The sequence below is a fragment of the Lactuca sativa genome, chromosome 6 (assembly GCF_002870075.4).
Source record: "Lactuca sativa cultivar Salinas chromosome 6, Lsat_Salinas_v11, whole genome shotgun sequence".
Lineage (NCBI taxonomy): Eukaryota > Viridiplantae > Streptophyta > Magnoliopsida > Asterales > Asteraceae > Lactuca > Lactuca sativa.
Window position 1 is genome coordinate 58,317,891 of NC_056628.2, and position 72,089 is coordinate 58,389,979.

The window sequence follows — 72,089 nt, forward strand, 5'->3', positions numbered from 1 at the left end:
GGAGGAACCCCTTCAAACTTCCTTATCACTTTATATCATGTGGTAGCTTTTTCAGTTGAGGATAGTGATAATCACACAAGGTTTGGGATCTGGATCAAGTTAGGTGCTGGTGCAAAGCACATTGATGAGAGGCTGGGCGATCTCATCGCGGCCGAGGTTACTCATGGAATCCTTGACGCTACCCCGGTGATATTTGGTACCGTTAAGGAAGGGATTATGCAGATCATGGAGGAGCGGCTCAGGTCTTTTCGAGCCGAGATTGTTGCGGGTCAGATTGGGACTCGAGCTCCCTCATTCAGGGAGTTCAAGGCATGCAGTACGCCTGAGTTCTTTGGGGTTAGGGACCCCATCACTAGTTGACGCTGGGTGGCAGGCATGGAGAATGTTCATTGCACGAGCTTTTGCCCCGAGAAGGAAAGGGTGGGGTTCGCGTCTTATATGCTGCGGGATCAAGCGCGAGATTGGTGGAGGGAGGTTATGCGTGAGGTGGGATTAGCGGGTGTGGCTGAGATGACTTGGGAGGAGTTTGTACGGAGCTTTGATCTGGAGTTTGCACAAGCCATTGAGGTGCAACGATTAGTGAGGGAGTTACAAGATCTTCAACAGACGACTGAGACTATGAAAGAGATCACCGCCAAGTTCAGAGAGAGAGAGAGAACTTTTGGTTCCGCAGTATGTTGCGGATAAGGAGATGAAGAAAACGAGGTATGATTCCATGCTGAGGGATGATATTCCTGAGTTTGTGAGCTTTTCGGGGTGCAAGACCCTGAATAACATGGTGGAGAAGGCCCGTGAATGGGAAATTGAGTTGGAGCTCCGGACGAAGTAGAAACCGGAGTAGGTTCAGGCAGCAGTAGGTCAGGCTAAGAAGCCTAAGATCTCTGATCCTCCTAGTAGGGGTCGGCAGGGTCGAGGCCAATGTGCCAAGTGTGGTAAGCCGCACAGTGGATCCTGTCGGGCGGCAGGCTTGACAAGTTATGCTTGTGGCCATCCAGACCACATGAGCAGGGATTGCCCCAAGAAGGGCTTGGTTTTTTTCCACTACAATCAGACCGGTCATAAAAAGGCCGATTGTCCGAGATTGACTGGAGGAGCAGTTGTGACACTTGCGCCCGCCACAATAAGGATTACTAATGGCCGCCTGGTCAAGGTGAAAGCTCCTACGATGAAGAGCCGTGCATTTTAGCTGACTATAGAATAGGCCCGATCAATGCTAGATGTCGTGACTGGTATGTGATCTATTTCTATATTATTTATTTTATTGTTTATGCTTATATTGTTATGATCTTGTATGGGGACCTTTTTGGTCAATGGATTGTCGGCTTATGTTCTTTTTAATTCGGAGGCTACCTGATCATTTGTATATTTTGCGATCAATAAGAAGTTTCGAGATGGTACGGGGACATTGGATTCCCAACTCGAGGTGGAGATTGTGGATGATTGTACCGTGAGCTCTACAATGGTATTTTAGAGGAAAGTTATGAATATGTTCAGCGAGAGGTTTCTTATTGATTTGGTTCCAACTCCTTTGAGAGGATTGAAAGTAATCATTAGGATGGACTAGTTGGGGCCCAATGGGGCCATGATAGATTGCGAGCGCCAGCTAGTTAGAGTTCGAACCTTAAGTGGGGGAGAACTTATTATCCATGGAGAGAGAGCCTCACATGGGCCGACCCTCTGTTTAGTTGTGAGGGCTAGGAGACTCCTTCAACAGGGTTGTCCTGGGTTTTTGGCTTATGTCTCGGATACGAGGGTGGAGGCCATGTTAGAGATGAGCATGGTACCTATTATGCGAGATTTTCCTGATGTATTTCCAGAGGTGTTACCTGGAGTGCCTCCTGAGAGGCAAGTGGAGTTTTGTATTGATTTGGTGCCTGGTACAGCTCCGATAGCCAAAGAACCGTATCGTCTAGCTCCGCCTAATATGTAGGAGTTGTTTACACGGCTTCAGGAGCTGCTAGACTGGGGATTTATTCGTACGAGTAGTTCCCCATGGGGAGCACCGATCTTGTTCGTGAAAAAGAAGGATGGGTCACACGGGATGTGCATTGATTATTGAGAGCTAACCAAGCTAACGGTGATGAACCGCTATCCGCTTCCGAGGATTGATGACTTATTTGATCAGCTTCTGGGTGCATCTTGGTTCTCCAAGATTGATCTTTGGTCAGGGTATCATCAGATGAGGATATACCGAAGACGACTTTCAGAACTCGTTATCGTCATTACGAGTTTATGGTGATTACATTTGGGCTCACCAATGCTCCAATGACACTCATGGATCTCATGAACCAGGTTTGCAGGCTGATGTTTGATCGGTCTGTGATCACATTCATTGATGATATCTTGGTCTATTCTAAGACCAAGGAGCAACACGAGCAACATTTGAGGGAGGCGTTGGAGACCCTAAGGAAGGAGACGGTATATGCCAAGTTCTCCAAATGCAAGTTTTGGTTGCATGAGGTGCAGTTTTTGGGGCACATTATCAACCAATATGGTATCTTGGTTGATCCGGCCAAGATTAAGGCGGTAATGCGTTGGGAGGTTCCGAAGAATGCATCCGAGATCTGGAGTTTATTGAGTTTAGCAGGGTACTATAAGATATTTATTCAGGATTTCTCCAAGATCGACGTGTCTTTGATCCGCTTGACCAAGAAGAGTATCACCTTTCGAGGGGTCCATATCAATAGTTGGCATTCGAGACTTTGAGACAGAAATTATCCGAGGCCCCGATTCTGGCACTACCTGAGGGATTGGATGGTTTTGTGGTGTATTGTAACACTTCTATTTTGGGTTTGGGAGCTGTTGTAATGCAGTGGGGGCATGTGATTGCTTACGCCTCGAGTCAGCTGAAGCCTCATGAGGCGAATTACCCCATCATGACTTGGAATTAGGGATGGTGGTGTTTGCCCTTAAGATTTGGAGACATTATTTATACGGGGTTCGATGCACCATTTACACCGATCATAAAAGTTTGAAATATTTCATGGATCAACAGAATCTGAATATGAGACAGAGGAGATAGTTTGATGTTATTAAAGATTATGACTGCGAGATTTTGTATCATCCTGGGAAGGCCAATGTGGTGGCCGATGCTTTGAGTCGCAAGGCGACAAGTGCTCCGATCCGAGATGTTTGTTTGAGGATGACAATCACCTCACCATTGATGGATATGATCAAAGGAGTAGAAGTGGAGGGTTTAAAAAAGGAGAATTGGTGTGAGAACAAAGATACGATGCGCAGGGACAAGGTTTGAAAGCTCAAGCCTTGAGTCAATGCTTAAGATCAATGTCTGCTTATAATTAAATGTTCTAGTCAAGTCTGGTTAGACCAGTCGAGACAGAATAGAGAAATCAACAAAGTACTTCAAGTATTAAATATGGAACTATAAGTATAATCAATGTAAAGACAATAAATGAACAAGTAGAATGTTTGAAAGAGTTTCATTTGAGAGAAAGGTGGCAGTAAAGTAAATTTGAATATAACTATCTTTGGAGCAACAATACGTCATTTATTCTTGTCATTAAACACTCCTTATATAGGAAAAGGAGGTACAACTTACAGACTGAAATGCATACAAAGGACCGGATAAACAAGTTACTTCTGACACTCTGATTATGCCATTTGACAAAAAGACTAAGTCCTTTGTAAGGTTACATCAAACAAAAGACAAGAATAATTAATGCACAAACAGATATACTATCTCGGAACATCCCTTCACTTCGAACCATAAACTCCACTCCGGACTCCAATCACCATCTCGTACCATAACCATCTCGGACATAAGCCTAACTTTTAAAATACAAAGGTTAGGGATTGCTAGAGGTTCACTTTCAGGTTCCAACAATCTCCCCTAAGTGAACTTAGCAATCCTATCACCTTAGTTTGATTCTTCATTGATGAACACATACGCTCAGTACAACCAATCTCTAAATTTAATGTACCACTACAACTAACTTATAAACTTGGCCTTCACATGTTCTGGTTCCTCGGACTTGGATGCACGATTGATGAACTTCCGAAGCGCCTTAGTGGGAACTAGATGTTTATCAAGGACTCGGAAGAAGTCCTTCTTGTTGGTTTTCTGTTGAACAGATGAGCCAGTTCAAAGTCGTACCGGCAGAATTTAGCAACATAGTCTTTGAGAAAACTCAAAGTAGCATGGTAAGATCCAATGCTAAGATCATCAACTTGGTGGCTTCAGAAATGTGCAACAATAGTCAAGATTTCATTTGGTTTGAATGCAGGGAAGTCGGCGTCAGAGATAGTGCATTGAGTTGGTTTGTTCCGGAAGATGTGGTATCGGAACAGCACACAGTTCAGTTCGAACTTGGTCAGAATTTTCCTTCCAAACCCAGAGATCTTGGTGATCCTTTTCTGAGACCACACTTCTTTTTGGGGAAGTGAATTCTTGGATAAAAGGTCTTCAATATTTCACGTTCAGTCCGGATGATTAATTATGAATCAACTTCTGGGTGGAGAGGAGCGAACTTTATGTAGAACTTGCTGTAAGGAGAGAGAGGCAGATCAATTTGGTCTGAATCATGGTTGGGAAGATCATAGTACATCAATGGTACTATATCTAGATCGTGTATGACCCCGTCTCGGCAAAGAGGAGAAATCCCTAGCATCGGATAAGGATTGTCTTTAAGGGCTTGGATCCTGATGCTTTCCTCTAGAGCTTGATTAATCTCTTCTTGTGACTAGCCACTTCTTTTTTTCATGGGATTATTTGAGTGGTGAGGTTCCGAGATGGGCTTCTTTCCCTTATCTTGCTTTTTATTAAGGATGGAGAGGATGTGTTGCATTTTTTCGTCAACGACGAATTTTGGAGGAGAGGTAGATGGAGGATCTTCCGAAATATCATCTCGCTTCCGAAGTGAAGAACCTTCATTGATAGGAACAATCCTTGGAGAGGGAATCAGAGGGAGCATTGATTGAGTGGCTCAGAAGGCATCAATTGTAAACTTTGTTTTTGCCTTAGCCATTTCCTTGCTTCTTTTAAGAACATCGTCCATAGTTGATGGCCATGAAACTTCAGATCATATACATTGTTCTTCTTTAGAAAGCACCTTGGCTGGGAGCTTTCTCTGAGCTGGGATGCATATGACGGCATTAGAGATGTACTTTTCTTCCTCCTCCTCCTCCTCCTCCTCATCATCATCATCATCTGGAGAACATGAAAGAACTTGCAAGGAATCATCAGAGTTTTCATCGCGGAGTCGGAACTCTGAGACATGTTTCCAGGGTTGAGTTCGCCAGCTAGGTCCTTCCCCTCCTCTTGCAACGGAAGACCCGACAACCGGTTCAAGAAATAAAGACTCCTTGAGCTCCGAGAATTTGTCAAATACCTTCTGAAAGCTGGTATTGAGTTGGAGAGTCAATGCATCATAGGCGTCAGTAATGGGGGTCTGAGCCTTAAGGTGATCAAACAGTTGGCCAAGAATTAAGAGCATCTCATCAAATTTGTGGTTCAGAACATCCACAATGTTTCAACACGCCCTAAGAAGCTTGATAAGAACCTGTTGCATGATCAGGTTCATTTCATCTTTCTTTCGTATCTTCTTCTCTAGCCTTTGAAAATGTTTCTCGTGGCGGACATGCGTTTGTTTGATGAGTTCATTTATGGCACCGACTATGTCATCATGTACATTCATTATTTTGGTGATGGTATCGAGGTAGTGATCGAGTGAGGCATCATACTTTTGTTCAACCTCCTCAATGGTGTGCTTGAGTCAGAGAGAGATAAGTTCATCAAGCTAGGCTTCCCTTTCTACATTGGTGGGTTCAGACTTGTTGGTTTCAGACAAGTTGTTGAGGATTGCATCGAGCTTAGAATCCAGGCCAGACACCTTTTCATCAATCTTGGCATTGAGCCCGACCACAGAGGTGTCAAGTGACTCGACCTTCTTCACAACATCAGAGACATTGTCTCGGAGTTCCAATAGGGCAAAAGGATCGACATAATTTCCAGCGGATGATCCTGTGTACGAGGTGGAAGTTCGAGACTTGTTTTTGTCATCATCTTGATTTACTGGTGGATCGAAAGGGCCAGACTGAGTTGTATCCGCGTCAAATTGTTTGGGAGTAGATTCTGTTTCAGCTCCAAGATGCGTTGGGACTTGATCATCAATTTTCATTTCTTCATCAAATAGCTCAGAGGAGGAGGATGAAAGTCCGAAGTCAAAAACCAGCCTTGATGAGGATGGCTTTGACGGAAAGAGAAATGAGGAGAACAACAGAGGAGCAGCAACAGAAGCACCTTTATCATCGAACATAACTTCATCTAATCGTTCTTCATCAGGATTAGGGTGCAGAGAATCACGATGGTGAGTCTTAGGAGAATTTTCCGAGACGATGTTTTGGGGCATTTCTCCGAAGGTGAACTCTAAATCTATGATGTCATCAGTTGGAGAAACAAAGGGCAAGTTGCTTTGTATGGCTCATTTCCTCATCGAGATGAGAGTTGCTTCGACTTGAGGCCTGGTGAGTTCAGGATGCCTTGAATTTTCCCTGTCAACAAAATCTTCCCACAAAGGATCATTAGCACCTGGTCCCCCTGTACCCTTACCGGGTATCAGACCAGTTGTAGCTTCCGAGGTAGGAGGGACTACTCCTGCTTCAGAAAGCTTAGGGTTTGAGACAGGAGTCTCAAAGCATGCTTGTGAAGTAATAAGAGGGATTTCCAAGTTGAGACGTGGGTTTGTTCCATGGTCCAAGGAACTTTGTTCAACACCAGCAACACCTTGTTGGGAAGGTGAGTGTGGATTATGTGCAGACTCCATGTGAGTGTGTGATTGTGTTTTTGAAACTCCGAAGGGTACTTCGGAAGAGTGGGTAGGAGGGGTGAGCGGATGGTCAGAGTCATCCGGAATGTCTTTGATTCCTTCCTGTTGAGAGGAGGAACCGACTTTGGTTCTCTTTTTGGATTTGGGCTTAGAGGGAGAAGATTTCCTTTTGGTAGCTTTCTTCTTCTTTCCTTCATTTGGAACACGCTTAGCCACCTCCGAAGTAGGCTCAACAGAGACCGGGGTAGACTGTGTAGGGTTGTACACAATTGAGGACTCTAAATGTTGTTTCAAGTGAATGGAATCAGATGGTATTTTGGCAAGCATATGTTCAGGAAGACGTCTAGTAGGTCCAAATGAAGTTTGGTCCGGAAAACGATAAGATTTAATAGCTTTGAAGGATAGAAATACCTCTTTTGAAATCGTGGCAATGGGGATTGGTTCTTTCATGTCTTGACACAGCTGTTGGATGGTCAGAGCCCAAAATCTCGGACTCGGTATCTCCAGTGATTTGCGATTGATGGAGAACTTCCAAAACTCTTTCCATAAGACTTTTGTGAGATCCACATCGTTGTTCTTCCCCGAGAAGATATTGTAAACAACATACAACCAATCCTTGCTAAGCATGTATGTTCCTCCATGTTTTCCAAACAATCCTCTGAGAACGAAATGCATGAGAACTGTCCAAAGGCCTGATACAGAAGACTTCTTGAACTTCTTTGCCTTAAACTCTTTAGCATACCCAATGTGATTCAGAAATGACTGAAATTCTTCAACCATTGGTTCTTGAACTTTGAAGTTTTCTGGGTTTTCAGGAATACCAATCGCCTTCAAGAAGGTTGATTTGTGAACCGGAACAATACGTTCGCTGTTGATTTTTGTTTCCAGAACATCATTCTCAATCTTGATTTGCTCAAAGGCAGTGTGGAGAAGATGAAAGGGAATCGGCGGGTCAAGAATCTTGGTAAGGGGAACAGGTATGGGATGATTGACGATGAACTCGATCATGAGCCTAATGGACTCGTCGTAGTCCATGGGGTCCAAGGAAAAGAGTTGAGTTGTGTCACTGAGAAATGGTTCAGTTGACATTGATGATGATGACCCTTTGAAGGAATTCTTTTTAGCAACCGATTTGGTAACTTTGGGAGCAGGTTGAGAAACTTTGGGAGGAGATTGAGAGGAAGCCATTGTTGTAGGTTTCAAAACGCACCAAAATTTTTATTTTAAGGAATGTTTGGCTAGGCTACAACATGCTCTACCAGATGATTGTTGTACACAGATATACAAAACGTGTGACCATAAATAGGCAAGGGTGTGTTTTCTTGTTGTTCGTTATAATATAATGACATCAAAAAGCGTTGGGTTCATGAATGCATTATCAAGGGATGCACGGAAACTAACAATAACAATACTGATTGATTTTTGTTTCTAGCAACAATGTAGCAATGACGATGTTAACAACGTATTTATAAAAAATAGTAAATTCAATTTCTTTTACCTTCAATAAAGGCATGACAGTATGTTCTGATTCTTATGTTGGACAAGTGAAAAACAATGAAAAAATGCATGGTCTCAAGTCAAGGATGTAAGTTTATCCGAGTAAAATTTTAGAAACCACTATTTTCATTCGATATGATTCATCATTAATTTCACAAAAGAGTAAGTGTTGGTTTTACTTGAAACCGTTCTCATGTGCAAGAATTTCAACTTTCAAGAAACTACAGGCATCGGATGAAAATCCTCCATGAGATATTATATGTGTGTATCATTTCTTCAAAGTAGTGATGTCAAAACAACATATGTGAGTTAAACACATATACTCAAATATTATTTACGTATTTGAGTTAAACACATATACTTAAATATTATTTCAATCATCGGATCATACGTGTATCGATTAATGATTGTTCTAACTTGCATGGGAACAGTGAGAATAAAACCAACTACATGTATACGCGCACATATTTGTATAACATCAAAAAATTTATACGAAATCTTAAATCAAGATTTTTTGCTTATACACAAATCTTAATCTTTTTACAGAATTAAATTCTATCAAAAAATTTCAAAGATCTGTATATGAATATGAACAAACATCGATCAATAACTGAAAACAAGAACCGACTATATCTAACCGTGTCTCTTCGTTTAAGTTTGTATCAGTTCGACTTAATACCTCCAGAGAGTCAAGTCCATATCCGAATCAAAATCACAAGGCCAATCAAAGTCACCACCCCAATTAAACCCGCGTTTCATTGCTGGTGGTGTAATAACCAATCCCTCTGCAAGGTTATTGTAATAACTTGGCATATTAAACAAAAGCTCTTCATCGACGAAAGCCATCTCTGGCACCTCCACCGCCACCTTTTCGATCTGAAAAGACACAGGCGACCTAGATGACCTATGTTCATAACCTTCCGGCCTAAAGGCAAGAGCTGCTTCAAGAGCAGCCTCTCGAATATCATGGGCAGAAGATGATTTGGCTCGTTTAATCAGATGGGCGGAGTCAGGAAAGTTGAGTGGTGAGGCATCACCACGTAAGGCTAGGGTTGCAGAATCGTAAGCTCTAGCAGCCATTTCAGCGGTTGGAAATGTACCCAACCATATTCTTGATTTCTTGTTGGGTTCACGAACTTCGCACACCCATTTGGACCCGTTTCTTACCCGGACACCTCTATAGATCGGGTGTCTTGTCTCTTTGAACTTCTTTCTCCCGGCTTTCCGTTTCTTGATCGATGGAGGTGAGATTGTTTCGCCAATCTCAGTTTGAGATGAAGATGAGGAAGAAGAAGCGTCGTCTTCGACCATTTCCATTTGGCAATTAGCTGGAACAACACAGATGGGAGAATTTGTTCTGAATTTATAGTATGTTTTGTTATGGAAAGTAATACAGACGTGGGTGCTCCCGAAAATTGAACAAGAAAAAGCGTCTCTGTATACACACCTGATATGCTATGGAAGGTGAGGCTATTTTTGTCATTAAAAACACGTGACATATTGACGTCAACTAGATATATATATAAACTAAAATAAACCTTTTACAAGGATGGTTTTGGTCCACAACAGTCCCTTTATTATTGTATGACTTGGAGAATGGAGAGGTCGAATTTGTTCGTTTTTAATATGTCACGCCTCACATGCGGGTTCCATATGCTGAGTTATATTTTATTTGCATTTTAATATAGAACTTAGTATAATATAAAAATAAAAATATCAATAAATCGGTCCGATTGATTTTAAAAGCTTTGTGTGAAAACTGAAAAGTTAAAAATAGACCCTTAGATAGTACTTTATTTGTGACAGTAAAAAATCATCTATAAGTCTGATGTTATAAAATTAATCAATTCAAAAATTATTGCTCATCGTTTATTAATTTGTCAGTAATCTATCGGTAATATTTATGTACATAGAAAAATTAAGCCTTAAATAACACAGGACTTATACGGTTACACATCCAACACATGTCTAAAACCAGCTTTGTTTATAAGTATAATGATTTGAGAAAATATTTTGTAGTTCCATAAAAAAGTAAACTATGGATGGTGTGATAACTTATGGTCAATGTTTGGTTTATGAGTTAATGATTATCATAGTAACTATTAGACAAAACTACATAAATGGTCCATGTGATTAACTGAAAATTGTTAATTTGTTCAAAAATGTTTGAATTAACAGCAGAGGTATAAATTTTTCATTTTGTTGCAAGTTTGATCCAATTTGTTTTAAACTTTTTTATAATGACGATTTTACCCTTATTTTTTCATTTTTCAATTTTATTTATTTATAAATATTTTACTGATTAAAAAAATATAAAAAATTAAAAGAAAAGACAAAACACACAAACACACACACACACACACTCTCTCTCTCTCTCTCACTCATAAACGACCACTTTTTTTGTGAAACCCAAAAGGAGGAAGCAGCCTCCATCACCCACTCATCGGAGAAACACTATCCAAACACCCCTCGTTGCTGCTTCGATGACACCAAGAAACACCCCAACACCACCGAGGACCACCTTGCTCCACCACGTCACCACCGCAGCTGCCCACCACCCTCTACTCTCCTACTGCCTTTACCGATGAAACCCAACCCAACTCCCTTCCCTTCACCTCGTTCTCGCCGGAAGGAAAGCAAAACAGGAGGCAGCAAGGGAAGCAACGAGGACGAATCGAGAATGGGGTGGCGCTGAATAGATCTGAAAAATCGATAGCGGGTTCGACTATGCGTAATTTTACCAAACGAGAACGAGGACGAGGATGAACAGATCTGAACTGATCGAGACGACGAATCGAGAATGGGGATGGCGCTGTAAACCGATCTTGACTGTACGCAATTTTCCCAAACCTTTGTTTCTCTTTCTTCATCGATCCTGCTAGGGTTTGCACTTCTTCTCCGCCATCGCTACTATGATAGCGGGTTCGACTTGTTGAAGTTGTCACTCGAAGATTTAGGGTTTGCCCACCACCCTCTACTCCCCTGTTTCCTTTCTCCTGACAAGGTAGTGCTTTCAGGTGGTGGTTTCTTGTCGCTAGTATCGTGATGAATGTGAGTGAGTTTGGTCTCCTGAATAGTGGTTAAGAAGGATGTGAGACACACTCATCTCCTCAGATGTAATATGACTAGAGAAGATGAAGTTGTGGGTTGTGCCTGATGATACTGAAATTGGTGAGGATGGCCTGCTAGAGGCGGCAGTCGGTGGTTTATGGTGGATGGTGGAGGTTTCTTTGGTGGGGAAAAAGAAATAAGGTACAAAGTAGAGGGGGATTGATTTCAAAGAGAGAGAGAGAGAGAGAGAGAGAGAGAGATAGATTTATTTTTATTTTCTTGTATTAAAGAGAGTGAGAGAGAGATTTATTTTTATTTTTTTCTGGTTTTTTTTAAATCAGAAAATCAGAAAAACAAATAAGAAAAAAATATAAAATCATATTAACAAGGGCAGATCCGTCATTTTGAAAATAATCAGAACAGATTAGACCAAAGACGCAACAAAATGAAAGTTTTGGACCATTGATGCTAGCCAAACCTTTTTGGAGGAAAATGACAATTTTCCACATACCACAGGGACCATTTGTGCAGTTTAGTCTAACTATTAATATTTAGTTTATTATTATGTAGAAATTACAACGTAACAAAAAATTTATTTTAATTATATATATTTATTATCGGCAGTAAGTGAAAAACCAACCCACAAGCCTCAACGACTAGATCGTTCTCCGGATTAACTCACGACCCCTTAAACTATATATCTATGATTTCTTGATGATTTAATTAAGAACAAATTGTTGGATTAGGTGTCTATGCTCATAACTATAATTGGTATGTGCTTGACCCGAGAGTAGCATGGTCCATTTAGGTTGCATATCACTAGGACAATTTGATAGGATGGACTTTTGGGAAGAGGTTATTTATGATTTGTTAATATTTTATAAGTTCTAATATATTAATATGAAATCATATTATTTAATTAGTACCGATAAATAATTAATTTGGAATTAATTTTGTGATCAAAAGAAACTAATTAAATATATGGGCATTGATTTGGTAAATCATTCATTCTTATGGTGTGGGCCAATGATCCATGATTCTTTAGGTTGGGCTAAACCAATGTTACAACCCATGGATGATCAATGGGGGTTTACACCCATGGAGCCTAAGGAATATGGAAGGTCATGCACATTAGGGTTTGCATGGTGTAACCCTAATTAAGCCACACTATATAAGAAGCCCTTTAGCCTCCAAAATGGTACACTAGTTCTTGAAAGATCATTAAGCCGATTTTGGTGTGAGGATATTCTCTCAAAAGTCATCCTTTGTCCAAAGGTGTATTTTGATTCCATTTGAGGCATTCATACTATTGGTGCTAAGTTCTTAAAGGCCAAAACTACAAGCTACAACAAAAAGGTAATTCTATAACTCATTAATATGATGTTTATGTCATTTGTATGCTAGTTGTAGGCTTAATGCCTTGCTAACAATATTGTGTGCATAATTAGAGAAAACATAGATCCAAAGCATCTAGGGTTTCATGTACACCATAGGAGTGTTAGAATGCTCAAAACCCTTCATATATGGTCCCTATGGTTTGATTTTTTTTGCGTTTAGTCCCTATGTTATATTTTGCACGTTGGACATCCCTAACATTTGCTTTTAATACACGTTTGGTCCTTACGCAGTTAGCCCTTTCTTTTAATACGCACCATGTGCCTGGCACGCCAGGGGTATTATTGTGCTTTTAAAAATAAAAGCCTTAAAAGAATGCTTTTCAAAGACATGTCAACTATTCTTCTTCTCTACACCTTGGACATCTATTATTCTTCTTTGTAACTTCTTCAGTTCAGAAAACACTAATGGCGATAAGGTGTGATTGTGATTATCTAACTGTTATACGAACCTCGACGACTATGAAAAATTATGGAATGCGATTCTACTATTGTATCGAATAGTAATTTTAGGTTTAATCGATGTTTTGCTTGCTCTAAACACCCAATCGAAGTTAAACCTTTTGTTTTTGCTTTTTGTCTCGAATAAAATGTAATTTTAGTGGAATTGATTTTAGTTGACTGGAACGGAATCGAATGTAATTGTAGTGGAATGGAATGGATTTTAATTGATCGAATTGTAATGTAATTTGGTTTTATTGTAATTGGAATGTACTTTGGTTTGATTTGTAATTGTGTAATGATCGTAATTGGAATGGTATTGTGTAATGTTGTTGGAATGTAATTTAGAAAAATACAAAAGATGGTAGGATGTTATCAAAAGATAGTAGGATATCATCAAAATGTTAATAAAAGATAAAGATGTTATCAAAAGATCATCATAATGTTAACGAAAACATCAACAAATTACATAGTGTAAAAAGCCATTACATTAGGCTACAAAATAAAACAACTAGGATGCTTTTAAACTGTTGTCTTGCCCTTCTTCCCAGTCCCAATTGGCTCCTCTTAACAACACCACTTGAACTACTCTTCCCAGCCCCACTTGGTCTCTTCTTACCAGCAATACTTGCACTGCTTTGACCTGCACCACCCGCACCACATGCACTGCTTTTACCTGCACCACTTGCACTACTCTAAACTTTGCAACTCTTTTGTTATGACCAAGTTTTTGTTTTCATTTTGATCATATGACATATTTCTATTTCTTTGAAGCCTTACCACAATTCACCATCTTTTCTAATTTAAATACAAACTTCCTTCTCTTCTTCTTAAGTGTACCAATGAGGACATTATGCTTGTGAAGAGGTAATGTTGTAGGACAAGCATTATTTTCCCACGTTCTTTGTCTATTGATAGGCTTAATCTTGAAGGAATACATCTCCTTCCATGTTCTCAACTAGTAAGTGGGATGCACCCAAGTCTCAGGTAAACCAACATCTTCCTTTTTTTTCTCATGTGCCAAGTTGCCACCACTGCATGATTACAAGGAATAGTAGTGAGTTCCTATTTCCTGCATGAGTATGTGTGTTTATTCATGTCCACCACACATTGGTCCATCCTTGGACCTGTTACTTGATACTTGTCATTCCCATAGTAGATACATGTGCACTCTGCTATAACTTTTTGGATTTTTCTAGTATAGTTGTAGTAGTTGGAGTCAAAGGCACAACTACCTTATCAATTTCTTTTTGAACAGTCACAAGCATTACCATGAGGTACTCTCTAATAAATTCAAGTTGATGATTGGTTGATCACAACCTTCCTTAAATTGGTTGTTAATAGTCTAACACAGGTTATTTAGAAGACCATCACAATGAGCCTTACCTGCATAAGAATTACAAAGTCAAAATACAGATGTAAAATAAGCTAATGAAAAATAAAAACCAAACCTATGAAGCGAGACTTAGTCCAATGTTGAGGTGGGATACTTTTGAGCCACCGGCGGCAACCATTATTCTGTTTGCTTAACTCTTGAATTTCATGGTTAAATTCTACAACCGTGGTTACAGTAGCACATTTCCATAATGCATCCTCAAAGACATCACCCTTTCACTTAACTCTCACATTATCCTGTTTATGACGTAGACACAACCTATGTTCTGCATATGGAAGTAATGTAGCAATCACTTCCAACAACCCCTACTAGAACCAATGGATATCAGTACTATAAAGTTAAATGAAATAAGAATGTTAAAAACAAACATGTCCAAAATGTACCTTTTTCCTATCTGATATAAAGGTAAAATTTGAATTCCTATTAAGATTAAGGTTATAATTTAAGCAACTTAAAAGCCAAGTCTAATACCAAGTTTTGGGTATGTTTCTTTTAAGAAATCTGATAATTTGGAAATTGAACCTCCAGTGGCCACGTCGTGGTGATGGAGTCCCACAGTGTGGCTAAGGCCAGAGTTTTCATGGGCTCAAAGGTCGTGCCACGACGTGACACATATTTGCCACGATGTGGCCGCAATTTAATGGCAAACCCTAATCAGGGGTTGAGCCTATATTTAAGGGAATATGATGGATAGGGTTTCCTAACCTCATACTTAATCACTCTCCCTTAGCCTCCAAGAGAAATTCCTATCCTCCATTGCTAATCTTTGAGCTTTTGTGTGTTTTGGTGGTGTTTTGAAGAAGAAGAAGACATCGTTGATCCTTGCTTCAACAAACAATTCTTCCCATCTACCTTGAACATGTTTCTGGACTCTTGTAAGTCCCCAAGATCCAACCTTTGTGATATTTATCTCTAGATCTAACCCTTTTGTCCCTAAATCATCATAATGTGTGAAAATGGATGATTATATCTCATAAAGTTGGTAACTTTATGGATCCATGAGATCATTTTATTAATATATGTTCCAGATCTAAAGATGTGTGGAGTTTTTGGTCCCATGCACAAGTTTAAGCCCTTTTGCCATGTTTTTGACATAAATGGAAGGGACATGCATTGGATATACATGTCCATAAAGCTACTTTTTTAGGGCTTATTAGGAGTAGGAAACCCTTCAGGAAACTTTGGATGAGCAACTCTAGATATTGGGTGCTTAATGAGTGTCTTGAAGCATTTAGTCATCCATAAGGAACTAGGGTTTGGGATCTTGACTTATTGAGGTGTGTTAATGAATAAAGTTGGAATTTCATCCATCAAGATCTTGGGAAGGGCCAGATACGAGCTTTGGAGTTCTTGAAGTCATATGAAAATGGATTAATGAATTAAGTTGTCCAGAACAATCCTCACGACTTGGCCTTAGGTTGCCACGATGTGGCGACTGGATTGAAACCCTTCTGCTTTGTTATTTAGCAGCCACGATGTGGTTAATAATGACCACAACATGGCACCCAGCTGGAAGTTGTGTTTTGATTTTTAACCGTTGATCGTTGACTTTGACCAAGTTTGAATTTAGGTCATTTAGAGTATTGAGTGGTTGATTGAGGCTTGGTCCTTATTTTTTGTATAGGTGACCTGTAGAGTCGGTATTTAGAGCCGTATTCTTTTCAGCTATCTCTCTGGCTTTGAGGTGAGTTTCCTCAATATGCCTATGGGTCGAAGGCACCAAGGCTGACCCATTCCTTCTGATATAAACTTGATGTAGGAGCATTATGTGATTTGTTTCTATTTGCATATATCGACATATTTGGATGGTTGGGTTGAGTCAGGAAGCCAACATACTCGGATGGTTGGGTTGAGGCATTGATTCATGCGATGGACCAACAAAACCAGATGGTTGTGCTGAGATTGTATGTCAACAAACCCGGATGGTTAGGTTAAGGCAGGAAGCTAACAAACATAGAATGGTTGGGTTGAGGCGGGAAGCTAACAAACATATGATGGTTGGGTTGAGGCCCCGGGACAACAAACCCTATATGCATGCACTATCTTTTTTTATGTTGTGTTGGGTAGTTTGGGTAACTCACTAATATTGGGCTTATAGTGATGGATTTCTTTGTTTCAGGTAGTTTAGATGATCGGGGAAAGGTGAAGGCTTGATCGTACACATTCCCTACTATTGTGATTTCCGCATGTTTGGATACTCTGATTTTGGGATGTTAGTATTCGACATTTATATTTCGTGACTTGGATTTTATGAAAACAATGGTTTTATCTAAATGAAAAATGAAAATTTTTATCATCATTTTTGGGATGTTACAAGTTGGTATTAGTGCCTAGGTTTAAGAGAATTGGACGAATATTCGTGTGAATCCAAACTCAAACTAGGGATCTACAAAAGTTTTCAAATTATATTCAAATTATTTTCAAAAGTAATCAAGGAAGGATGTGATATGTACGATCAACCGAAGCAAGAAAGTATTCTCCAAGATACCCACACTGTTTTTTGCGTACGATGATTATGATAGAATTACATGCTATCTTGTAGGTTATGGATCATTAGGAATTGCATGACAGGATTTCTTGATCTATAATGCCTGATAGCATAGAGAAAATATTATTATGCTATATGGAACTGACATTAGTATTGCGGTTTCTTATTGTATGTATCATAGTAATATGTAACATCATGTTTCATATCATTTTGCGATTCAAGTCTCGTGGGCCGTATTCTGAGCATGAGAAGCTTATGAGGCTTTGAAGGAGGGAGGTTTATGCCCTTTTTGGATATGGATAAGGTAGGATGTGTGATGAAAGGGTTCATCTTACGTTTTAGAGCCCAAGAGTATCGGTGAAGGTGTTGACTTGATCTTTTATGAATTTTGGGTTTTTGCTCGTGGAGTTTTAGGGTGATGATGAGTTGCTAGAAGCATAGGGCTTCTCGCCACCTTTCCGTGGATATAAGGTTCATTGGAAACAGACTAATGACGAAGAAGTTGTGATAGTTTGAAGTTTTGGCAAGTTTAGTCCTTATTGAGAAATGGGTGGAAATTGGGAACGCAGGGCGTGCACTCGTGTACATGCAGCATACTCATGTGCGTAGCATGAGCGCGGATACCACCTAGTACGTTGGGCTTACTAGGCTCAGAGTGTAAAGCCTAACATTTTTAAGGTGACCCTATTTAAGGAACATGATGGCCTCATTTTCAGCCACCATTTCCAGTCTCTAAGCGCTCTCAAACCCTAATCTTGTTTCCCCTAGCTTGTGTGAGTGTTGTGGCTCAGTTGAGTGTTTTTGGTGAAGCTTTTAGTGAAGAAGGAGTCTCGAAAGAGGATAGCTTGTGCATTTAGCTTTTGGATCTGAGTTTTACTCTTATTGGTGCATCTTCCAGAGGTATCAAGTTCGAAACTTGTTGATTGTTGTGCTAGTTCTTCTTTTGGGTCCATTTTAGGGTTTTATGTCCCAAGATTGGAACTTTGTGAGTTTGGTGAACTCTAGAGCAAATCTCTTGTCCTTTTAAGTGTATTGAGATGCCTTGATTCATAGAAATGTGAACTTGGCCGTCCAAACTTCTTCATGCATGTCTTAAGATGATTTAAGAGCGTCTTAATGGTTAATTTTGGAGTTGGGTCCCATTAAGACATGAAAACCGATAAAGTCGCCAACTTTATCAGTAAGGAGCTTGTAATGAAGCTTCCCTGAGGTTTGGATGCTTTGGAATGAAGTGGTTAAGTTGAAAATAGAGTTTCTGGACCTAAGCAGTATGCCCCGCGTACTGGTCTAGTTTTCCCGATCAGGAGTTGTGTGCACGTTGAGCGTACCCGGGGAGATACGCCCCACGTAGCCTCGTTGTGAACTTGATTGCGTTTTGGGCTTCGTATCCTTGGGCCATTTTTTTGGACCTTCTGTTTGGGCCTCTGGGCCATATGAGATTATTGTGCGCTAAGAGAAGCCTTGGGCTTAGGATAAGGCCCATATAGGGTTGGGCCCAATTTGGAAAATGGGCCATTAGTATGCCTTTTATGGATCTCTTGATTGGGCCTTAGTGGGCCCATTGGGTTTGGGTCATTGTGAGCCTGTTTGGGTGGGGACATATTTGGGGCATAGTATTGTAGTGTAGCCTTGCATAGTTTTTGATTATGGTGTTGTGTTGTTTTGGCCCAATTTAGGAGCCTGTGTGGTAATGCATGAGTGACCGGAGGGTCTTATTTATGTTATTGACCGTAGGGTCCTTTTTACGTTGTTGACTAGAGGGTCTTATTTATATTATTGAATGGACGGTCTTATTTGTATTAATGACCGGAGGGTCGTATCTGCTTTATGTGTTATCCTGCATTCTTTCTTTGTGACTTATGATGTTATATTATTCTGTATATATGTTGAGCTATGACCGGAGGGTCCATACCGAGTCGTGAGACCAGATGGTCTTCAATGAGACACATGACCGGAGGGTCCATACCGAGATATTGCCATGAGAGGCTTATTGTTTGTGTATGTGGTATTTTGGGGAACTCATTAAGCTTTGTGCTTAACGTGTTGAGTTAAATGTGTTTCAAGTACTTCTGTAGATTCCGGGAAGGCAGAGGCATGATTGTACACATTCGTCGACTTATGAAGATTTGAGGATTTTAGGATACTCTGATATTGTGTTGATAATAACTTATAATTTTCGTGATGACTTGAATTTATGAGTAATATTTTGAGAATTATAAATGAAAAAAATTTGTCTTGTAATTTGAGGCGTTACACTATACATAACTAAGATTTTATAGCCTGAGAATGTTTGATTTAGCCTTATTTCATGTTCCTTATTTGGTTGTGGGCTTCGGGTATAATCAGGTATTGGACTGTTTATTAAATCCAATGTTATGTATGATTAGCATACACAAGCGACTGCAGGGTTAATGGAAAGTTTCATGAGTGAGTATGATTTGTAGTAGACCAGCATGAGGAAGGATTAGCCTCTCTTAAGGGAGTGAGCATATGATGTATGCATATGCTAGTTGATGAATTTAGTGGGTTGGAGGTTGTGATGATCCTCTGAGACAAATACGGGTAAGTGTGGAAGCTAGTGTAGAACCATTCTACTAAAAGCATAGGACTCGTACACGTATCAAGGAAGTCGGAAACTCCCAGAGTCGCATAATCTAGTGGTAGTATGTTATATCTTGTATGAAGTATGATGCATTTTGGTTCATTTTCAATATGGTGTACACAAGAGGTTCTGGATTAGGAGTTGGCGGCCCGGAAAGGCCAGGATTGACAAATGAGGAGATCCGTGAGATGATCACCACTCCGGTGACCATGGATATGAGGGAGGATATCTTGGAGGTTTTTGGGTCTATTAAGACCACGATGATTGAGCTTTTTGACGATCTATACATTGTTGTGACCAAGGCCGTTGCTGCTGCAGCCACCGCAGATGTTGCTATTGCGGGAGTTTAGGGAAGAGGATCATTTTAGTACCAGGACTTCAGCAACATGAAGCCCTCGGATTTTGATGGGGTTAAGGAACCGATTGTTGATATAAGGTGGCTATATGATGTGGATGGTTGTTTCTTCACTTTCTCATGCCTGGAGGACCAGAAGGTCAAGTTTGCGTGGAACCTTCTTTTGTTGGGGGCGAAGGACCGATGGAAGCTAGTGACTGATGCGTATTCTCCAATGGAGAAAGCCGCATTGACGTGGGAGTAGTTTACAAAGATGTTCTGTACTAAGTATGTACCACTGGTGGAGAGGGAGATGTTAGCCTGGGAGTATCTATCGTCGAGGCTGATGATAGAGTCCATGGCAGAGATCACCAAGGTGTTTACTGAGAGAGATCTTTTCTGCCCTGAGTATGTTGCTTCGGAGTAGGTTCAGGTGTCCGTTACTTGAGCATGCTCAAGATGTAGATCTGCGAGTTTGTTTTGACCCATCGGCACAACTCTTTTTCCGAGTTGCATTCTTTCGCTCATAAAAGAGAGATTGAGATTGAGACCCATGCGAAAGAGAAGAGGCAGACCCCAGCTCAGTTACAACTGCCAAAGAAGTGGTTCAAACCCTCTGATTCATGATCAAGAGGGTAGAGGGGAATCACTTGTGGAAAGTGCGGGAAGGTACTCGAGGGTGTTTGTCGATCAACGATGGGGTGTTACAATTATGGAAGGTAGATCCATTTTGCAAGGGAGTGTCCTCAACTGCAGCAGCAAGCCCCTTCGTCGGGAGTTCGCATTTGTTACCAATGTGATCAGGTGGGCCATGTAAAGGCCCAGTATCATTCACTTGCTGCTAGGCTCATACATGCATCAACCCTATCGACTCTTCATATCACGGATGAACGTCAGGGGAGAGCTGAGGCCTCGATGGCCATAGGCCGCACTTTTTAGCTCAGAGTAGAGGAGGCCAAGGCGGCACCTGATGTCGTTACTAGTATGTGCTCATTTATTTTATGTTCAGTTATTTTATGTATATTTATGCTTGTGTTTATAATAGGTACCTTCTTAGTGAACTCTTTGCCTGCTCTTGTGCTTTTTTTACTCGGGTGCGAATCAGTCTTTTGTATACCAGTATCAGTAGCGGCTTCGATATGACCCTTGGGGAGTTGGAGTATCTGTTGTGAGTTTCCCTTGCCAACGAACATGGGGTTTCAACATTTAGCATTTTCTGGGATTATATCCTAGAGATATTTAGGGTATCTTATCCAATCGATTTGATTCTCATCCCTATGGGGGATGTGTGCATTATAGTAAGGATGAACAACTTGAGCCGATTTGGTGCCATGATTGATTGTGAGAGGCGGTTAGTGATAGTTCGAACCGCAAGTGAGGAAGAACTAATAATTTATGGCGAGGGTACCAGGGTCGGTTCAGCCTTTTGTTTTGCTGCTAGGGACAGATAATATCTACAACATCGGTGTTTTGGTTACCTCGTGTATGTAGTTGACACTCACATGGAGGAGAGAGTTTCGATTTCATATGTGCCAGTGGTCAGGGAGGTTCTAGATGTGTTCCCGGAAGATTTACCTAATGTGCCTAATGTGAGGAAGGTGGAGTTCAAGATCGATCTGATCCCTGGTGCGGCACTAATTGTCAATGCATAATATCGCCTCGCACCACCAAAGATGCAGGAGTTGTCCTCTCAGCTTCAGGAGATGTTTCGCAAGCAGTTTATCAGAACGAGCATTTCACCATGGGAGCACGGATTCAGTTTGTAAAGAAGAAGGATGGGTCTCATCGTATATGCAGAGAATATCGAGAGTTGACCAAGTTGACAGTGAAGAATCACTACTCACTCCCTAGGATTGAGGATATTTTCGGTCACCTGCAGGGTGCATCTTGGTTCTCCAAGATTGATATAAGATTGGCTTACCACCATATGATAGTCCTGCAGAAGGACATGGAGAAGACAACGTTTCAGACTCGTTATGGTCTTTAAGAGTTCGTGGTGATGTCGTTTGGGCTTACCAACGCACCAGCAGCGTTCATGGATTTGATGAATCGGGTTTGTAGACCGATGCTCGATCGGTTAATTATTGTACTTATTGATGATATTCTAGTCTACTCCAAGGCTAGGGAGCAGCATGAGGAGCATCTTAGAGTGCTACTTGGTGTACTAAGATATGATAGGCTTTATGCCAAGTTCTCTAGGTCTGAGTTCTAGTTACGAGAGGTTTAGTTTTTGGGCCACCTCGTTAATCAAAAAAGGGATTCCGGTCGATTCGACCAAGATTGAGACAGTGATGTAGTGGGATGTTCCGAAGTCCCCATCTCAGATTTAGAGTTTTCATTATTGGTAGTGGGATGTTCCGAAGTCCCCGTCTGAGATTCCGGTCGATTCGAACAAGATTGAGACAGTGATGTAGTGGGATGGGAAATTCATTCAATATTTCTTCAAGATTGATGTTCCTCTAACCCACCTGATGAACAAGGGTGTGGATTTCTATTGGGGTCCTGAACAGCAAGCTGCATTTGAGACTCTGAGGAGGAAGTTATGTGAGGCCCCGATATTAACCTTCCCTAAGGGTTTGTGGATTTTGTGGTATTTTGTGATGCATCGATCACAGGTTTGCGGGCGGTTCTCATTCAGAGAGGTAGATTCATCGCTTATGCCTCCAGGCAGTTGAAGCCTCATGAGGTCAGGTATTCGACTCATGATTTGGATTTGGGGACAATGGTTTTTGCTCTCAATATTTGATAAAATTATGTATATTGGGTCTGTTGTACCATCTACATGGATAATAAGAGTATGCGATATCTCATGGATCAGCTGAATCTAAATATGACACAGCATAGATGGCTTGATGCTTAGAGCTGCAAGAAAGCTAGTACTTATGTTGGGGGGGTTTATGTATGAGGATTTATATTGATTCGCGACTTTTGGAGTTGATCAGGGAGACTCTGGTTGAGGGCATCAAGAGTGAGCACTGGAAGAAGGAGAGAATTACAAGTCAGATCAGTAGGTTTAGCACTGATAGTTGTTGATTGTTGACCCAATGCGGTCGAGTTTGGGTTCCAGATTTTGGTGGGGTCAGGCAGGCCATGATAGAGGGGGCACATAAGTCCAGTTTTTCGATGCACTCTAGAGCCACAAAAATGTATTAGGACTTGAGTCTTCATTATTGGTGGTTGTGTATAAAGAGGGAGATAGCCTGGTATGTGGAGAGGTGCTTGACGTATGAATGGTCAAGGCCAAGCACCAGAGGCCACATGACAAGTTACAACCTTTGGAGGTTCCCATATAGAAATGGGAATAGATCACCATGGATTTTATCACCAAGTTGTCGAGGAAAGCCAATGGATTTGATACAATTTGGGTCATCGTGGATCGTGTGACCAAGAGTGCCCACTTTCTACCTATTCGGGAGAGTTCCACGGCCGAGAAATTGGCCGACGTGTATGTGCGTGAGATCGTCGCTTGCCATGGTGTTCTGCTCTCCATTGTATCGTATCGGCATGTTCGATTCACCTCATGATTTTGGCATAGGTTTCATGAGGAAATGGGTATGATCTTACATTTTAGCTACACCTATCATCCACAGACTGATGGCCAGAGCGAGCGGACCATCCAGATGATTGAGGATATGTTGAGATCTTGTGTCATAGATTTCGATAGGAGTGGGGACACCTCCCTTCCCCGGGTTGAATTTTCATATAAAAACAACTATCATGGGAGTATTGGTGCGTCGTCGTTTGATCTTCTCTATAAGAGGAGGTGTCGTACACTAATTTGTTGGGGAGAAGTCAGTCATAGAGCCATGGGGAAGACCAAGGTGGTCCTTCAGACAAAAAATCTTATCCATCAGATCAGGAAAAGGTTATAGACTGCTCAAAGTTGGTAGAAGAGTTATGCTGACAGACGTCGATCCGAGTTGGAGTTCCAGGTCGGCGATATGATAGTATCGAAGGTATCACCCTGGAAGGGCGTTACATGCTTCATAGAGAGGGGAAAGTTAGGTCCCGGTTTATTGGACCATTTCGAGTAGTGGCTTACCTATTAGACTTACCTAATGAGATTAGCCCGATTCACAACACTTTCCACGTATTGTAGTTGTGGAAGTGTTTGGCAAAAAATACAACTATGGTTCTTATGGAGGATATTCAGGTGGATGAGTGTCTCAACTATGATGAGAGATGAAGACCTTGTGCAACAATTTGGTACTTTTTTCAAGGCTTAGTGGCAACTTTGGAAGAGATCCGAGTGGACTTGGAACCCGAGGTGGAGATATCGGAGCACAACCCAAAGTTATTTGAAGTAGATGACTTCAAGTAAGAAGTCTGATTCAAGTGGCGGAGAATTGTAATACCAAGTTTCGGGTATGTTTATTTTGATAAATTTGATAATTTGGATATTTGACCTCTGGTGGCCATGGCATGGGGATGGAGTCCCACAATATGGTCAAGGCCAGAGTTTTCGTGGGCTCAAAGTTAGCACCACAGTGTGGCACATATTAGCCACAACGTGGCCACTGTTTAATGGCAAACCCTAATATGGGGTTTGAGCTTACATTTAAGTGAATGTGATGGCTAGGGTTCCCCACCCTCAACCTTAATCACTCTCCCTTAGCCTCCAAGAGAAAACCCTAGCCTCTATTGCTAATATTTTAGCTTTTGTGTGTTTTCGTGGTGTATTGAAGAAGAACAATACATCCTTGAGCCTTGCTTCAACAAGCAATTCTCCCCATCTACCTTCACCGTGTTTTTGGTCTCTTGTAAGTGCCCAAGATCCAGCCTTTATGTTATGTATCTTTAGATCTAAACATTTTGTCCCTAAATTTTCACGGTGTGTGAAAATGGAAGGTTGGATCTCATAAAGTTGGCAAGTTTATGGATCGATGTGGTCATCCTGGTGAAATATGTTCCATATCTAAAGATCTATGGATTTTTTGGTTACATGCTCAAGTTAAAGCCCTTTTTTCCATGTTTTAGACCTAAATGGATGGGACATGCATTGGACATGAATGTCCATAAAGTTATGATTTTTAGGAATTATTAGGAGTAGGAAACCCTTCTGGAAACTTTGGATGAGCAACTCTAGAGATTGGGTGCTTAATGAGTGTCTTGATGCAGTTAGTCATCCTTAAGGAACTAGGGCCTGGGATCTTGACTTGTTGAGGTCTCTTAATGAATAAATTTTTAAACTTTATCCATCAAGATCATGTGAAGGGCCAGATCTAAGCTTTGGAGACCTTGAAGTCATAGGAATATGGCTTAATGAATTAAGCTGTCCAGACTAGTCCCTATGTCATGGCCTTAGGTTGCCACAACATGGAGACTGGGTTGAAACTAGTTTGCTTTGTTATTTAGCAGCCACGTCGTAGCCAAGAAATGCCACGACATGACGACCAGCAAGAAGTTGAATATTGACTTTTGACCGTTAATCTTTGAATTTGACCAAGTTTGACTTTAGGTCATTTAGAGTATTAATTTGTATATTGAGGCTTGATCCTTCTTTTGTTGTATAGGTGACATGTAGAGTCGGTATTTGGATTCGTATTGTTTTCAGCTATCTTCTTGGCTTGGAGGTGAGTTTCCTCACTTTGCCTATGGGCCGAAGGCACCAAGTACATCCAATTTGTTGTGATAAGAACTTGATGTAGGATCATTATGTGACTTATTGCTATTTACATATGTTGACATATTTGTATGGTTAAGCTGACGTGGGAAGCCAACAAACCCAGATGGTTGGGTTAAGGCACTGCTCAATGCAGTGGACCAACAAACCTGGATGGTTGGGCTGAGACTGTATGTCAACAAACCTAGATGGTTGGGTTGAGGTGGGAAGTCAACATACTCAGGATCGTTGGGTTGAGGCCCTTGGCCAAAAAAAACCCTATATGCATGCACTATATATGTATTTCTGTTGTGTTGGTTATTTTGAGTATCTCACTAAGCTTGGGATTACAGATGTGGATTTCTTTGTTTCAGGTACTTTAGATGACCAAGGAAAGTCGAAGGCTTGATCATACACATTCCATGTTTTTGTGATTTTTGCATGTTTGGATAATCTAATTTTGGGATGTTTGTATTTGACATTTATGTTTTGTGACTTGGGTTTTATGAAAACAATGGTTTTATCTAAATGAAAAATGAAAATTTTTATCATGATTTTTGGGATTTTCCACCAAGTCTAAGAAATTATATTCTTAAATTCTACCACAACGTATGCTAAGGGGTATGAACAACTATTTCCATCAAGCCCCTAAATAGGTTTACATAGTAAGAAATTAGAAACATGTAAATGTTAATAACAAAATGAAATAAATAATTTTAAATAAAAGCTAAAAGTATCGTTGTAGTGAGGATCGTTCTTCGATAAGGCCCCTTCATAAAAGATCTATCCAGTCCAAGATAATCTCTTTTACCGGCTGCAAAAGCTTTCTTTAATGGTCCAAGGCAAACATAAACCCTTTTGAAAGTTCTAGTTTTAGAAGAAGGATTTGGTTGAGTTTCCACTTTGGTCTTCACAGTTGTTTCAGGGTTACAAGATTGATGTTTGAAAGCATAGTCTTTAAGTAGTGCATATTGTCCTTCATAATCTCCCTTGACCTGCTTTATGGCCTCAGTTTGAGCCCTGAAAACTTCCATCTTTGAAAGGTCTACTTGGTATTAACGTTGGAGTTATGCATGTAAAGCTCTTATAGGTATAGCAGCGTTACTTTCGAATTGTTGCACTATTTTCTTTCCCACGAACTTGTACATACAAGCCTTTACAATCCTAAGTAGTAAGAATTTATACTCATTCACATAGGTTCTTACCTCCCAAGCCACTTCTTGTTTCCACTTGCTTGCATAAAGATTCTAAGGACACTTGTCTTCAACATCATTAGACACACCTAGATCTAGAATGGTGCATTTGCAAATAGCCATTATCCTGTTTTTGTCATTTAAAAAAAATCCATTTCCTTTATGTAACACTCATTTTCCTAGACGAATCAAATTAGGGTTTCAAGGGTCAAAAGGTTGGATTTTTTGAGAAAAGGAGCCTCACGGTGTGAAGAATAAGAGCGTCGCGACGTGAGATAGGTTAAGTTGAATTGTTAAGAGGGATTGGTCTCACGACGTGTGACATAGAGTGCTCAGGACATGAGAGCTGCTTCAGCCCAAGCCCATGAACTTTTAGAGTTTCCCAAGTATTTAAGCCCCCTTAACTTGGTTTTAGGGTTCATTTTTCAGCCTCCACCTCCCTCCAACTAGGAAAACCCTAACCCTAATCCCTCTTGGTGTTTTAGTGGCTAGAATAAGAAGAAGAAGTAGAAGAAGAAGAAGAAGAAGAAGAAGAAGAAAAAGAAGATGTTCTAGAGTGCTGGTCCAACAAGGAGGCTTAATCATCACCACCTCGTGCACAATTGGGACCTTTGTAAGTGTCCAAGATTCAACCTTTATGAATTTAAGTTTACTAGATCTAGACTTTAAGCTTCTTTTTGCTTGGTTGTGTCGGATTGCATGCATGGGATCCATAAAGTGGGCATATTTATGGATCATTGACACATCTTTTGTATTATAAGCTTTGGATATGAGTTTTTGGAGAAGTTTTGGACTCCAAGCATGAGTCTTGATCTTATTTTCCCTCTTTTTGACCTAGTGAGTGTTTCAGTCATGCATTAGACATGTATGACTAAAAAGATACGATTTTTATTGTCCCTTGGGTGAAGAAAGATCCTCTAAAAAGTCCCAAGTGATGGTTGTTAGGAATAAGGGCTTAATGCTCAAAGTTGGCCAAGACAACACTCACGACCTGAGGAATGAGCCTGTCACGTCATGAGAATGCTTGCCATCCTGACTGTTTTGTCTGGATTGGGTCACGACATGAACGGGAGTGGTCACAATGTGACGATACTGAAATCGAGATTGGCCGAACTGATTGGCTGAGTTGACGCGTTGAGTTGGGACTGGGTCGTGTTAAAACTCACGACGTGACAATGAGCTGGTCACGACGTGAGGGTCAGCAGTTGGAGTTTAGACCGATGATTTTAGGCCATTTTGAAACTTTTGGGCATGCCTAGGCCATTAGTGGGCCTAGTTTGGTTTTGGGCTATTATTGGACCTTATGCTATTGGGCTTAACCTTAGAAAGTAACTAGGGTTGATATTGATTGTGTTCAACATGAGGAGCCGTTGTGCAACAGACTTGGGTGTAAGAATTGTTATCTTCTGATTAAGGTGAGTTTCCTCACTATACCTATGGGTCATAGGTACCAATGCTGGCCCACTAGCATATGATATGCTAGTTTTCATTATGACTATTGTATGTATGGTATGTATTGTATGTATACCAGGCAGGGCTCCATGCCAGGCGGGGCTTGATGAATCGGTTAGTATGCTAGTTTTCATTGTACTTGCGGGTCGATGGCACCAATACTGGCCTAGTGGATTATGTTATAATATGCTAATTGTCTTTGTGACTCTCACATGTTTTGTATGTGTTTGTATGTATACCAAGCGGGGCCCGATGCTAGGCGGTGCCTGATGGGTGTGTTGGGTGAGGCTCATCACATGTTACTAACAAATCTGTTCCGGGCACGGCCCGATGCCAGGTGAGGCTCGATGATTGTCAGGCAAGGCCATTGTATGTTATGTAGGGTGCTAGTAGTCTCTGTGACTCTTGCATGTGATGTCTAGGTTTGTATGTGAGTTGGGCAGGGACCGATTCCAGGCGAGGCCTGATGAATGTACCGGGCAGGACCAGATGTCGGGCGAGGCCCGAGGTATATTTGTATGCATGATATGTGTTGTATGGGGTATTATGAGGAACTCACTAAAGGTCGTGCTTACGATTTAATGCTTATGATTTTAGGTACCCCTAGTTCGAAAGGGAAGAACTTGACTTGATCACATTGCATCCACCAATGTTTCCATACTTTATGATTTTGGGAATTCTACTCTGACAAGTATTCTACTATGATATACTTTTGAATGATTGAAATGATTAAATGGTGTTTATGGTTGAACTAAAAATGAATTTTTTACCTTATAATTTTTGGGAAGTTACACCTTCTTGTTTCAACTGCATGCTTTTTTATCATATCTTTTAGTTCTTCACCTATAACAATTTTTTGATACACATAAAAAGGATCATCAACACGATCCTCATTTCTTTCCTATACCACTCTTATTGCCTTTTTTTCTTTTTTATTCTTTTACTCCCACCATCATCAAATGAAGAATCAGATGGCATTGTACCTTGGTTTACTATCTTAATGTTGCCAATATCCCTACTACATTGCTCCATACCAAGTGACCCTGACTGATTACCCATCCACTCTACATCTTTGTCAATGTGAAGAAAAAAAATTCTTTCATGTCAAAATCAATTTCATCTATAATGTTATCCTCATCAATTTTCAAATCACTATCATCACTATCAGATAAGTCTTGAGAATTGCCTCCACTATCTTCAGTTTGATTTCCCTCATCCACATCACCATCAGGTCCATTCAGATCAAACTCATCCACATCAGGTCCATTAAGATAAAACTAAAAAGTTGGTGCTTGAAATTGATCTTCAAGGTGTGTTTAACCTCCATCAATGAAATCTTCCAAATGCAAATAATCACTAGCTGTAAAAGGGGGTGTTTGAACTCTGTCACTTGTATTAGGTGGTGTTTGAACTTCATCATCATCCACCGTCTAATTAAAATCCCATATTTGGACTTGATCCCCTGTGTGTGAGTTATTCCGTTCCGACATTATCCTTCTACAAGGGGGTTCAACAAATTCTTTTATCATAACTTTACTTGGGTTGGGGACACAAAGTGATGTGAATTATGAGCATTTCATTTGTCATGCGGAATTAAAGAACACACAAAGAACACGGTGATTTGGGTGTCTAAGAGATGAATTCGATTATGAAAGGTGTTATAAAAAGGGATCTAGATCTAAATCTACATAATTAACACACACTAACACTCTCAATGCTACATCTCTCAAGCACACCTCTACAAGTGGTAAGACCCCACCTTATATAAAGGTGTTTACATGTTCTCTATCTATCTATCTATCTATCTATCTATCTATCTATCTATCTATCTCTATCTCTCATGTCACAAGGCTATTTTACCACATGCAAATGGGTCTACAAAAGTCAAACCATTTACAAAGTAATACATGGATAACTTTGTACCCAACAATTTCCTCCTCAAAGTTAGGAATGGATGACCCGCTTTAAAACTTCCAAACTCGAGCAACTTCACGAACCGAGCCTCAAACGTGACACACGTAGAGATGAACTTCAAATCTTCAATGATTTTTCAATTCGGGTTCTAGAATGTGAGACCATACAAACCGAGCATCAACGGATAATTAGGAGTTTCTCAATCTCCAAATAATCACCCTAAAGTTGAGCATAAAAGCACACCCCAAAAATATTCAATAAGTCCAAATCCATCATGAATCGAAATCACTTCCAAATCTCCAATCGAATCCTTTCATAAACTTTAAATACTCGAGGTCACTTCGGTCATCAAATTCGTGTAATATGAAAAATTCAACTTTCGAATTTCCATATCTAAATCTCCCCCCCCCCCCCCTATAATCAAAAAATGATTATAAATCCAAAAAGGGAATGAGAAAGTGCTCAATTCAGAATTTTTCTATCCAAAACTCCCCCTTAACACATGGCATAAACATTTTGCTTCAATCCGGAAAATCCAAAAAATCTTCAATTTTTAGCTTCGTTCACGGACCGCCTTTGAGAAAATTTAACAAATTTTGGTAGAAATTGTCAATTTTAGAATTCTGCAGTGACCCGGTGCGCCCAAAACAGCCAAAAATGCGAAACTTTCCCCTATTTGCGGAACTGCGCAGAAAGCGTCAATTCGCATTAACTGTAGGGGCCTGTTTCAAAAATTATCCCATTTCTCAAAATTTTCAACCCAATGTCGAAGTAGGGTGAATTCTGCCAAATCTTCAAAACTGCAGGGACCAACTTCGAAACTTCTACACAATTCTCCAAAATGTCGAAAATCAGTCCTCATTTCGAAAGTGGTTACAAACTGTCAAACCATCGAAACTTTAAGGACCAATTTTGAAACTTTCCATTATCTTCTTCTTCTATTGCTTCATTATACCAGTCACAAACATATAACCCTTTGAAACATTGACACTTGGTAATAATCTTCGACTATCGACTTCCCGTCCATTTGCAACTCGTTATCAAACTTTCGAAAGTAAGCTATCAAAATCTTCGTTAGTCCTTACCCGATTCTCATAACCAAAGCTTTCGAAACTTTTTAACCCAATTCATCAAAACCTTCGAAATTTTCCTCTTAGTCTCAACTCCAAAATCTTCGAAAGTATGTAGCAATAGCTAAACCCATTTGTTAACAAAACCTTCGAAATCATGTCCCACACCTATCGACATCAACAACCATTCAATTCATGATTTTGATCTTGTTTTAGTGATGTCGAGTGTCGAGAAGGCATCCCGAAACCTTTGACATTAAATCAAACCCAATGGACTATCGACTTCAAAATCTTCGATATCAGTTAACATCCTAAATCAACAATCGATATCAAAAACTTCCAAGCCGTCGTCCTTTGCTTTTACATCTTGTCATCAACCATCTGTTCGCCCTCCACGGTCCATACATTCAAAATCGTTGTTCGCACTTCACTTTTACAAGTCATTGACCCGTCGACTGCAAATCAACAATCAACATCGACCCTTGACCCATCGAATCTCAAAAACGAAATCCCATTGTGCACTCAACGAACAAGTATGTTATGTTCGACATCAGTAACACATCCATTGACATCAAGAACTCCAAATCAAGCAATTTCGAAATTAACCACCAAATTAAACAACATTTCGACATCCATATCCTCAATATAACTTGTACAAGCCAATTTCACCTTCCAATTCAACGAATCAACACATAGAAATCGAGTTTGACTTTTTCTAGAATTGACTTTTCGAAGTCAAACATCAATAAACACGAAATTGACGAATCTAATGTCCAATTTCAGATCAAAAAGTGTTCAAACAACTGTTCTAACAATGTTCTTCACAAAAATTTGAAAGTTCTTGATGAATTTCATCAAACTTAAAAACTCAATTGTCGACTTCCAGACAAGGTTTGAACAAAATTGATTTTAGGATGAAACACACAATACAAAATCAATTCAGAAGGCTATTTTATCAATCAAAAAACACAAATTGATTATTCAGAATGATAAAATCGATGAAATCGGAACACAGGAAACATGAACACGATGAGAATCAAGAACATACAACTCCTTAAAGCGTATGATAAAGTCGACTCAATCAGCGATTATTAGAAATTGAAAGGAATTAATCATCTCTTGGGCTTAACAATGGATTCAGATACAATTTGATTTTGGGGCAATCAAACCAATGAACAATAAAAAGATCACAAAATTGGGTTGACAATTGAACAAATTGTTGGATTAGTGTCTAAGTCCATAACTATTTTGGTATGTACTTGACCCGATGGTGCATGGTCCTTTTGGGTTGCCTTCACCAAAGCAACTTGATAGGATGAATTATGGAGAGAGAGGATTAATTATGATTTATTAATATATTATGAGAATAATATATTAAAGGAGAAATCATATTGTTTAATTAATATTAGTCAATAATTAATTAAGAATTAATTATGTGGCTAAAAGATATTAATTAAATAAAGGGGACTGGAACTGTCAATTGTGTGATAGTTGAATATTGGGCTAATGGACTCTATAGAGGATGGAGTGGACGAATTCTATGGGGAAACCCATTAGAAATTGTCCAAGGCCTCTAAGGAGGGAGTCCATGGGCTACTTAGGGCCTAAGCAGTCAAATTAGGGTTTCCATGTTAGATAACCCTAATAGCCTCACTATTTAAGGACCCATAGGGCACCAAGAAACATGGCTAAGAGTTTCCTTAGGTTTTCTAGACGTTTTTGGGTGTCTCTCCTCTTTTCATTCTTCATCCTCTTGCTATTGGTGTTTGTGAGCTACTAGAGGAGTGACGCTTATGACTCTAAGCTTTCAGAAGCCAATTACAAGGAGGATTTGAGATTGTTATTTCTACATAACAATCAAGGTAAGATCTAAACCCTAATTCATATGTTAATATCATTATTATATGCTAGATGTAAGGTTTAAAGTCTTGGATGAATGCATGTATAATAGATAAACCTAGATCCAAACATTAGGGTTTGCATGAGCATATAGGATGTTCTTATGGCTAAAACCCATCACAAATATGAATAGTAATCAACTCACGATATTATGAGCTTAAAACCAATGATGAACAGTAATTAATTTAAAATGGTTTTAGGCTAAATCTGAATTAAAATGAACCATTGCAAATTTAATCGAATCAAACAAACATATATGAGATTGGATCGGGCTTTGATCAATGAAAAAATTATTGGATCACAACAAATAGGTTTTTCAAATAAAAAATGATCCAATGAATCAAAATGATCAAAATTCAAGAACACGATGCACGAATCAACAAGATTTAGAGAGATCATAAAGAGCCTCACCATAAATGCTCAAATTGTGATGAATTTAGCCAAACCGAGAACCGTTTCTTCAAAAAATCATGTTGATCTTCGAAGACCCGCTCTGATACAAATTGATGTGGTGTTGATTATGATGACATGTGCAGAATAAAAAAAAAGATCTAGTGAATCATCATACAAACTCAAGAACATATGAAGTAAATAAATATTTTTAAGCTCTCATTAGTATGGGTTAGAAAGAGTACAAATGAGTTTGCTAGATTTTCTTTCTAAAACTAATGCTCTCCAAATGGTTCCTTACATTAATGAGTGTCACTCACTTCGTATTTACAGGAAATACAACTCATTTACACATAAAAAAAGATAAGCATTATCCAAACCTGACTTTGCATCCTAACAACACCTTGGTGTAATGGCAATGTTGTGTGCCTTGTATGCGCCATGATAGTTTTGATTCTTAGGGTGGCGGTTTTTTTAAGGATTTTTTTATTTTGGTGTGCTACTTGCCTCATCAGCTGGAAAATAAAATCAGCTGTCACATGTCATGTCAGCTTGAGGTTGTGAAAAAACCAAAAAATTAAAATTTTGGACATATTTTAAAATTTTTGTGTTAATTCATTGTATAATCATTAAAAAAGAAAATCAATGAATCGATGTTAGGATGGATGTGGACAAACGTTATAGGGATAATTTCTAAAGGAACTATCAATTTTTGCTACGTTGGAATCATATAAATCATATTAAAACATTGATAGGAATCATATAAATCATATTAAAAGATATGGTAATTGTTATCTTTTTTTGGTAGGAAGCATGTGGACAAAAGTCATTAAACAAATCTAAAAATAAATTTGATTTGACGTGAGATTTGTTTGTCTCCAAATAAAAGTGAAATCCGATTACTATAATGAACAAAACACATTAATTTCACATGGCTCATATGTCAACGTGTATCAACCTCAAGTCAAGATGGGCTTAAATAACCTACCCGGTAAACTCTATTATTTTGTGGGCCTAGTTGTTTAACCACGAGCTTTTATATTTAGGGCCGTTGAATGAAAAGAATAGAATAGTTCATGTATATTTTATAATAATAATAATAATATAATAATAATAGTAATAATAATAAAAACTATACAGTTATAGCAATATGTGTTATAGTATCTTTTGCCACATGTCATTTTTTTTTTCTAACTTTTTAGATTTCTTTGAATTATTTAATATCCACTTGTCATTTTTATAATTTTTTTTATTCAAATCTCACATATTAAATGTCACCTCATATTAATTAATTTTATAAATATATTAATTAATGTATATAATAACTTTCTATTTTTGAATCTCTCTTTCTATTAATATATTAATTAATGTATATGTATATTAATGTATATGTATATTAATGTAGATAGTACATTCCATTTGTAAATTCATATTAACTAGTTGTGCTACCCGTATATTATACGGGTTGATCAAAACAAAATATTAAATACAAATGATTAAACGACAAGTTTATTTGTTTGAAATTTGAAATAAATAAAAAGTATGAAAAAAAACATTAAAAAAACATGAAAAACTTAAATTAAAATTATGTGTTTAGTTGTCAAACCCGTGTATTAAATGTGTTAATTATAACAAAATGTTAAATACAAAGGTTTTAGCTGTAAATTTATTTAAAATTGAAATTGAAGTTTGAAATTCGAAATTTAAAATTTGAAATCAATATAGTTATTATGGTATGTTTAATTTATAGAAACTAAATTAATGATATATTAAAAAATAAAAATGAAGTAAATGACAAGTGGAAAATAAATATTTAAAAATTATGATAAAATGACATGTGGCGTAATGCATGAGAGAATGACATATGGCAAAATCATTTTCATTTATTAGGTAGTATTAATTATATTAGTATAGATTAATTAGGACCAAATTACATAAATAGTTCATACGGTTTACCAAAAGGTCACAAACTCAATCGTTATTTATTTATTTATTTATTTTATGAATATGGTCTTTGTGGTTACCAAAACTTTCTTTTAATAAACCTGTATAATACACAGGTTTCACACCTAGTTATATATAATACATCACCTAAACAACAGGTTGCCAATCATAAACATAATATGTAATTTGTTGATTAACATGTGTGCTGACATAGATGTTTTATATACTTCTAATCAATTTTAATAATTTTGTATTACAAAATAATTTACATAACTTTGATTCGTATAGAATTAACAAAGAATTGAGATATATCTGATCTTTGTCAACTGAGTTAATTATATGACCTTAAACGTATATCTACAAACATCTAACTTACAAATAACTAACCGACATGTCTAACACATTATGATGTGAGGCTAAAAACTGGACAAGTAAGTCAATGTTTTAAAAATTGGTTTGAACCGGTCGGTCGAACCGGTTGGACCGGAAACCGGAAGAGAGAGCGGTTCAATTATTACCGATTTTATGTCAATTTCTGAACCGAATTGAACCGGTTTTTAAAAAAGAACTCGGTTGAACCGGTTAAAATAAACCAGTTGAACTGGTTAAACCGAATAAAAACATATTAGAAAGAACCATTTGCATAATAAATTTTGATGATTTTTTTCAAATTTATTTAGTATTCTCTAAATAAAAACATATGGTAAATGTTATAATATTTTTTTTTTGATGTGTTTGTATTCATCTAAAATTATATTAGTTTTGGTATTATATTTTATTTTATTTTTAACGTATATAGATTAATGTAAAACACTAAACTTATGGTTATGTATTATTTTAATGTATTTGGATTGATCTACAACTTATTTTTATGTATATTTTAAATTTTCGAACTATTAAACGTCAAATTCATAATTTATATATGTATGTATGTATAGGAAAATAAGGGAAAAATAAAAATTATAGATACCGGTTGACCCGACAGTCGAACCGGTTAAACCGGAAACCAGTCACCATACCAGTTCAACTAAAAAATCGTTTTTTTTAAACATTGAAGTAAGCATATCCTCCCTAATAAATAAAGCACTTTTTGCCACATGTCATATTCTCCTTTATTTGGACACATGACATTTTCTACAATTTTTTAATTTTCTATTTTCCACTTGTTATTTTATTGTATTTTTTATTTTATTAAATTAAAATTCTACATTTAATATATAAGGTAATATATATGTAAGGTATTTATTATAAAGAATTTATATATGTAACGTATTCAATAAATTAAAGTCTTATTAATTTTAATAATTTAATTTTTTTTCATTTTTATTATAAATTCAAACTTTTCAAATTGTTAAAATTTCATATATATTGTTTAATAAACTCATGTAATATATGGGTCTCACACCTAGTATACAATTAAAGAATGAGTAATAATATTCAAACTAATCATGGAAATTAAATAAACTCATAAATATTAATATTTGGTTGTATTTATTATTATTAAGCTTGGTTGGTAAAGAATTGTTGCATGAGGGTAAAAGCTGTACAAATGGTCAAACTTTTAAAGAAGCATCCTAGCTCTTTGCTCCGACCCAATGAAGTTTCATAGTGAGATATTCTAGTTAGATAGTGCTTCTTCTCGAATACCAGACTAAGAGTAAGAGAATGACATCCTTTCAGTCTTTGCTAAGAGGAGTACAAATGAAATGGTGGGGCGCCTGACCCAACTCGATCCGTAGGTTGTATGTGGTTCAAGTGATGACAATATACAAAGTTCGAAGTGTGATCATTTGGACTAGATTTTTTTAGTGTTTCTTTTACACACACACACACTTCTTCTCCCGTTTTTATCTTCAACTGTTTTCCTCTCATTTTTCCTTCTTTGGTGTTTAGGGTTTCAAATTTTTAGAGTAGATTAGATGAGAACGGTAGTGATATTTCTTTTGTAATGAGTGTGAGTGATTTCTTGTAGAGAGGTTTACTTGTAAGTTCATTAAAACGAACTAATTCTTTCAATAAATAAGAGAATTATTCATATTGTAGGTGAAATTAATTGTAGTTTTTATGGTATTAGAGCCACGAGCTCCTACGTGATGAATTATGGGTTGTTTGACAAATATTCATTAACAAAGACTTAGTATGTCGTCTTCTGTTAGGTACCTATTTCTTCATCTGTCTCTCGTAAACTCAAGATCTATTAGTAATTGTTTCTCACAATTGTTTTTTCTGACTCTCTCAAATAAATTTCGAGAGCTTGAGCTTCAGTTCTCGGTCTGCTTAGATTGGAGGGTTTTTTTTGTGATTTCCTTTTGATTCTCACTAGATTATAATAGATCCTTGATCATCTTAGTAGATCTCTTGGATCTAGATTGTATACTGATTTGAAGTGAATCAATGGATCTCCCTAATCTGATTCATTTCTTTCTTTTGTTCTCTTGTTAATCATCTAGTAGTATAGATCAACAGATCTTATCCTAGATATGATTGATTTGTAATCTACTTGTGATTTCGTCTTATTGTGTGTCTCAACTGGTAAATCAATCAAGGTTCTTGAGGTTTTCTATTAAACAAAACTGTTAGTTCGCTTTTTTCTTCTTTTTGTTATCAAACTTCTTTATTGATTTTTTTCATCAGTTCTACAGTTACCTTAGTCTTTTTGGATTTAATTCAATATTTATCTATATAACTATATTTTGGTAAGAAAAGGCAAGTTGCCAACCAGCAAGCAATTGTGTGGTTATGAACACCAGTTATAGATCTATTATCTGTTAGTACTTGTTTGTGAATGTGTACTTGTATTTGTTCTCGTTTGTTTTTTGTATTATAATGACTATCCCTACTCCATATATTCGAGTTGTTAGTTCTAGACCTTTGGACAAGATGATCAGTTGTGCTTGCATGCACATGATAACAATAGCATTACTAAAATGAGTTTTGAGTTATCTGGGATATCTAATTACTAGAGATGGGCAACTGCCATTAAATGGTTGTTAACTATTAGAAATCAAGGCTGGTAAATATCCTTAATGCCCTGGACAAGGCAGAGAAAAAAGATTTTTATCGTTATATATATACATATATATATATATATATATATATATATATATATATATATATATATATATATATATATATATATATAGAGAGAGAGAGAGAGAGAGAGAGAGAGAGAGCTAGGTTATTTTGTTTTTTACATTTATTGTGTGCAAGAATGCATCAATAGAAATTTAGTAAATTAAATAATTATTTAATTAAATAATTATAGATATTAAATGATTTCCATAATTATATGTATATTAAATGATATCCATAATTATAATTCTCTTTTTATGGAAACTAATTAAATCCGTCGTTAATGCCAACAATAACATTCTTTCAGAATGAATTTACATCTAGGTTTTTATATATGAGTTCGTATTTTGTTTCAAAACTCAATCACTTAAAATACAATAAAGTTGTATAGAATATGAAGAACGATAGTGTATTCTACTAGAATACACTCTCATTCTTCTAGATATAAATTTATTCTGAAAGAATATTATTGTTGACATTAATGACGAATTTAATTACTTTCCATAAAAATGAGTTATAAGTATGGATAACATTTAATATACATATAATTAATACTAAATTCCTATTGGTGCATTCTAGCACACAATAGATGTGAAAAACATTTGAACCTTTATATATATATATATATATATATATATATATATATATATATATATATATATATATATATATATATATATAAGAGAACCCTTAATTCATCAATGAAGCAATCAGGGCCTTTGATTGTATTTCAATCCTTTGTTTTTCACCCTTAGATCAAATTGCTGACATCATCTTCCCCAAATAGAATTCAAACACAATTATATTTAATTATATAATCTTTAATAATTATAGAATATTTTAATTCACCAATTGTGTTATCAATTAAAGCATATCATTCTATTTATATACCAAATATTAGTTTCTCTAATTAATATTGCCCCTAATTTAACTTCTTTATTTATAGTTTTTGGCTTCAAAATTCAAATCCGTTTAGCTTTTTCTTTTTTTTTTGAAAAACTCATTAAATAAGCATATCAATAATTCGGTTATTAACATATAAAATCTAATCTAATCCCATTAAATCAGCAAACTATGCGAGAGTTAAAATTAAAATGAATATTATTTATAATTTATCTCACAGTATATCCCACATAAAATGAATCAGTTTCAGATATTGGTTTGAATTTTAAAACTCATTAAATAAGCAAGTCAATTAAGTTAAAATTTTGAATCAATATAACTGATATCTTAATTTTTTTCCAAATGAATAGTCGAAAATCTCTAAGATAATATCTTAGGATCCCAATTTTTTGGAAGATAGTGATTTTTTTTTATTCAGAAACATCCTATATACGATTACATTGAAGTTGTTATTCTTAGAATTTTTGATTTAGCCCTACGATTTACAGTGTTCTTCTTCAGCGATCTTCTTCTCTAATTCTTTTTTTTTTCAGGTTCTTTCTTTACTTTAGCCTCCTTATTCTTCTCCAATTTCTTGCATTTACTTTGTTCTTATTACCTGTTATTATTGTATTCATGTTGAGAGGTCATGAAAAAAATTAATGAATCTACTTTAAGCATATTAGTTTCATTCATTTACAAAAACAAAAATTATATCCTTTATATTGATTTTTTTAATGGGTTGACCTATGTTTGTTTGAGTCTGTGTATAATCAACGTTATATCCTCTATTTGCAACATTCTTGAAACTTGTGTAATCAAATGTAATCATGAATCAAATACAATGGTATATATCAATGAATGGAACTGGTACATTTCTATACACCACATAAAAAAAAATACTCCTCTATATTGAATACTATTTGTATGATGAATGAGGGTAGAACAACATCTATGTATTTAATTTATGTTCCCCGCTTTTAATGTAGGTCATAATCTAGTGTGTGTGTGTATATATATATATATATATAACGATAAAGGCTGTTTTTCTCTGGATCATCCTGTGCATCTAAGAATTTTTATATCATCAGGACCGGCCCCAAAAACAATTAGGACCTATGTAGTTGCTTAATTTGCGCACCCCCAATTAACGGTGGATATTCTTGTCCCATAGAGGATGAGAATAAAGTTTTCAAATGGATATATATATATATATATATATATATATATATATATATATAATAATAATAATAATAATAATAATAATAATAATAATAATAATAATAACAACGATAAATGGCTCATCCTGTGCATCTGAGGATATTTACATCATGAGGATCGGCCCCAAAAACAATTAGGCCTTATGCAGCTGTTTAATTTGCTCCCCCCCCCCCCCCCCCACAAAAAAAAAAAAAAAAACACCCCCATTGTAGAAATAAATTAGTTATTATTAGTGGTGGATATTCTTGTCTCATAGAGGATAAGAATAAAGTTTTAAAATGGGATTAGGCTAATGCAATAGTTGTATCATGGTTGTTAGCTTCTATCAGCAAAAGCATTGCTTCTGCATATATGTAATGTCCGTGTTTCAAGTTTTTTTTTTCATATTTGGTTTAATTTATAAAAAGTTCGCAAAATCGGTCCCAACGATAGGCGTACGTGATACATACGTCGGGCGTAAGTCATTAAAAGTGGGTCGCAGATTCTTTCAGGTACGCTGGGCGTACCTAGAGTACGTAGGGCATACTCATGGCAAGTGGAAGCCCTAATTTTAAGGTCTTGGACCCTATTTAAGAACCTTAAGTCCTTGGAAACCCTTCTTATCATCAGCCACCACCTTCTCTCTCATACTGCACGAAACCTTAGCTTCATTTGTGAGAATCTCAAGTTTTTGTGTGATTTTTGGTGTGTTATAGTGAAAAATGAGTTATTGGAAGGTGTGCTTGGAGCCCATAGCTTGTAGATCCAAAATTTGTTCATCTTGATTATCCTTCTGGAGGTATAAAGTCTCAACCTTTATGATTCTTTTGCATAGATCTAGGTTTAGCTTAGGGTTTTGGCATGTTTTGGTCCCAAGGGTTGATTCTTGTCAGTATGAGCTACTCCAGAGTTCAAGTTAGTTACTTTATGATGGTTCTAAGGATCTTGAGTAATAAAAATGGATTCTTTGATGTTATATCTCACTCATGCAAGCGTTGGAGGTTGCTTAAGAGTGTTAAGGACTTCAGGTTTGGTTTTGGGCTCTATTAACCATGCAAAAGCTTAAAGTAGTTGACTTTATCAATTAAGACCTTCCTAAGATTAAGATCTTTGAGTTGGACTATAGGTCTTTAAACATTAAGAGCTTAATAGCAATTTTGGGCAACTGATGAGTACATTGGGCGTACCCTCTAGGTACGCACGACATAATGGGTTTAGCTCATGTTCCCTTCGGCGGTTAGCCAGTACGCTTGGCGTATGCATGATGTACGCATGAAGTACTCACCTAAGGCCCATTTTGGCCATTTTTGGGCCTTTTGTCCAGTTTGGGCCTTGGACCATGGTTAGTTGGGTCTAGACTAGGAAGGGTAAAAGGGTATTTTACCCTTTGTAAGAGAAATTATGATTTGGACCCTTATTTATGAGTTATTACCCTAGTTAATAATTAGGGCTGATTTGAACGTGTATAGTGTGAGGAGTCGTTGTAGCACCAGCTTGTGTTTATTTATTCATCATCAGATTGATGTGAGTCTCTTTATTGTATTTATGGGCCGAAGGCAAAAATGTTGGGGAATTGGATTATGTTGTATAATAGTAGTGGTTTTCGTGACACTTATTGTTATGCTTGCATGTGTTTGTTGTCTTTGTGACTCTTGCTAGTATGATTGTAAGCTAAGTTGTAGGGGTGAAATAGACCTGTACCAGTTAAAAGATACCAAAGGAGTCAGAAGGAACTCAGCGAGTCGGAAGGGACTCAATGAGTCGGAAGGGACTCGGTGAGTCGGAAGGGTCTCAGGGAGTCGGAAGGGACTCAGAGAGTCGGAAGGGACTCAAGGATGAAATAGACCCATAGTATGTTTAGTAGGATATGCATGTGTGATATATGATATGTGGTATTTTGGGTAACTCTCTAAGCTTTGTGCTTACGACTTATGTTTAAATTCTTTTTATGTACTTCCGGTTCGAAAGGGAAGGGTCTGGCATGATCACATCACATCCACCAGTATCTAGCTTTTATGATTTTAGGATTGTATTGTGACAACTATTTTCACATTGACATACTTTTGATGGTTTGAGATGAATATTTAATGGTTTTGGTTGACTTAAAAACAAAATTTTTATCTAGTACTTTTAGTATGTTACAAGTTGGTATTAGAGCCTTGGTCTGATGGATTTGAACACACTCTCGGGTGTGTCTAAACTCAAACTAAGGAATTGATAAAAAGAAAAGATTTCTCTAAAAAGAGATGTTTATAAAATAAGGTGTGATGCAAGCAATCGGAGGAACTCAAGTATGCATTCCCAAAATACCCATATATGTTTATTTGATTCAGTATGTGAATAGCATGCTAGATTAGGGCTAAGGATCTGCTCAAAATTCTATGTTATAAGAGAAGCCTTTGTATGCCTACTCTATGAGCCTCTAGAACTGCATGCTAGTATGGATTACAGATGATAATTTAGGATGGTCAGTTTGGTAGTGCTCTAGTTAGAACTCGATGCTCAAATGTTGCTTGCTTTATGCTTTTAGAAACTATTGCTAATACTAGTTAGCTATCAAGCGAATAAGTTAGGTTACATGTTACAGAAATTAGATAATTTTAAAAGGTTAGATTAAACTCTATTGTGCACCTTTTGTTTGAGTCCAAACGTTGTAGTGTGAGACCTTGCAGTGGAAGAATAATTGTAACGCCCGCAATTGAGGCTAGACATTAAAGGATAATAATAATAAATTTTCTTTTTGTTGAATAATTAAAATCTTCCAATAGATTATTCGTTATATCCGTTACCGGCTACATAAATATCTATTTAATATATGTACGTTATGTAAACAAATATTATGACTATATAATATTTGTAGAAAATTTTATTATAAAATTTATCATTGAAACGATAAAATAAAATGATTATTTAAGATAAATAATCTTAAAAAAAGTTGTAACGAACCTAAAATCTCAAATTATATGATGTATTTGGTCTAAATACAGTCACTGGTGAACCCAAGTAGTGAAACAATATTTTTGTTACACCCGTTTTTCGAAAATAATTGTCCAGACATATTTTATGTCGTTAGTTATCGATTATCGGGTGTCAAATACTATCTAATATTATATTGACATGCAATTTATAAGCGTATATTTAATAAGTTATAACTTATGATGTATTTAAATAAGATATATGTTTAATATTGATTATATTGATCAAAAAGTATATATAAAATAAACGTCTTGGTTTAAAATAATTAATACATATTGATGTATCAAACTAGTAAATTATGAACGTTACAAAAGGAAAGAATATATATATATATATATATATATATATATATATATATATATATATATATATATATATATATATATATATATATATTTGATCATATACAATAATTATGTATGGATTTATAAGTTATTCTATCGTCACATAAAACCGACGTATGCATAGTGGATAAGAAATGAAAAGATAGAAACGAACTAATTATAAATGACACTTGGATAACAAAGGAGTGTACACATAGCCATGTATTAATTATAGAGTATATGTGTTAATCAGAAGGGATATGTGTCAAGGTTTGGTAGTTACACATCCATATTGAAAAATGACGATGCCATAAGATCGTACAAAAACTTTGAACGGTGACAAAAACTTTTAGTATAAATAGGATCCTCTTCTCCATATTTTAAAGTACATCGATTCATATATAATTTCTATAGATAATAAATAGTAAATGGCACTTGAAATAAAGAAAATCGGAGAATCGTATCAATTGGCACGTCGACATATCACGAACCTGAAGTGTTACATTACGACGCTAATTACAAAAATATGCTTAGAAAACGAGATAAGGTTTTGGCGAGACATTAAGTTGGCAAGTATTGTTGAGGTTAGAGCCACGATACTAGTTAGTTTCTACTAACAAGTAAGGTGAGTGCATAGTTATTTTCATGAACATGATTTTAATACAAATATTAATTAAAATGTTAAATATTTATTGAAAGTTTATATGGCAGTTATATGCTTATTGCATGCAATATATGTTAGATATATATTTGATGATATATCATGTGAGAACTAGCTATGGTTCTATATGTGTTAAGATGCATATATATATATATATATATATATATATATATATATATATATATATATATATATATATATATATACATATATATATATATATATATATATATATTACGTGATAATAATAATAATAGAAGTATTATTTCTAAAAAAGTAAATTAATACCTAAAACTCTGTGTTAAGTATACACTAGTTAGCGTTGCCTATACGGAGATGGTATTGAAAATTGATTATAAGCATTGTAGTTTTGCCTAGTGATGGGATAAGACTTAAAAGAGGATTTTTTTAGTTCAATTAAGTTTGGACATTGGGTAGCCTCTTATTAAGAGTACGAGTGTGTTGAGATTGATGATCGGTGGAGTGCGTCCAACATACAGAAGTACATTTTATGAACGAAGTTTTTTTCAAAGCTCTGTGTCTTAGGTGTTGCTTGTCCCAAGGTATTATTATGTTCTAGGGTACGAGTCCTACTCATACCAGGGTATTATAATGTGCCAGAAGTACTATCATTTACAAAGTCCTTCTTTTTGACACTATTGTGTGTCGGGTTACAGGAGCGTACGGGAGTACTTTATTAGTATTTCCCCATACTTTTTTATTTTGAAGAGCTTTGGAGTCATCGTTTCTCTTATGAAGTGATCGGACGAGCTTCATGTGTCAGCGTTTCCTTTCACAAAGTAATTGAGGGAACTTCGTAGACTGCTTAATAAAGTGTGTCGGTAATAGACCACTAGTAGGTATGTTTGGTGTTGTATTGCTGGATAGGGTAAGTCTGGGGGGTAAAATACCCCATGGTGTTAGACCACTGCTAGGCACCGTTATCTAGATAACTACCCCTGACTTAACTGTCTTGTGGTTTTTACGAACGGAGGTTCGTGGTGAAACTTATTCCATTATCTTCATTTGATGTCTTTATTGATCTTCGATTGCTGCCAGGGAATTTCTGAAGCAGCGTCGTCAGTTTGTTGTTCATATTGATCCTTTAGGCTAGATCTTGTAAGATCATTGTATAAGATCAGTACGTGGGGATCGACGGGATGGGATAGATTGTTTTAGAGATATGATATATCTATGTTAATAATAACAATGGTTTTGTAGGTTTGAGATATACATTATTATCACATTATGGGATTGAAAACTCTATGTATTTCACTAGGTTTCCCAACCTGACCCAATCAATTTATATGCATCACAGGTAGTAGTGTAAGACTACTGAAGAATCGAGTATGATGCTGAGAGAAGACCTGCAATAGAGTTTAGGACCACTAGGTCTTTACGCTGTAACATATGTTGTGTATCAGTTATGACATCCCTTGAGTTATATTATTTTGAGATAATATTTTGTACTCAAATTGTTTTAATATACTGGGAATTTCCGCAATAAAAGATATTATGATTTTTAAAGCATAAAGAATTTTTTTCGGTTCTGAAAATTGGGGATGTCACAATTATCTAGGGTCTGTTGCATGTAATTATATTCGTAAGGTAGTTAGAGAGTGTTAGTGAGGGTTCCTTCTACAGTTTATGGTGAAAAGTGGCAAGAAGGGAATCCTAGGATTACCTAGGAAGCATGTAAGTTTAGCAGATGAGTTGTTTAGTGGGAATGTATAATTTTGGGTATGGGAGTTACTTAGAGGAGTCAGAGCGACTCTTGAGGAAAGTACGAATAAGTGTGGGAGGTAGTATTAAGCCCATACTATTGAAAGCATAGTATCCATCCTCAAGTCATTGGAGTCACGAGGATACTAAGGAACTCGTTAGGTGTGAGATTCTTCGAGTGATTTATGATGGTTTGCATTGTTTATTTTCAGTATGGTGATCACTTGAGGTGGTTTAGGTTCTAGTGAGGGATTGGGTTCGGGATCGGGGCTAGACCCTTGGATGATCAGATACGAGAGTTTATTTCGTCTAATATTTCCCGCAACATTCTAAGCAGACTCATGTGATCTTTGGTTCAATCAAGGAGGGTACTGTTGAGTTGATGGATGAGCGTCTAAGCGCTTTCTGTATCAATATGGTGGTTATAATGAGTGCACGCTCTTTGAATTTTCGAGAGTCTCGTACATGTAGGGCTCCTGAGTTTTTCAGGAAGAAGAACCTTATTGCTTGCAGACGATGCTTGATGGAATTTGGGAATGCCTTCCATTCCAGCCTCTGTCCCAAGGAGGCGAAGGTCAGACTTGCATCTTGTGGGGGAGAACTAGTTATTTATAGTGAAGGTGCTTAGTGCGGACCATCACTTTGTTCTGCCGTGAGAGCTAGGAGATACATACAATATGGTTGTTAGGGTTTTGTGGTTTATGTTTTGGATACTAGGGAGGAGAGGAAGAGGATGACTGATGATGTTCCAGTCGTTCGTGAGTATTCAGATATGTTTCCGGAGGATCTGCCTGGAGTGCCTCCGGAGAGGCAGGTGGAGTTCCGTCTTGATCTGGTTCTCGGTGTGGCTCTGATATCCAAGACACCTTATCGATTAGCACCGTCAGAGATGTAGGAGTTGTCTACACAATTGCAAGAGTTGTTAGATAATGGGTTTATCAGACGGAGTAGTTCACCCTGGGGAGCACCTATTCTATTCGTGAAGAAGAAAGATGACTCTCAGAGGATGTGCATCGATTATCGAGACCTGAACAAGTTAACGGTAAAGAACTATTATCCGCTTCCAAGGATTGATGATTTTTTTGACCAGTTACATGGTGCATTTTGGTTCTCCAAGATTGATTTGCATTCATGGTATCATCATATTAGGGTTCGAGAGTTGGATTTTCAAAAGACGACTTTCAGGATTTGTTATGGTCATTACGAGTTTGTGGTGATACCTTTTGGGTTCACAAATGCACCAACGGCGTTCGTGGATCTCATGAACAGGGTTTGCATACCGATGATGGATCGGTTAGTCATTGGTTTTTATTGATGACATCTTGGTCTATTCTAAGATAAAGGAGCAGCATGAGGGTCATCTGCGGGAGGTTTTAGAGACTCTGAAGAGGGAGATGATGTATGCCAAATTCTCTAAGTATGAGTTCTGGGTGCGGAAGGTGTAGTTTCTGGGGCACCTTGTCAATCAGAAAGGTATATTGGTTGATTCGGCCAAGACCGAGGTTGTGATGTAGTAGGAGGTTCCGAGGTCTCCATCTGAGATTCAGAGTTTTGTTGGTTTAGTTGGTTTTTATCAGAGATTAATTGAGAATTTCTCCAGGATTTCAGTTCCGTTGGCTAGGTTGACGAAGAAGTATGTTACTTTCCATTGGGTACCTAAGTATCAGGCGACATTTAAGACCTTGAGGAACAAGTTATGTGAGGCTCCAATTTTAACCTTGCTAGAGGATGTGGATGATTTCGTGATATACTCCAATTCGTCGATCACGGGTGTGGGTGCAGTATTGGTGTAGAGGGGTCATGTGATTGCTTATGCTTCAAGGTAGCTAAAGCCTCATGAGGCGAACTGTCTCACTCATGATTTGGAGCTGGCAGTGGTGGTGTTCGCCCTCAAGATATGGCGTCATTACTTGTATGGGGTTCGATGTATCATCTACACGGACCTCAAGATATGGCGTCATTACTTGCACAGGGTATGTCATCAAATATATATATTATAGTCGATAAGCATATAATTCATATATAAACTTTCAACAAATATTTAATACATATAATAAATACTTGTATTAAAATCATGTTCATGAAAGTAACCGTGCACTCATCTGATTAAGGTGGAGGATCCACAGGAAAGCTAGCTCATCAGCTAATATTTAGTTATCCCTTTTAAACATCCTAAATACAAATAATATTATCACTACTAGAAAAACAGCCTTTTACGACGCTCATTGCGCGTCGTAAAAGGCTCAGACGACGCACAAATGCGTGTCAAGGAAGGCTATGTCATAAAGAGAGACGACGCGCATTTACGACGCTCATATACGACGCACAATTACGACGCGCGTTTACGACACACAATGCGTATCAAGGAAGGCCCTGTCATAAAGGAAGAGGACACACATTCGCGTGTCGTAACCTTACGACGCGCGTGTTAATGACACACAATGCAAATCAAGAAAGCCCCTGTCAAGAAAGGCCATGTCATAAATGAAGATGACACAGATTTTTGCGTATCGTAAATTTAAATGTTTAAAATTTTTTTATATATTTATTAATTTTTAAATTAAATTTGCATTTAATTTCTCATAATAGAAATAAAATACCATATACAAAAAATACAATCCATTGCATAATATAAAATAAAATTTCATACTCAAAAAATAAAATAAATTGAACAAATTATAATGTCATACAAAGAATCATTCAAATGTTAAACAAAAATAATACATTGCTAACATGGGTTATACATTCCTATAAAACTAACAAATAATCGTACAACTTTGTTTCTTACTGGAAACATTTCATGTTATTTGTTTCTGCCAACACCTTGTGTGCGTACCACCTGCTTAATGTGTATTGAAAAGGAATGCCAAACATGATTACAAGTCTCCCTTAATCTTGATTACTCACCTGCTTAAGTAGAATGTTGTTGTTGAGAAGGTTACCTAGCAACAAAGAAAAACACAACACCTCTCCCACAATCACAACATCATTTACAGAAAAAAGGTTGTCAATTACTTTCATTAAGACTTTCATTCAATCACAAAAGTATTAAATAAAAGGGTGAAAAAAATAACTTACTTTTGATAAGTTGATCTCCCTTAGAGCAAACACAGCTAAAGCATTGAACAAGACCCTAGGGCCTTCTTCTAATGTAAACACAATGCTCGTCTGCAAAATTGAGGCGATAAAATAAAATTTTAATATTGTTAGGGTAGTTTATATATGATTTGATAATTTGATTTAAAATACAATAAAATAAATTATATTTTTTATTACCTTATGGGGCTTGTCAATTCCTGGGATTATAGGTTCTCTTGCTAGTATTAGAAAACGAGTTATGTTATCTAAATCATCCTGAACATTCAATATAACAATTGTAAGACAAAAGGAGAAATGTATATTTGAAAATACTATGAGATATGATTTTTTTAATGTTATCAATCCATAAATTAAGTGCAACAAATAGTTACCTATCTTTTTTAAAAACTTTTATGGGGGTATAATGACCGAAATGCCCTTGTATTTAAATACATGTTTACAAATATAACTTTAATAACTAGGTGACACCTGGATTGTTTGTATTAGAATATCAAGCCCAATTTCAGCAGCCCGAGAACTTGCAACTGCTCCAGTGTCTCGTATGGATTCCGAGGCTACAATCTATTAAAAAAACTCTTCACAAATTTTAAACAAAGAAAAAAACACAAAATTAAAAGTTTAAACGCAAGAATTAGCAACATAGTTTCATTTATTTGTTTATTATAGCACCCTACTTCATTGATCAAGTTCCTGTGTCATCAACATAACTCTACTAAATCACAAACTAGCACTTACTTTCTTACAATTTTACAAAATAACCAATGACATTGATTTTGGTCTACACAGTTCTCCAATTTTGTCTATTTTAGACATCTAACTCATACTTGAAAAAACAAAATCTGTATCAAACTGATAGTTGTCCTGTGCTAAAGTAGTTCCAACCACATCTTATGTCTCAATGAACACCAATTTATGTTGCATTATTTCCTGGACCATACATAATAAGTTTCAGTTAAATAAGTTCAATTCCATTCATCACTTAATTTAGAAAACTGATAGTTGTCCTATGCTAAAGTAGTTTTAATAAAATCTTCCCTTACAGCTCCATGGTACAACACCGTTGACAAAATCAGGACTTGTAACTGCAAAAACAGGGGACCCATTGGGCTCACCGTTTTGCTTTTTAGTATTTATAATTAATTAATACATAAGGCAGTGATAAAACCACATATCGTATTTACATATAATATAACAAATTTAGTCATAAAAAAATAACCCTAAACTCCTGTCTTGTCCCACATAACAAACAAACATAACAGCCATATAACATGGGTTTGAAAAAAAATATAAGAGAGAGAGAGAGAGAGACCTTTAGGTTCTTAGCATCTCTTCCAGCAGTGACCTCACAAAGTATAAAATTGGAATGGCTTGGATACGGATTTAGAAAAAGGACTTGTTTTAAAAGCGCATAAAGCCTCTCTCTTTCTTCTACCAGGGCCACTTTTACTTTCTGCCAATCAATCAATCAATAATCTCGAGTCAACACAATAGTCACATCCATTTTCAATTGCTCCTAAACTTTTTTCTTATCAAGGCCAATACTGAATGTACATTGAACAATGACTGTAAGTAATGGTCTCAAATAATTACCTCTAAATAAGTGGGATTCTGTAATGTTGCACAAGTAGAGAGTTCAGCAGCAACAAAGACATTATTGTTGGATAAGGTGTCTAAGTCCATAACTATTTCGGGCTTGTACTTGACCCGACCCGACATGGTCCATTTGGGTTGCATGGCACCATGCAATTGGATAGACTAAATGAGAGAAATAACACTTGGAGATTATTAATATATTATAAGTTCTAATATATTAATAATATTATTTAATTAGTTGATCAAAGAATTAATTTGGAATTAATTAAGTGATCAAAGGATAACTAATTAAATATATGGGTTGGTTATGTAAATCATCCATATCTTGTATAGTGGGCTAAAAGGCTCCATGGATTATCAAGTTGGGTTCTACCCATAGGATGCTCCATGGATGCTCCATGGGAGTTACAAACCCATGGGTCATGGAAATGAAGAGTCATGACACATTAGGGTTTACATGGTGTAACCCTAGATGTGCCAACACTATATAAGAGTCCCATTCTCCACAAAATTGGCTACACAAGTTGAACACTAAGAAACTAGAGGGCTTGGCCGATTTTGAGAAGTGTGTGTTATCTCAAGAGTCTTTCCAAGAGCATTTGGTGTTGTGTGAAGCATTTGAGGCATCACACTTGGGGTGCTAGGCTCACAAGGTTTCAAGGAACGCAAGCAACAACAAGGTAAGTTATTCTATCTATGATTCAAGTTAAAATTGTTCCCCATGTATGCTAGATAGGAATATAACCTTGGAATTCAACTTTGCATGATAATTAGACAAACATAGATCCAAGGTTATTAGGGTTGCATGTACACTTAGGAAGTGTTAGAATGCTCAAAACCCTTCAGTGGTATCAGAGACTAGGCTTGTTTGTTTGTTATTTGTGCTTAAAAGTTGAAGAAAGTCGAAAATCTTGCTGTCTGACTGATGGACTCGGCGAGTCCATGGGGAGGACTCGTCGAGTTCATGTGTATCTTCAACCTACTCGGCGAGTAGGTTTATGCACTCGGCGAGTAGGGTCGACAGAGTGCAGAATTTCGACTTGAGTTGCTGGAAATGGATTAGAATCATTACCCTAAAATGTTTTGGTACTTGAAAACTTGTTTTAGAAGGTGTAATGTCTTTTCTAACTCATTTACAACAACTAGTTATCAAAATTACAAAGATTAAATGTGATTTTGATTCTTGAAAGTGTTCATATTCATATTCTTGTTCTTATGATGTTTAGATGATCATAGGAATTATTTGTAACCTATGTGGTAGATTAATTCATGATCATAATGTGTTTTTAATGGAGTCCATAACTTGTCCTCAAGTTATGGAAAACCAAAAGTCTCTTGGATTAAAAACCATTAAAAGAACACAAGAGTTAGGAAAAATGAAAAGTCCTCATTTTATTACTCTATTAAACTCATAAGTTACAAGAAATGAAAAGTTTTGAAAGTTTACAAAACTTGCCCTCAAGTTTTGGAACAAGTAAAGTTAAGTTAAAACTTTAGTTCCAACCCCTAGAATTTTAAAAGTTAAAATTCAACCCTTATACTATTATGATTTAATAATTATATATATATATGTATAAGAACAAAGTCGTCTTACCGCTAGTACGCCTCATTCACGAAGCCGGTCTATAAGGTGGGTATAAGGTTGTTGCCTATAAAATGGTGACTTAATGGGTGTCCACTCTCACCCACCGCTTGCTTGATCGGTGGAGGGTCGTTAGCCGAACGGGTAAGACAAGGACTTATTAATTCTCATTCAAAGTATGATGAATATTATAAAGTAACTAAATGTTTTATTAAATTCCCAATCTTAGTTACTTTAGGAAAAATGTGAATAAGGTGCTATTCCATGAAATTACACTTTACACTTTGATTAAGTCGTTGGTGGAGCGTGTGTGGTTAACCGGCACACTAACTTGGACTTAACAAGGTAGGTAAAGGGTGACTTAGGGTTTATTATAGTATCGATGGAGCGTGTGTGGTTAACCGGCACATCGATTGAGTGATAAACTTTAAGGGTACCAAGTGATTTGCATGGTTACTTCACACCTCGTTTTGTGATCCTCGGTATCCCAGTCACAAAACTTGGAGGGCACACTCGAGATTGAAACATGCCTTTGAAAAGTTCATTGAATCTCAAAGAATCTAGGAATTTCTAAGAACCATTCAAAAACCTAATACTAAAATATTGCGGTTTTCGTGGTGGAAATTGGTGAATCGTCATTCACCTACCTTTCAAATATGATATAGCTTAGATTACGGCATACCTCTTCTAAGTTATATTATATTGTGATTGGATCCTAGCCTTAATACTACATTTGGGTGTTTTATTAAGGACTCTCTTATATCTAAACTAATCTTGTCCTCTTTCCTTCAGATGTCTTTCAACAATGCTTCTGGCTCTAATCCTAATGGCTCCTTTACCCTTATGAACTTGTGTGGGAAAGTCACCTTTGATGGATCCAACTTCAATGAGTGGATCAGAAACATCAGGATGATTACCCGCTACGAGGACAAAGAATATGTCCTTGACAAGGAGCTTAAGGAGATTGATGAGTCCACTGCAACTCCTCAGGAGATCGCTGAATTTCGGGCACATGAAAGGGATGCTACGAAAGTGGCTTGCATCATGACGGCCACGATGACAGCGGAACTCCAAAAGTCTTATGAGGATTTCTACCCTTATGACATGCACCAAGATTTGATGGAAAGATACCATCAAAGTGAAAGACAAGAGAGGTATGAAATCATCTGCTCCATGGTAACAACCATGATGAAGGACGGGGAATCCGTCACGAGCCACATGCAGAAAATGCAAAGGTATGTGGATCGTTTGCTGAAGCTTAATGTGAACTTCCCGGAGGATCTTGCAATAGATATTATTTTGCATTCCTTACCATCGTGCTATGATCAATTCCGCATGACATATCACATGAACAAGGAAGAAGTCACCCTCAGCAAACTTCAGGGACTTCTCAAGACCGCAGAATCAGGTCTTAAGGGGAAGTCGGTTGCTATCACTCTTACTCAAAACTCTACTCCGGTTTTGGCAATCGGGAAAAGTCGAGGAGGAAGAGAAAGAGCTCTTCTAAGGGTACCAAGGCTCGGACCCTTGATGGCTCTTCTTCAAGTGGAACCAAGAAAGGTTTCATTACTCCTTCTTCTGACCCAAAAGAGGCTGAATGCTTCTATTGCCATGAAAAAGCTCATTAGAAGCGGAACTGCCCAAAATACCAGCAAGATGTGAAGGATGGGAAAGTTAAACCCAACCATGCAGGTATTTACACTATCATTTCTAATAACTCACCCCATTCTAATTCTTGGGTCCTTGATACCGGGTGTGGTATTCACATTTGTTGTGACTTGCAGGGACTAAGAAGAAGTGAGGATGTGGAGCAAGGAAGGATAAACTTGATCATGGGGAATAGGAAAGCTATACCTGTTACCAAGATTGGAGTTTATACTTTATCGCTAAGTAGTGGGTTTAGTTTAGATCTGAATAAGTGTTGTTATTCGCCAGGAATGGCAAGAAATATTATTTCCTTCCATGCTTTGTACAAACAAGGGTTTACCTTTTCATTTAATAATGAAGTTGGTTCTATTGATGCTTTCTTTAATAATATTCTTTATTTTAAAGCATTACCTTGTGATGGTGTGTATGAAGCTGTATCTGTTGTTGATAACTTAGGAAATAATGTTTTGTGTATTGATTCTACTAATAATAACTTGGATAAAGCATCATTATGGCATTGTCGTCTTGGACATATAAGCAAGAAGCGCATAGGCCAACTCCAAAAGGATGGAGTCTTGGAGTCGTTTGACCTAAAGTCAGATGATAGTTGCGAATCATGCTTACTTGGAAAAATGACAAAGTCACCCTTCACAGGTTCGTGTGAGAGGGGTGAAGGTTTGTTGGACCTTATACACACGGATGTGTGTGGACCATTCAAACATGCCACAAGGGATGCTAATCGTTATTATTTGACTTTTACTGATGATTATAGTAGATATGGATATGTCTACTTGATCAAGCATAAGTCAGAGACTTTCGAGAGGTTTAAGGAATTTAAACAGGAAGTCGAGAATCAATTGGGCAGGAACATTAAGATGCTTCGATCCGATCGTGGTGGTGAGTATCTTAGTTCAGAGTTCCTCGACTATCTAAGGGAATGTGGGATAGTCTCACAATTGACACCTCCCAGGACACCATAGTTGAATGGTGTGGCTGAGAGGCGTAATCGAACCTTGCTAGATATGGTTCGTTCCATGATGAGTCGAGCTACGCTACCAATCTCATTCTGGGGGTATGCCTTAGAGACTGCCGCCCATATTCTTAATCTAGTCCCTACAAAGAAAGTTGCCAAAACTCCTCACGAGATGTGGACTGGTAAAGTACCTAAACTAGACCACATCAAGATTTGGGGTTGCGAGGCTTTCGTGAGACGCGAGACTCATGATAAGCTCGAACCTCGAAGCGAGAGGTGTATTTTCATCGGTTACCCACAGCAATCCATCGGTTACCTCTTCTACAGACCTAGTGATAATGTGGTCTTTGTAGCAAGAAGAGGAGTCTTTCGAGAGAGAGAATTTATAAGCCAAGGAGACAGTGGGAGGCAAATTGATCTTGAAGAAATTCAAGAATCAAGCGGTGAAGGAACTTCAAACTCTAGCCCTCAACCTGAGGAGGAAACTCCTGTTGAGCCAATTGACAAATTTGTACCTCTGAGACGTTCCACGAGAGTTAGGAGTGCACCTGAGCATTACTATGGATTCCATATTACTGCAGAAGGTGAGACACTTATTAGTGATGAAACACTAGTAAGTCAAGATGACCCTAACAGCTACGAGGAAGCCATGGCAGGCCCCGAGTCTGCTAAATGGAAGGAGGCTATGGATAGCGAGATACAATCCATGTATGACAATCAAGTTTGGAACTTGGTTGAAAATGTACCAGGTCGTAAGACAGTAGGGTGCAAATGGGTCTTCAAGAAGAAGACCGACATGGATGGTAAAGTACACACTTATAAGGCTAGACTGGTTGCAAAGGGCTTCTCTCAAATTCCTGGAGTGGATTATGATGAGACCTTTTCTCCGGTAGCCAAGATTAAGTCTATTCGGGTTCTGTTAGCCATAGCTGCATTTCATGACTATGAAATATGGCAGATGGATGTCAAAACCGCTTTCCTTAATGGAAAGTTGGCTGAAGATGTTTACATGAGTCAGCCAGAGGGTTTTGTCAGCAACGAGTACCCTAATAGAGTGTGTAAGCTTGAGAAATCCATTTATGGATTGAAGCAAGCACCTCGCAGATGGAATCTTTGCTTTGATGAAAAGGTCAAGGAATTTGGCTTTTCTAGGAGTGAAGATGAATCTTGTGTGTATGTCAAGGCTAGTGGGAGTATAGTTAGCTTTTTGGTATTGTATGTGGATGACATACTACTCATAGGAAACGACATTCCAACCCTGCAGGAAGTAAAGTCCTGGCTTGGGAAGTGTTTCGCTATGAAGGACCTTGGTGAAGCTGCCTATATTCTAGGGATAAGAATCTTGAGAGATCGGAGTAAAAGACTAATTGGACTTAGTCAGAGTACCTACTTGGATAAGGTGCTGAAGAGATTCAGCATGCAGGATTCCAAGAAAGGAGAGTTACCCATCCAGAGTAACACCAGATTGAGTAAGACACAAAGCCCTAGCACTGAGGCTGAGATAGCAGAAATGAGTCGAACACCTTACGCTTCGGCTGTAGGATCGATCATGTATGCTATGACGTGTACTCGACCCGATGTAGCTTTTGCCTTGAGCATGGTTAGCAGGTATCAGGCGAACCCTGGCAAGGCACACTGGACTGCGGTAAAGAATATCCTCAAGTACCTACGGAGGACTAAGGACTGGGTTCTTACCCTCGGTGGGAGTGATGACTTGAGAGTTGTAGGGTATAGTGATGCTAGCTTCCAGACTGATAGGGATAATTTCCGCTCTCAGTCGGGCTGGGTCTTTACCCTAAACGGAGGAGCAATTTCTTGGAAGAGTTCCAAGCAAGAGACAGTGGCAGATTCTACTTGTGAATCAGAGTATATTGCAGCTAGTGAAGCAGCAAAGGAGGCGATATGGCTGAAGAACTTCATTGGAGACCTTGGAGTTGTACCAGCTATTAAAGAGCCAATGGAAATTTTCTGTGATAGTGAAAGTGCTGTTGCCTTAGCCAAGGAACCAAGGGATCACGGGAGATCCAGACACATCGACAGAAAATACCATTTCATCAGACATCGGATCGAAGAAGGACTCCTCGTGGCAAAGAGGGTATCATCGGATGAGAACCCAGCAGATCCCCTCACGAAGGGACTGAGTTGGGTTAAGCATCTTCAGCATGCTCGGAGCATAGGGCTGAAGGATGATATAAGTTTTAGTAGTTAGATAACCCGGAAATTTGTAAAGTGTAATTGACATTTGATGATGAATAAAAGGTGTTTTATTTATGAGTAAAGTGTTGCTATCTCTTGTCAATCGTTTACTATATTTCTTTTGCATGTTTTGACTTCCAGAATAATTTTGTTTGGTATAACATATTATTCAAACCTCCACAGTCGGTCATATGTTGGAAGTAGATATGAATCAAGACTGTCATGTTTGGTTGTAGAGGTCTTGGACAAGGCTACAACAATCATGAGTGCTCATAAGTTCTGAGCATTGGACACAACCCACGCTCACTGGAATCACTTCATGGAATTTTATCTCGAGTGATCGTGAGACGGTAATATCATATAAGTCTTCAAACCTAGAGATATGATTTGTTACTTACAAGTTGGTTATGCATTGACTGTACGAAACCGCATTGGTAACTCGATGTTATAAAACGTACTTTTGTGTGTAATTCAATAAGTGGTAGAACAAACATATGAGTCGAAGTTTATCTGTTCCTTCTTGGATTAGAAGCTGGTATCTGGGCCCCTCGATGATTTTGTTTTGACCCATGTACCGGGCCCGGTCAGAACTAAGTTGATGTGTTCAATTAAGTTCTATGTCAAACAAATCGGAAATCGGGAAACAAATGCTGGACAATAAGCAAGACATGTTCCATGTATTTGTCCGGCTGATATCTAGAACAGAGGATTATATGATCAATTATCTTAAATGGCGTATCATCATCTTCTCAGTTCCGAGAGACCTTGAAAGAGCTACGATTGCCGGTCGGTTCCTGAAGTACTAGAGATATAGTTATTAGACTTATCCAAGTGGGAGACTGTTGGATAAGGTGTCTAAGTCCATAACTATTTCGGGCTTGTACTTGACCCGACCCGGCATGGTCCATTTGGGTTGCATGGCACCATGCAATTGGATAGACTAAATGAGAGAAATAACACTTGGAGATTATTAATATATTATAAGTTCTAATATATTAATAATATTATTTAATTAGTTGATCAAAGAATTAATTTGGAATTAATTAAGTGATCAAAGGATAACTAATTAAATATATGGGTTGGTTATGTAAATCATCCATATCTTGTATAGTGGGCTAAAAGGCTCCATGGATTATCAAGTTGGGTTCTACCCATAGGATGCTCCATGGATGCTCCATGGGAGTTACAAACCCATGGGTCATGGAAATGAAGAGTCATGACACATTAGGGTTTACATGGTGTAACCCTAGATGTGCCAACACTATATAAGAGTCCCATTCTCCACAAAATTGGCTACACAAGTTGAACACTGAGAAACTAGAGGGCTTGGCCGATTTTGAGAAGTGTGTGTTATCTCAAGAGTCTTTCCAAGAGCATTTGGTGTTGTGTGAAGCATTTGAGGCATCACACTTGGGGTGCTAGGCTCACAAGGTTTCAAGGAACACAAGCAACAACAAGGTAAGTTATTCTATCTATGATTCAAGTTAAAATTGTTCCCCATGTATGCTAGATAGGAATATAACCTTGGAATTCAACTTTGCATGATAATTAGACAAACATAGATCCAAGGTTATTAGGGTTGCATGTACACTTAGGAAGTGTTAGAATGCTCAAAACCCTTCAATTATAAGGTTGCTTTGCCCTCTACAGGTACTCAATCATTCTCAAAGGAAATGCTCCATACCTCACCCGTAGTCCTACTAACCCTGTTTCCAATTCGTATCCTTTCCATCGGTTCCAAAAAAATGCTGTGAGTAAGACCCTGTCTAGCATACATGATGATGGTACATAAACCTAAAAATAGGAACCTCACAAGTCAAAATAATATTTACAAATAGGAGAGGCGTTTTGGTAAATTTACGTGAAACATGACAAGAGTAGACCCCGTCTGGAATTGAATGATGTTTTCTATAAGAACTTAAAGAATAGAAAATTGAAAATACTTAGTTTTAAAAAAATAAAAAAAGGTAAAAAACTCACTCTACTCTTCAGTTGTGTTTTCAGTGCTTCTGCTTCCTCTTATTTCACTCTCTGGTAATGTTCCTAAGTTTGTAAAAGATTCTTCTGCAGCTATAAGAGCTTCTTATTCCACTCTACTCTGCAGATGTGTTTTCATTTTTCATGCCAGACACTTCATTATTCACATTCTCATTCTCATTTGATTCATGTTCCTTTTGGTTCTCATCTTCCCCATTGAATTCATTGAATCTTCTGAGTTTCTGTTCACTGATATTACATTCTTGAGGTCAACAGAAGGCATCAAATTCGAATCTTGACTTGTGTTCATATGTTTATAGTTTCCTCCTTTGACACTTTTTGTGATGAAAGATTCACACTGGGTCCCACTTCACTTTCGCCTTTTCATTCATTTTTTCTTGATTTCTTCACTACCATCACTATGTTTTCCTTCTTCTTTTTTCACCTCAGTCTTCTTAGTCTTTAACTACTAGCATTTGTTGTAGGACAACAATATCCAAAATAAAATGCATACTAATTTAATATAGGTCTTATATAAGATAAGATTTTAAACAAATGTACACTTCAATTCAAAGTACCATAAGAGTCCATATCTTAGCATGATATAGTCTATCACTCTATCTGTGTTCTTAAGCCCTTTGCATATCATATGATCCCCAAGATCCAGGACCAGACCCATATTGAGGGTAACCTTCTGCAACAGGTTGCACCTTATTGTAACAGTAATAAAAAAAAATTCGAGACCCAAAAAGAAATACCCCCCAAGAAAGAAACTAAGAAAATGAGATAACTTACAGGATTCATTTTATTCATGGAGCTAATGTCATAACTTGCAGGGTAAGGATTCCCTGAATAGTTAGCTTCGGCAATAACATAAGAAACCTGGAGAGATCAAATATTGACCTTCTTGTAGTACTACATCAGCAACCTGGAACAGAAAATTAATATTAATATTATAAAGCAATTTTGTAAAATGATTTACATTAATATGGTCGAAGAAACTGACCACATTAAGAGCAAACAATAATGATTTACAATAATATGTACCAAATTATTATTATTATTATTATTATTATTATTATTATTATTATTGTTTACCCTTGACATTGCGGAAACACGAAGTAAGGCATACACAACATTTGATACAATCCCTTCCCCGCTATGTGATATTACTTGAACCACCATGGATGCAAAGTTGGATGTCACTGATTCCAGCAATGAACTCACCCCAAACTCAAGAAAACCTACACAACACAACAACGACTAGTTCAAAATTTTCACATCCATCACCTTCAAATAACAACACAAACAAATACCCCCAGACTCTCCTTCATTACTTCTATAAAAATTAAAACGACAAAAGAAATATAATTGAATTAATTGTAAGGGAGGAAAATCATAATGAGAGATTGTAGTAATAATAAATTCTATTAAAAGTAGTTGTAAGTGAATGATGCTCACAAGACATATATGCTTCAATATCCGTTCGTATTTATAAGCTTATAATTTATTTTTGGATTCTTCAGTAATCCCAAGAAATACTCCAAGCTCTATCAAATAAGGAACAAACAGATAAGATCATATAAGAGGTAGGATTCGTTTGGTATATATATAATATATACTGTTTGGAAAATCAAGTTTAAACAGCTTAGTATATCTAGCCTTGACATCATTCTCGTAAGTAGATCAATCAGTATTATGACTTGGAATCACTGATAATCTTATTTATATTCATAATAACGACTGTGAATATATAAATATAAGGTACATTTAAAGCGTAGTAAGTGCAAATTAACTTACAAAGGTTCTAGCAAAAGTTTGGGAAGTTCGCAGGCAGAACATCGACTCCAAACACTTCTTTCTGTCGGGTCTTCTAATACTTCAATGCCCCGCTAAAATTCTTGATAAACTCATAAAATTTGGATTTTTAGAGTGAGATTGAGAGATTTTGGTGTGAAGAGTAAATGAGGGTTGGCGCTCTATTAATAGGCAGTCTACAAAGGAAGCGTGCCACACTTTTGTCAGGACGCGTCGCGTCCAGATGACGTCTCCTTCCTTTTGAGGTTCCATGTGTCATGCTGCTACTAGTCCACATCGATGAAACGTCATCATGTTGCTTGGGAGAAGAGGTTATTGCCTCTCCATGTGGCACACTCTTGGGCTACCACGTCATCCATCACACATAAATTCTCAGATTTTTGAAAAATCATAATTTTCGCATACGATCTCCATTTTCGACGTTTTTATATCCACGCATAGGTATTTCCGAGTACCATAACTTTCCTTTAGATTTTAGCAGCTAATTCTCACTCTATTTTTAATTCATACTTTATAGAGACTACGTTGTTAAAGTCCGTGCAAAAATCATAATTCCTTCATGCGAACTCCATTCTCGACTATCTTTATATCGAAGGATTCGTAATACGAGATCTTCAACTTTCTTTATATTGTTTTGGCTAACACTCAACTGATTTTAATTTCGATTTCTATGTCGCACACTATTGTATTGTGTCGACATGAAATTTCAAAAAATCATAACTTCATCATATGAAGTCAGAATAAGCGTTCTTTATATGCATGCTTTCAAAATTACGACTACTAAGACGTTCATTTATATCAGTTAGGCTAATAAGACCTATCTTCGATTCAGATTTTACAACACACTTTGTCGTATAAGGCTGAACGCGAAACTTCAAAAAATTATAACTTCTTCATATGAAGTCAGATTTGGATGTTCTTTATACCCACTAAATCATCATCATAGCTACTAAATAATCCTAAATAATCTTTTATTTTTAAGCGTTTATTTATCATAATCCATTTAAATTTATAATAACGTTTTATACAAATATTATAAGCACATAATATGTGTCCATAAACCATGTATGTAATCAGGGGCGGAACACGGCCGCTATGATTATGTGTTGATAGATAGACATCTACTGCACGGTAACAAAAGTTGAACACCAAATGAGATTGATTGCGATCCAAGTCGCATGTTCAACATGATGTCTGTAACAAAGAGATAATTGATAAACTTACCTTATACATCGATTGTAGCTTTGTGCTTTAGGGAATTGGATGTTGATGAATGATATTCTTCGTCATATGTTATTGGGGGCACTAAAATGTTGATAGACGTTCACCACTTTCTATATCAATCTATGATGAGTCTTGTGCAAGTGTGATATTAAAAGATCTTTATGTCTAAGAATCATTATAGAATGATTGCCGATGACATATGACCCTACAACGTCACACCTTATAAGAAGTTACTACTAAGTGATTATTTATTAGAGTAATTTTGATTATTAATAAATATCAATACTTGTATTTAAATGGAAAAACATTATTTTATGAAATTAATATTTACCAATATATTGGAAATTATTGTTTCTATGAAATAATAATAAAGAGAACAAAAATAGCCATATTAAATCACATAGTATGATTTAAATGTTACGTATAACTTTTTGGTCACTTAGAGTAACCACTTAGTTGGAACTTGACTAGCTAGTTACAAGATTGAGTGAAGATCACACTACCCTCCGATTCCTCACATATAGTCGAATTCTATGAAGCTAGTAGATGATGGAGTGTGGTGTTTGTTTATTCTTCATTTCATGCTTGTAAGAAAGATCATACCCTTTCACTTGTAAGTCTTGACTTTTGTACACATTGGTGGGTATTGGAGACTTTCCAAGTGAAAAAGGTTGATCTTTTGGCATAAAATACTCTCTACTTCGCTGCCATATTTTCATAAATATGGACCTCTTTCCCTCTTCTTATTCTTGTAATTTTGGTGCTAGAGTTAAGAGCATATATGTTGCTTCTCTTTAAGGATTTATTTGGTATAAATCTTAAAGATTAAGAACAACATATTTACAAGTGAAGAATATCATCTTTGGCGGTTGATCCTTGCTTGGTGGATATCTCTAGACAACTTCTATTTTGGAGTTTGTTGTCATCTTCATCAACTTTCTGATTGCCAAAACGAACCAAACGTCTTTAAAGGTTGTAAACTTCTTCTTTCCTATGATTGTGTTTCAATTTTCCTAAGATTTGAAAACTGATCCTTGGTAGGAAAAATGATTTTAGTTTATTTAAATATAAAATTGTTTCTTTCGCTAATCACATTACGTTTGACACTATAATTAGACTTTTTTTTTTTTGAATAAATCTCAACAAGAACATATCCACACATCAAAACCTCTTCACTATCATAAGCCATTTTTGTCAATAATCGGAACATCTGAAATGTTAATCTCAGATGTGGCAAGTACCATATTCAGAAGCCAATTTAAAATAAAAGGGGACCATTGAACCCGGGTGGGTGCTCGACTAATATCAGGTCCAAAATAATCCCACCGGAGTTGGTTATTTTTGTAAAAGATATAATTGATTGTTATTTCCATTGAGAATAACTTTGAATATGGTATATTTATAAAACTAGATTATGACCCTCATTAAACGCGAGGAACGTATAAATAAAATATAAATGTATATAGACATTGCAGAATAATTAAAAAAAATCAGTGTTATTAGTATTATTGAAATGTATAGAAAACACACTGAAATCATAAATATATATAGTCGTTGAAGGACCTCTTTGTAGACAATATTTTTTTATTAAGCGAACGACCTTCCTCGTCACAAAGTAACTTCAAACTTTTTTTACTTATGACACGGGAAACAACTATATAACTGACCATGCACGAAAACGGGTGTACGCAAGTATAATCCAACATTTGAAAATGTATTTTCAAAATACATTATTATTTTATAGTTATATTGCAAAATATAATTGTTTATTTCAAAAAATAGCAACTTATTTATGTTCTTTCAAAACGAACCTCATACCCCCCCCCCCACACACACACACAATATTAAATATAAAGAAACTCTAACCAAAAAAATATAAAAACAATTATATTTGTTTGATTTAGATATTGTCCGTGATTCAATGAAAATGTCAAAATACATAATTGGCACACAACTTACTTGTTGTTATGATACGAATTAAACAACTTAAACACTTGAGAATGTCTTTTTTTATGATAATGATAAAATAATGGAAAAAAGAATGCTTACTTCAAGACATTTGCAGACATTTGAGTAAGGTCTATGGTCTTAACTGGTAAGTATTCATATCTTTTACATATAACTATTAAATGGTTATTCAAGATGAATTAGAAGTTTGCTGTTATTTCTTGCCGGTTTAGAAGTATGTTTCGACCATTTTTGCATCAGATAAAAAACATATATGTTTTTTTAGTATTACTAAAATCCTACTATCATATAAAATTATTTTTTTTTGCACCAGACCAAAGTCGGTGTTTTTTAGCATTATTATCATCATGTATTATACATTCTTGATAGTTTTGAAAAGTTTATTGCAATTTCTCATTTCTTCTTGAAAGTTCATTGTTATTTCTTGTTGCTTTTAGAAATAAGTTTTAGACAAATTTTTTGTATCAAACCAAATTTGAAGGTTATTTTCACATTATTACCATCGTTGTTCCATTTCATTTTTGTTATTTGAATATAGTTTTTGTAGTTCAAAATCGATACGAATACAATAATACTGACTATATATTAACCAACTCTCTATAATGTATAATTAAAAATTAAGATAATATAATCATAATTTATTGATGTTAGTTCAAATGTAATTTATTTGTGGAAGATGTTAGTTTTTGGTTATTTATTTGGGAAGCATAACATGTATTCTGCATTACAAGTGTTTACCTTTTGAATTTAGTATTTGTTACTTTATAATTTTATTTTAGCTTGACATAACCATGATGATCTCATATTTAATATTTTGCTCTTCTTGCACCTTTAATGCCTACGGACTTACATTCATTAAATCAAGATTTAACATTTTTTAAAAACAAATATAGACAAAAAAACCTTTTAAACTCAATGGATACGCTAAAAAACATGAGACTTGCCTTTTGTGAGATCAATAATACTAAATTTGACCACTTTCTGCAAAAATAATTTAAGTATCGAAGAAAACCAGATTGCCAAAATATATAATATCATTATTTAAGTCATAATCTGTTATATGCCAAAAAATTGAAAATTTCTGTCAAAACTCGGTTACATGCCTTCAAAGTTGAAAAAATATCCTTTATAGTTAGATGAGGGTATGAATTTAAAAAATCGTATTTCACTTTTTGTTGGATGTATTTTTTGATGATAGGAACAATTATCAGGTCAAACATAATCCATAAAAACCATCCTAGCCAAATAATAGATCGCTTAATCAATAAAATAGAATACCACAGTCGTAGATGGTAATACAGTTAGAGCATCTTTTTCTAAAAAGATCAAGAAATAGACAGTTTATTAGAATCCTATCACATTGATAAAAGTCATAATAAAGTGCAATAGATTGAATCGATAGTTTACAATAAATATAAAAAATGAAGCCCTATTAGAGATAGAAAACCTGAGGACAAGACAAAAGAAAAACATGTAACACTTAAAAAATTGCAAAAACAAAAACACATGATGCTAAAAATCTAGAAAAAAAAACCAAAATTCATACCAGGTTGTGAGGTGAGCGTCGAGAACTTGTGTCAGATTCTTTGAGACATTTCGTCAAACATCTAAGATGCATGTTCGAATAACCTATCTTTTGAATGTAACATGACAAAAAAAATCCAATGTCACAGGAAAGTGTAGAGAATGAACTAAATTAACATGTATTTAGATTATGCAAATTATTTTGAACAACGTCCCTTGAAAAATATACTTATTATTGTTTCATACCTACATACAAAGTTTAATAAAAAATGTTAATTGTAATTATAAAATTTGATTCTACCATATAAATACGACCATGTAGAAAATTTAAGAATCAAATAAAATTTTGTCTATAATACCGTAAATTTGATATTCAAGGAAATAAGATCATTCCTAATTTAGATTCGAACTTCTTAGCCTACTTTTGATGTGGTTCATGTATTAATATTTAGAGAATCTGGTAGGAAAAAATGTTGATATTAAGTGTTGTATATTTGTTGTTACTGGTAGAAAACTAAGTTTTATTTTAAAGTTATTTTTTTTCATGGTAAGTATGTTGCTATAATTTGTAAAAAAAATCACATAGCTATTGCAGTTTGTAGAGGTTGTTAAGGATCGAGTCCAAGTTAATAGGATAAACATTTAATATGAAAAGTTATACATTGTTGTTTTGTTTAACTTAATCTAGACTGAAAGATGTAATATGTTAAGCCAAAAAAAACCTTATGTAATGTTTTATGAGATTTGAAAAATAGAAACATAATTTTGTTAGTCATAGAAAGCAATCTTTGAATGGTTATATCTACTGTACAGAAATATATAATATTTGAATAATTATAGTTTAATCTTTTCTAAATTAAACCGTTTATAAAATGCATCCTCTTAATAGTGAATAAAAGAGAAATTAAAAGAGACATCTAAAACATGAAAAAATCACAACAGGTTACTGTTAAAAATGGTATAACAATGTACTTTAAAAGTACATTCCTAAAAATGGTATAATATGAAGTTATTATATTCAACAATAAGGTTATAAATAGTAACCAAACAGAGATTATCAAACAAACAGAAATAGTAGCAACAACCGATTTGATCCATTTTAAAATTTAATTACCGATTTACCCTTCTGATGAACATTGTCCATACTAAATTTTTTATTTAGCCTTCGGATAAAAATGGAAGTATCATGTAACAAATTTAATCATTTTAGTACACGTGTCATCTCAATATCTATTGTTGAATTGCTTTTCCAACCCAATGTTTTTCTAGTTTCCTAAGTTGAATTATCCTTTTGCCCTTATAGTCTCTTACTTAAAGGTTTCATGTATCTAATTTGCAATTAAATTAAAATAAATCACATAAATTTAGGAGTTTATTGATACCTTCAAAAGGTAAATTCGAATATTCCTTCTTTATTCTATCCCAAATAAAATTACCTTTATGCCCCTAAACCTTAAAATCATACTTAACATTTAAAAACATTCATCCAACAATATCAATAACCTTTAGTTATGATTTCAATTTAAAGTTAGAAATTTTGTAATTAAACCATCATATTAGGATATTAATTTACATTCAAGCACTAAAAAATATATCTTTATTCCTATTATACCCTTATCCTCCATTTTCCATTCGGTATTACCATATATTTATCTTAACAACAGATTATTTGAGTTCTATATCAAGATTATAATCCCTGTAATTCAGCCAAAATTTTAAGATATTTTATACAATCAAAAACAATAACGAGGTTGAGATAATCAAACAAACAGAAATAGTACCAACTCATGATTTGATCAATGTTTAAATTAAATTACTGATTTACCATTCTGATGAACATTGTACATACAAAATAATGATTTACCCTCTGGATAAAAAACGGAAGTATCATGCTAAACAAATACATAATTTTTTTTTTATTACAATGAACAAGAAAACGGGTAGGGTGCATTTGTCATTCCATCAAAGTATTTTGCTATATTGTGTTTTAACTGTTTTCCATCAAAGTACATTATTATTTTTTATAGATTAAATGTATGTAATATATTTTTCTATTTATTTGAAAAGTATCAGAAAAGTAGTTAACCAATTTCATGTAATTTGTGACAAAGAAAAATCGAAATATATGAATACATATATATGATACATGAACAAAAAAATAATTTAAAAAAATATAAAAAAACGAAAGAAGATACTGACCTTCTAGTGTATAACAACGAATGTTTGAAGCAGAGAATGACGATGAAAGTTATAAGCAATAAGAATGATGTTGTAGGAGAAGGCTTGAAGAAAAGCAACGATTGAAAATAAGTGTGAACCGCAAATTCAGAGATTAATCGTATATGTATGTGTTAATTTGAATCTGATTTTTTGGTATTAATGATTTCCTAATAAAATGGTTTTTATATTAATGTTTTACTAATATAAAAGGATTTATATTAATGGTTGATATTTAATTGAAATTGTTTTTAGTAATATCTTTTTAAAGTTGACCATTTTAAAACCTTGATAACCGAAAATTCAAGATTTAAAATTTAGGAATCTTTTATTAGAATTAAATACATTCCATTTCAATGGATTTAAGTTAATTTTGTGGAAAACTCTTATTGGAATTAAATACATTCCATTTTGGGAAGATAGCGTCAACAATTTGATGTAAGGGTGGAAAACATATGATTGAAATATAATCAAGGCCCATATTGTTTAAGATAATGTCATAAAATTTTTTGTTTTAATATATACTAAAGATAACAAAATTATTAATATGCTCATTCAATGACTTTTTTAAAAAAGAAAAAACTAAATGGAATTGAATTTTGAAGCGAAAAGTTATAAATAATGGAGTTAAATTATGAACAATATTAATTAGGGTTAATGATGACATAGATTCGTCAAAAGATGTCTTGAAGGAGATGCATGATTCAATTTGTAGAGATTTGTGTGAAGCAAAATAGAGGTGTGATAATTGGAGATGCAAGGAAGAGGCAATACGCAAATTCTAAGAATACATGAGCAAAAAGGAACCAACATATGGTGCTACATTCTGTTATGAAGAAACAAAGCATCAATTGAAGCACGACAATTGATATGAGGATGAAGAGTATTAGGGAATTATAGTTTAAGAGAGAAAAATAGAGGAGAAAGATGGTGCGGTTATTCATGTTTTTTGGTCAGATTTATGGAGAAACTGATATCTCATATATAAATAGAATGATATGCTTTAATCGATAACATAATTGTTGATTTTAAAAATTTTATAATTAAATGTAATTGTGATTGAATTGTGAAATATATTTTAGAAAGTATTTATAGATTCTATAATTAAATGTAATTATGTTTGAAATGTAATTACTAAATTTAAATATTCTATAATTAAATGTTTAGATTATATTTTGGAAAGATGATGCCAGCAAACTGATCTAACGGTGGAAATCATAAAATTGAAATATAATCAAAGACCCTGATTGTTTCATTGATGAAGGGTTTGTTAAATCGCCCCCCCCCCCCCTTACTTTATGTCAAATCAAAACGTTATATATATATATATATATATATATATATATATATATATATATATATATATATATATATATATATATATATATATATAATGTTTTTTTAAATATTTACCGTTTTAACTATTTCAATTTTTAATTTTACAAAAATAACTTATATTTTATATATCACTATTAATTTGTTGTATTTATTTGAAGGTTTTTATAAATTTATGTGTGTGCCATATGTCAAATCATGGGGGAGGGGGATAAACAAAGGGGTGACGGATTACCTCTTTCCATTGATGAATTAAGGGTATTTTTTAATAATATTTAAAGATACCCAAAAAGTTTAACTCGTGTATAGCAATCACATGTATTAAAATTGGGATATAACTCCATTTTGGTTCTACCAAAATTATGTAAGTTGATATATGTAGTTTAAGCGGGAAAAAAAAAAAGTTCTTTTATATAACTAAAATGATGCGTCTATACGGTTTAAATAAAATGATATATTTATATTAAAATTCTTTATGACAATGATCGTAACTAGTAGTTAAAAGTCTTTAATAACGTACACACAAAAAATGATAATATTAATGATTTTTCATGATTACAAATTCAACAATTCGAGTATTATTGAAAATTTTAATTTATAAATAAACTAAAAAATATCAATGACTATTCCTCGGAATTAATATCTACAAATTGCCAGTTTGAAATATTTTATAGATTTGGGACCCCACGCGGCAAAAGTCTTCGTCTCTTTCATTGATTTATTCTTCCACTTGTTCTTATGTAATGGTCGGAAGGAAACTACACAGAATCAACAACGAAAACCCTAAGCTTTTGACCTTTTTCGACTCAAGTTCTTCACATATCCATCCTTTAATCACATCCAATCATTCACCTGTAAACATCCCACACGAACAAGATGAATCAAAATCATGTTATCACAATAGCTGAAGAGGTGAAGCTCATGAACACCCAAATGGAAGAATCACCAAAATTACTACACAAATCAGCTGGAAAGGACTCTTGTTGCATATTCAGAGTCCCACAGAGTCTATTCGAGATCAACAAGGAGGCATATCAACCTCGAATCGTCTCAATCGGCCCATATCACCATGGAAACAAAGATCTTGAGATGATCCAAGAGCATAAATGGAGGTACCTGAAAGATTTGATCGAAAGAACAGGTAAGCCAATTGATTTTTTCTTGGGAATCGTAATGTCAATGCAGGATCAAATTCGACAAAGCTACTCAGAATCTATTGATCAGTTTTCCGCCAATGATCTTGCTAAAATGATGGTGCTTGATGGGTTTTTCTTGATTGAATTGTTCCGAAAAGTTGGAAAGTTGGTTGTGACTGATAAAGATGATCCCATTTTCAGAATGGTTTGGGTGTCGCCATTTTTAATGAGAGATCTTTTGAGAATAGAGAACCAAATCCCATTTTTTGTTCTCCAAAAGTTGTTTGATGTATCTAAAGATGTGTCTAAACCCGATGATCGCACACTTTCAACTTTAATCCTTGAGTTTTTCAATTACACAGTTGATAGGCCAAAAAGGGTACTAAATAAACTCAAGAATCTTGAAGGAAAACATTTACTAGATTTTTTCCGAAAAAGTTTTATAAACTCTACAGAAAATAACCCTGACAGGTCCAAAACCTCGTCCCTTAAACTTATCCAGCCAGCAACCAAACTCAAGATCGCTGGGGTTAAGTTTATGGCAAGTCATGAACCCGATAGCTTCTTGGACATTGAGTTCCGAAATGGTGTTCTTTTGATTCCTCAAATAAACATGGACGATTTTTACAGTTCGTTCTTTTTGAATTGTGTTGCTTTCGAGCAGTGTTATTTTCACTGCAGGAAACATATTACAACTTACGTTGTGTTCATGGGATGTCTAATGCACACCTCGACTGACGTGGGTTTACTTTCGGAAGGCAAGATTATTGAGAATTATTTTGGTACAGATAAAGAGATAGCGAAATTCTTCAAAAGTGTTGGGAAAGATGTAGCTTTTGATATCAAAAACAATTACTTGTTGGGCTTGTTTGTTGAAGTAAACGAGTATTGCAGGAATGGGTGGCATGTGCATGTGGCTGGGTTTAAGCATACGTATTTTGAGAGCCCATGGGCTGCAATTTCGGCATTTGCGGCCTTTTTGTTGCTTTCTCTTGCGGCTTTGCAAACAATTTATACTGTCTATCAGTATTATAACCCTCAGAAAGAGTAAGGATGGGTGGTGTGAAGGCGGCGATTGATGTAATAATGTTGTAGTTTTAAGATTGAACTTATATTTGTAATAAATTCATTTATATGTATTAGTTTCAACATTTTTTCCATAGGTTGTAAGTTTCATTGACATGTTTGTATATAACACCCTTGCTACATTTAACTTGGTTAGCCTTTTCTTAATGGTATTTGCATGCTTAGTGGAGTCTTTAAGGGTGTGGGAGCTAGGCTTCGCACAGGGCCCACATCGTGGAGGGGATCAGTTTTTACATGCTATTCGTTATAATAATTTAGTAATCCAAGCCTAAAAACAAAATTGATTTAAAGGTATTATCACCATGTCAAAGTTAGTTAAGGGTGGGCGAGTTTGATTATTGATTAACTAATTAATTTAAAATTAGTGCACCATCTAATTCAAAATTATAAGTTTCAAAATTTAAAATTTAAGAATTGCTTTTGGTC

General features: G+C 36.2%; 2 protein-coding genes across 2 annotated transcripts; one reads left to right on the forward strand and one right to left on the reverse strand.

Annotated features, from left to right (window-relative positions):
* Window positions 1–8,774: 8,774 nt before the first annotated feature.
* LOC111896647 (dehydration-responsive element-binding protein 1B) lies at window positions 8,775–9,685 on the reverse strand. The gene has a single exon (XM_023892617.3). It carries the CDS (start codon window positions 9,597–9,599, stop codon window positions 8,955–8,957), a length of 645 nt encoding a protein of 214 aa, XP_023748385.1. The 5' UTR covers window positions 9,600–9,685; the 3' UTR covers window positions 8,775–8,954.
* A 60,475-nt stretch (window positions 9,686–70,160) lies between these two features.
* Window positions 70,161–71,790, forward strand: LOC111896632 (UPF0481 protein At3g47200). The gene has a single exon (XM_023892607.3). It carries the CDS (start codon window positions 70,318–70,320, stop codon window positions 71,626–71,628), a length of 1,311 nt encoding a protein of 436 aa, XP_023748375.1. The 5' UTR covers window positions 70,161–70,317; the 3' UTR covers window positions 71,629–71,790.
* The last annotated feature ends 299 nt before the right edge of the window (window positions 71,791–72,089 follow it).

Bases quoted from the DNA above. Each gene is read 5' to 3' on its own strand.
- LOC111896647 (XM_023892617.3), bottom strand. From the start codon at position 9,599: ATGGAAATGGTCGAAGACGACGCTTCTTCTTCCTCATCTTCATCTCAA.
- LOC111896632 (XM_023892607.3), top strand. From the start codon at position 70,318: ATGAATCAAAATCATGTTATCACAATAGCTGAAGAGGTGAAGCTCATG.